Raw genomic sequence first — 72,089 nt, 5'->3', positions numbered from 1 at the left:
TGCAGTTGGCGCGTCGGCGGCCAGTCAGCAGTCAGTCAACAGCCAGTCAGCAGTCAGTCAGCAGTCAGTCAGCAGTCAGTCAGCAGGCGACCTACATGGTGTGTGAACATAGTTCGTGGCTTATGGAAATTTTTTTTATATTTACTGTGTTTGTGCTGTGTATTTTGTTTATTTTCACCCTTCATCATGAGTCCTAAGAAGAAGGATGATGGGAAAAAGAAAAAGGCAATGATTCCCATTGAAACTAAGAAGGAAATCATAGAAAAATATGAGCGTGGTGTATATGGAAAAAATTGCTTCTACATACGACTGTTTTAACATACGACCGTTCCTATAGAAGGAATTACAGTCGTAAGTCAAGGTACCACTGTAATATTAAAAATATTAATGAATATCAATAAATGAAAATAGGCCCTGGTATTGGGATAATGATGTCAAACAGGCATAACCCTTATCTACCCTCTTATCTCTTTCTGCTATCTTTTCCTCATTCATTTGCCTTTTTCCATCCATCACACCTTAATCAAATGTGAACCAGCATATTTTCAAACATTTCACGACTGGCATCCCTGGCTTTAGGTGAACTTCAGCTTGGAAATGAAAGATGGAGTCAAACAAATTTACAAGTGAGAGAAGTGCAGAGGAGTAAATATTGATGTGGTTATAGTAACCTGTAATTCCTGCAAAGTGTGTGTTTGTGTGTGTGTGTGTGTGTGTGTGTGTGTGTGTGTTTGTGTGTGTGTGTGTGTGTGTTTTCAGTGGTTGACCCTTAAGACAAACAAACATGCTCTAAAAGGCAAAGCTTGGACAGATCATCAGCCGTATTTCCACATAACGTACACCAAACCAAACATCAGGACAGGACAGTTATTTTGGACGACGGTGGAGTAGCTGCTTGGAGATGAAAGCCTCTCCACACTTTCCAACATATCAATATTCCAATGGATGAACCGCTAATCAAGTGAAGCCTAGCAGGGGGCTGCAGGAACAGCCAGAATCAAGCCAGCGCACAGTCAACACACAAGTCAACACTAACACACACACACACACACACACACACACACACACACACACACACACACACACACATACACACACACACAAACCTGAACATAGTCAGTTCAGTCATCTAAATCGCTAAGACCATGGCTTGGCCCTTTTGGATGTACAAACACCCAAACACTAAATACTCAGATTAAGCTCGACATTTGGGTTAAGGTAATAATGTGTTTTAGGTGTTTAAATGATGAGAGGCGTAGTCGGGTTACTGACAGGTAGTACCTGTTCTACCGTCTGGCAACAACCTCTACAATCCTCTCAGAGACTTTTGTTCAATATGTCCCTGTGGCGGACAAAGGGGCGTGGTCAAGCACTGGCTGCGGACGACAGCAAGGAGGAGGGGTGCTAGACCTAGTTAACAAAGGGAGAAGCAAAACTGTGAGAAAGGTCCTAGCACCAGTCAGAATGAAATACAGTATGTTATAGACCTGAGTGCAAATCATGGGAGAATTTGCTCTGGGCTCAGGAACCTCAGTGCCTCTTATACGACGGGGGGCTCGACTCGACTCCGATAAATTTGCACCGGGAGACAAGGTGTTGCTGTTGCTCCCAGGTCCAGCTCTAAATTGCTCGCGAAGTGGCAAGGGACTTTTGTGGTCACACGGCAGGTTGGTGAGGTCGATTATGAGGTTGAACGACCTGACTGGCAGGGGGCGACACAGATTTATCACCTAAACCTCTTAAAAGAATGGAGAGAGGGCTCTGGTCACACTGGCCATTGAGCGGGATGAGTTGGGGCAGGAAAGAACCCAAAGAAATGTGCCGTGGGATGGCGAGAGGTATGGTATCTGGGCCACTACTTGGACGAAGGCCTCGTCCGACCGCAACTTGATAAAACCGCTGAAGACCAAGAAGGAGGTGAGGCAGTTCTTGGGGCTGGCCGGCCTATAGGAGGTTTGTCCCCAACTTTTCGGAACTAACCAGCCCCTTAACTGACTTAACATGAAAGGGTGCTCCAGATCCTGTCCAGTGGTCGGAGAAGTGCCAGCAGACGTTTGCGAGTGTAAAGTCAGTTTTCTGTGGGAAGCCAGTGCTGTTTAACCCAAACTTCTCGCTCACGTTCTGTCTGCAGACAGACGGGTCGAACAGAGGGCTGGGCGCAGTCTTGTCCCAGGAGGTGGAGGGGACAGAGTGTCTGGCACTGTACCTCAGCCGCAAGCTCTCAGAGAGGGGAGTCGAGGTTCAGCACGGTAAAAAAGAGTGTTTAGCCATCAAATGGGCAATTGGTTCCCTCCGCTTATACCTCCTGGGACGACCCTCTATTTCACCCTCTAGTCAGACAACGCCCTACTACAGTGGCTCCACCGCATGAACGACACAAACGCCCGGATCACCCGGTGGTACCCTGCTCTCCAGCCTTTTAATTTCCTGGTGGTCCATAGGCGGCGCAGATGGTCGTGGCTGACTTTCTCTCCCGCTCTGGCGGGGGGGGGGGGAGTCGGCTATCGGCCAGTGGGGGTATGTGGTGGACAAAGGGGCGTGGTCAAGCACCTGCTGTGGATAACAGCACGGTTCCCTTTCCCGCGGCCGCCAAGCTGCCTCGAATCAGCCAAATCAGCGCCCGCCTGCCAATGATTTGGCCGATTCTAGTCTGGGAGTTTTCTTAATGTTTGTCTGTCTTGCAGATGTGATCGGCGCACGGACTTGTCAGCAGCCGAGCAGCAGAACACCATTCCTCCTGCACCCGAGATGATCATTATCAACCTCATTATTATAATAATCATCATTTGTTATTGATACTTGTGGCCAGCGTACCTTATTGTTTAAGGTGACAATAAAAACTCTCGCCATGTTGGCGCACCACAACCAGAAAGACTCTGTCTCCCTCCCTAAACCCTTACCTGTGGGCAGAGACCCCCACAGTCCCCATTTCGAATATCTCACTGAATTCAGCTCCCTCATCAAACTCAACATAACACTCTTTATTTACCACCAATACTGCATGGCAACTAGTGGTTGCCATGGTTATGTGTGTTTATCTGCTGAAACAACTCTTTCAGGGTCAAATATCTTCGGCAAAAATTTTGGGTTTTGTGGCGCATATGCAGTTAGGATCTGTCGATCATATCCGGATTCAGGTGTTTATACACAATGATAAATGGAACGATTAAGCAGAAATACAGGTCTATTCACTAGGTCCTGCTTTTGCTGCAAAATATTATCAAACTGAGGGTCCTTGATGTGAAAAAGGTTGAGATTCTATTTTTGGCACTGGCGCCATATACTTCACCAACATGTGAAAGAATATTCAAATCAATTGCTTTTCATTGAACTCAAATAGCAGGTTTACCTTTTAAGGGTGCGGTTGAAAGAATGAGAGCAGTTTCACCAGACCTGAATAGCAAACAGAGGATGCTGAGTGTGTTTGTCCGTGCAGTCCTTTAAGCGTCTGTGTGTGAGTCTGTTTCTAAATAAAAGTGTGGATAGGGAAGGTAAATAATTGAAATGACTCCCAACACAAACCGAGGAATTTTGGAGCTCTTCCATCTCACTCTCTCTCCGGCAGGCCTACAGCCACTTACTCATGGCATTCAGATCCAAATGCACACACACACACACACACACACACACACACACACACACACACACACACACACACACACACACACGCATATATACAAACCTTGCAGGGCGGCTGTTTCTTTCTATGTGTGTCTATGTGTGACTTCAGTGCCTCTTTACTGCAGCCATATGGTGAACACCTGTTTTCCACAACTCCTCTTTTTCCAGCTGTTGTTTTTATTTCCTTATTATATAGAGTATAATACAGCTCATTGAACCCTCATTACCCTTAAACCCTGACTAACCTCCACTCCCCATCCCCATCGTCCAACTGCTTGGAAACCACTCCCGTACCCTCTGCCCCGACCATACCTTGGTTTTTATTAACCATAGAGGTCAGTAGGCTTCATTACCCACAAGCCCCTGTTTTCCGTCTGAATCTCATTCATGTACACATTAAAAGTTATTTTTCTCTCTTTCTCTGTCATACCCACCCACACACACACACACACACACACACACACACACAAATACCTTGACCATTAACATGAACTAGGAATTTGTCATGGTGATTATTGGTGTGCAGCATAAAAAAAAGCATAGCAGTCTTAGAAAAAGATAGGAAATAAAATAATGAAATATGAATATACACAAATAGCTAAAAGTTACTATCCGATCCTATGCACAAGATAGGTTATTGGTATTGGTATAAATTATGAATATAAATAATTATATGTGTTAACTATACACATAACATGAAGGTATCCTGTTTTGAATCATATTTTCACTCCAAAATTTAACGTTTAACTTTTATGTTAATTAAAACGTTAATTAAAAAAAAACTTAAAAATGTAACTTTTTTTTCTCTCAAAAATGAAATGTTGCGTCTGCGTCTGGGAATACACCACGATTTCCGATACCTATGGAAGGGTAATGCATTCACTTGAGAAAAAAAATTGCCCTGTTTTTCCGAATTAACGAGATACGCTTTCTTCCAAAATAATAATCTGCTCTTTTTTTCCAAATTAACGAGACATATCTGGTTAATTTGGAACAGAGCAGACAGAGCAGAAACAGAAAAACAGACCGCGTGAGCTACAGACAGCAAGCTGTCTCACTTGCCAGGCACGATAATCTAGCGAGCCTATGCTCAAGCCTCTTCTGTATCTTTCAACCGTATCACACAATCTAGATGATAGTGATAGCTGTTTACACATGTCATGTCTCTCGGCATACTTTTTATCACACCTTTGACTGTGATTGGTAAGCAAGCATTTGTTCCCCATCATGCTGGATGTCGTTGGTCAACGAAAAGAACCCTAACTTTAAAGGTCGAGCGAGCGTTTGGGATATTTAGCAGGGCATGCACATGTGTATGTGTTTATAATATTGCACCTCTTTTCGGCCCATGTGGGTGGCACTGAAGGGGAGTATAGGACTCTTAATGTACTGTGTCTGATACACCTGTGTGCAAGGCTGCTTGCTGTATGAATTTGTGATAATAAAGATTTTTATTTACTGTTACCAGTGGGTTTCCTCCTCCTCTAATTGTGTGAACAGCGAAACATTCAGTGTGTGGGCTTTCTAATCCTCACATCTGAGACGAGGTTTATCACAATAGTCACAAAAATTAATCACAATCAATCAATAATCACGCTTTTCTAAAGTATTTTATCACGATAATGTTGAATCTACCGACATTGCCGTGGTTTCCTTATGGATGCCCTCTCCTTTGGTTTTTCATTATACATTTGTGTGACTTGTGCTTGTATTTGTTGATATCTTTTCATTTTTGCTTTATCACATTTAGTGCCAATGATTCCATTTATTTTATGTCAAGCACCTCTCCCCTCCAAACAATGCAACCTAGACGTCCACCCTCCCATTTGACAAGATGGTGTTGATAGGTATGACTGAGTGTTAATTCACTTTATATTATGGTCTCTACCCTAGATAGACAAGAAAAGGTGGAGTTAGGAGTGAACAAGTACACGTTTTGGATCAAAACAATGTCTTCAAAACAAGATAGGAACAAACTGACAAACTGATCTTGTCAAGCCCACGACCTCCCAGTGCCACTAGAGGCCGCTCTCTCCTCATCTGCTGCTCCTCCCTCCGGGCCAAATCCACACATTTGGGACCTATTATCATCATCATCTGCTGCAGTATTTGTTCTCTGGCTCCCCAGTCACTCATTGTTTACAAACCTACCTGAGTTTGTATCTCTCCTGGCTCCTTCCTAGTCAGTAGATCCTAGTCTGTTTATCCAAGTGTCTCATCGTCGTCCTAACCTGCCTGTCTGCTCTCCCCGTTCAAGTCTGTCAGTCCTGCCCCATCCAGCCCGGATTCTCCGTCTCTCCGTGTCTCCACCCGGAACCTGGATCCCTCCTTTCCAGCTGCCACCGTTCCTGTCCTGTCCTGCCCTACCTAGCCTGGGAGCCCCGCTGGCTCGGACCCGTCCCATCCTGACCGGAGACCTCCGGTCATCTCCTGTGTCGTGCGTTTGGGTCCTCCTCGCCGTGATCTTAACAGTATGATCTGGCCAAAAACATAGACCAAGTCGACACAGAGGGGTTTCGCCGTACACTCCGGGAGCAGGGCATGCTCCTAGGTCACCATGACCAAGCCATCGCGGACCACCTACGGACCATATTGGCGGCCATGCAGATCCAGTCGGTTCCACCAGCTCCTCCTCCTCCACAGACTCCCCTTCCACCCCGCCACTGTGGCTCCCAGCTCCCTCCTCATTCCCTGTGAGCCCCAAGTCCTGGTTTCGGCATGTTAGAACAGCTACCTCGGGACCTGGCATGCATTCCTGGTCCAGTGAGTGGTGGTGTTTGGACAACAGCCGTCGTCCTACTCCTCCGACGGCGCCCGCATCGCCTACCTTATTGCCTCCCTGAGAGGGGGCCGCTCTTGTCTGGAGTTCCGCGGTGTGGGATCGGCAGAGTCGTTCCTACGAGCTCTTCTACCGCAAAATGAGGAGGATCTTCGACCACCCGGTTCGCGGCAAGGAGGCCGCAAAGGGACTCCTTTCGTTCCGGCAACTATGGTGTTCTATCTTATCAACCCCCACCACAATTGACTGGCTCACTGGTAGTATTATCGTGTGGAGCACCCACTGCCACAGCCATTGCCTTCGCTCCACCATGGCCCTCTGACACTCGGCTTCCCCCGAGAACCCTAACCTGTCCTCGGGGACCTGGCCCCAGTCTTCAGTAAGTAGGGTGCGCTGTCTCTACCGCCTCACCTCCCCTACGACTGCACCATCGACCTACTGCCAGGCACCCCTCTCCCCTGCAGTCGACTGTACAACCTCTCCCGGCCTGAGCGAGAAGCCATAGAGACTTGCATCTGGGACTCCCTCGCCGCAGGGATCATCCGCCCCTTTTCGTTGCTGCTGGGAGCGGGGTTTTTCTTCATCACATCACCGTAAAAAATAAGTATCCCTTGCCCCTGATGGACTCAGTATTCCCGGGGGCCACCTACTTCTCCATACTCAACCTCCGCAATGCCTACCACCTGGTCTGCATTCGCGACAGGGACGAGTGGAAGACCGCCTTTAACACCCCATTCCCTTCCCAGGAGGCGGAGATTGATCCCTCGGTTCAGGAACACACCCGCCGCTGTCGGAGGAAATGGAACAAGGTTCGCTCTGCCCTGCTCTAGGTGTCTACCTGGTCCCAGCAGCAGGTGAATCAGCACTGGCCAGAAAGTGAGACTTTCCACAAAGGATTTGCCCCTTAAGGTTGACTCCCGGAAACTCGGCCCCCGGCATGTTGGCCCCTTTGTTATAGAACCTATCGTCAACCCCTGCGCCACATGTCTCCATCTCCCTCTGTGTCCACCCCACCTTTTACGTGTCTCTGCTTAAGCCTGTGGTCTCCAGTCCCCTCTCCCCTCCTGCCCAGGCCCCACCACCACCCCGCAACGTCCACCCGGTTCTCCGTCTTTCTACCCGGAACCAGGATCCCTCCTTCCCAGCCGCCACCGCTCCTGTCCTGTACTACTCCACCTGGCCCGGTAGCACCACCAGCTTGGACCCGTCCCATCCCGACCGACCCTCCAGTCATCTCCACTGTACCTCCTAATAAACCTCCTCCGTTTACCCCGGGCTGTCTATTGTCTCTGTGTCGTGTGTTTGGGTCCCTCCTAGCCGTGATCTTAACAAATTTGTGTTCTTGCGGTGTGGAGAACTTTGTCGCTCGTCTCTCTCTCGTTCTGAGAGCTCCCCTTATTGCGATCAGTCCAAATGCTTCATGGCAGAGGATGGACTTCAACCTCCCTTTCTGGGTCATTCAATCTCCTCCTTATTCCAAGTCAACGAGCTTGTTTTTTTTCCCGGAGCCGCAACATTCTGGGCATGTTTTATATATACCGTATCTCCTCAAATATAAACCCGTACTCAAATAAAAAACGGTAAACAAGGCTGAATCTCAGTGTGTCTTTCTTTTTTCTCCTCCAGCACTGCTCCAAGCACACCGTGCGCAGTGCACATCCCATGCAGTTCCAGTGTTCCAGTTTTAAGGTGTTTTTATTTTAGATCAATTTTTTTCATGAGTTTCTACTTGTATGATACAAACATTTTATACTAAAGAACGTTACGTGTTGGATCAGGACATTGGATTGCGTAATGGAGAGAGCGACATCTGGTCCACTGTGCGTCCCATGTCTCAGAACAAAATAAATATTGCAAGTTTATTTTAGATGTATTTGTTTTGAGGAGCACGGCGCCCAGACGGAAGTTTGATTTAAAATTCAAAGAGAGTTTTGTTTTTAGATTTTAAAAGCCTGCTTCAAATTAAAGCCTGGAACCTTCTGCAGTTGAGGCAAATAAACACCCCAGTCACTGAGGAACAGAAATAGTAAGGACTATATAATAGCAATAATATATGGGAGAAGTGCTTTTTTATTTTAAAATGGATATATAATTAAAGAGGACTATACAAAGGCATCCGCCCCCTGCCTTAATTTGATGTGAACTACATTATTTCACTGTTAAATATACTGTATTTTTGTCATCACTGTATGTCACCCAGACTTCATTGTTATGGTAACAAAGAGATTTTGAATAGCATTTTTATTTTCAAATTACTTTTAAATTGGTTTAGCTCCTTTTCATTCCCATTGGAGAAACGAGACAAAGGGAACAGCTTTGGTTTGATTTAAAATGAAACGGCTATCCAGAAGGTGTAATTCATGTCAACCTGTTGATTAAGTGTAAGTGATGCATTAATGATGAAGCAACATGTTCCAGTGAACGGATATGCTTTTAGTATTGCAAACATTTCTGTCATTGAAATTCTTAACCAGCATGCCTACTTCGCACTATCATGATATGGAGCAATACTTGGGGTTGAAATGACAATAAATCTGATCTGATTACATGTGAAAACAATTGCAAGACAGTAAAATAAAATAAAAAAGTGAACGGGATTAATTACTATTTCAAGGTACTGTTGTTGTATTATAAGTTTAACAGAAGAAATTAATCTCTGATGTTTAGGTGTATTGCCTACTACAAATGTTCTTTTAATTCATAAAGTCCATTCTTTTATCATCTTGGTTGGGCATTTATAATCGGTTGTCCTGGATTTTAGCACAATTTCAGCACAGACATAGATGGTTTTTGATATTATATAGGTACAGTATATTTTAAGCTTAGCCCACTTCTGGACTTAAGATAAACAATACTCTATGTTTTGTTTTGTTTTGTTTTAATTACAGATACAGTATAAGACAGCTTGGTAGTTGGAGAAATGGATGATGCCACTATGGCAGCTTACATTGCAGCATATGGTGATCAGATTGGTACAAGGCATTTCCATATAGAAAGACAGAAAATAGGTGGAGATGATTCTAAAAGACTTTCCTTATGGAAAAACCTTAGAAGAAGGGTGGGCACAACAAGCAACAAAGACAAAGACCAAGATTTTCAGGGGGAGCATTCGATGCAGCCAACAAATATGCATATAAGAAATAATAAAATGGCTCTGAAGATGACAAGAAAAATAGAAATAGAGTCGATACATGACAATAAACAAGTGAGAAAATAGTGGTGGAGGAACCAGAATTATTGTGTTTTCCAAGAATGCCCAAACAGGGTTTCTCCCCTGACAGAGATTCGGTCACATGCTAAAAAGCTATTTATCCCCAATGAGACATTGAGAAAGGGAAAGTGGTAAGAATTCCGTCACAACATTGTTGACTTTCAGGAAGCATATCTTGGTGGGGGTATTAGGGTGTCACAAAAATAAAATATTAGAAACATAAATTGGGGGAATTAAGATTTTACTTCTTCACAGAGCGTCTGACCAATGGAGATTAAGTGTTCACAGAAATGGCGGAAGGAGCTGATAAACAGACGGATGCAGCAAGGTCAGATGAGCAACGGAAAAACACAACAGGCCATAGACAACAAAAACACACAACGGAAGATGATGAGAAAAATACTACCGAGATGTCAGCTTTTTTCTCCACTGCTCTTGAGCTTATTGATCTTACATCTTTGTGTAATACATCAGAGGTAATGTTTGGTCTTTTGCAAGGGGGACCATTTTTAGGTGATCTTGATGATACAATCTTACCTATTGCCAAAAGGTCAACTCCTATTCATTCTGAGATAGTGCCTGCTGACCCACCAATTCCTACCTTTGAACTTTTTCATGACTGTGAAACTTCACAGAGTGAAGCTCTTAGATTGACTGATTTCCCAATTCAAGGATGAAGCAACAATGAGCTACTCTGTGAAGTACAGCTTCATTGATGAAAAGGGGGAAGATGTTGATGGTGTGTCCAAGGATGTATGTGCTGCCCTCTGGACAGAATTGTTATACTCACCTGATTTATTCTCCTACTGTACTCGCACCTGATTTACTGTTTTACTCCCTGATGTTGTATCTTAGTCAGTCTGAGCGTGATCACTTGTACACTGCTTTGCAAGAGGCTCTTGTCAGTGATGATGAAGATGAGCTTATTGATCTTATTGACCGCATGCGAGTAAGACCAGCACCAACACAAGAGAACTTGAAAGCTGTGTGTCTACATGTGGCCCACAGGCAAGTAATCCAGCAACCAAAATATGCACTGGATAACATTGCAGCAGTCGCAGGACCAACTGTAATAGCAGGTATTGCCCGATGCCAAATACCTATGTAAACATCAGTTTCTGTGATCAAAGTTTGAAAGTTTCAGCCCGTAGACAACAGTGATTACAAGATATTATAACCTGTTTGATTATTGATGATTATGGAAGACCATCCTTTTTTTTTTTGCAAATTGTTGCGTGAAGTAAATTTGTTCACCTTTTCAACATTTATTTCATAATGTTATTGCCTCACATGTGTCAATTGTGAGGCAATTTTGTGGTTTTCTTCAAGAGGATGACTTGCTTCTCTTTCAGTTTTTTGTGATTAATAAATTTGGGCACGTATGTTCAGGTAAAGCTCAATGGCTTCTTCTGGAGAGGTGGGTGGATGAAGACTGTTTTCTGCCATTGCAAAGCAACATATGTCAAACACGGCATTATCACGGGGATATGGTCCTCTCTCAAGGCATTCCTTTCTGCAAGCATGTATCTTTTGTTGGGATAACTCTTTAAGGTACTCCCTTGCACCAAATAGTAGGGGTAGGGTGTACATCATCACTGGATGTGCCCCTGGAGACACAACTTTAAAAAAAAAAAATTTTTAGGAGACACAAAATTTCTGCATTGGTGAATTCTGTGACTGTTCCAGTGCGGAACAACGTCCTGCTGTTCTCTAAAAATATAAAGTAAAGAGTTGGAAAGTAAGACGATGAGTTCCCATTTGCAATACCAACTGCAGGCAAAATAAATGCTTATTGTCCTTGTATGGTCGTATGATACTATAGAGCAGGGGTTCTCAAACATGTTAATTGCACATGCGCTCAAAAGGATGCATGTTAAATCCTATTTGAAAAGAATAAGTCCGAGGCTCTCCATTTGTCAAGATTTCTGCGATATGATCACAGGCCCAACCACACCCCTCTCTTTCCCCACGACACTGACACTGTGCGCCCCAGATGTCACACGAAGGAAATAACAGAGACACCCAAGGGAACTGTCCTATAGGCTACAGCTATAACAGATTAAAAGCAAGTGAGCCATAACCTGATGACAATAGCTTGGGAAGTGTCATAGGATCCGATACTCATATGGTCACAAAAACGGGAACCATCTTGCAGAGTGGGGGATTTTATCCGTGTATCATTCAATCATTTCATATCCGATTTAGAATCCAATTTTCATTGATTTGTCTTTGTTGCCAAGTTAAAAATAGAACATGAGAAAGGGATATTGGTTTTCTTCGATTTTTGTGCCGTGGGAACCCTCTGAGCGCAGGCCGGCTCTCAGCACATCGGGCCCGGTCCTTCGGCGGTGGGAAGTGGAGAGGCTCCTCTGCTTTGGAGGCTGGCTTGAGGCAATGCTGGAGTGACTCGCAGCCCAGCGGGGTCCCACTTCTGAAGGACCGGGCGCTTCTGATTTTGGATTCGAAAAATTTAATAACAGGTCTGTCTTCTGATTTTGGATTCTAAATTGGATATGAAATTATCTAAAGATACATGGATTTAATCTACTTATTTTCTCTATTGCTAGCACAAGTTACAATAACCTGAGCCAAAAAAAAGGAGGCATGAAATTGCAAAGATATAAATTCAATAATTAACTATGCTATAAAACCCCCAAAGAGGTAATAAAAAGAACATAGTCTTATTTTATTTATTTATTGATTATTGTATTTTCTTTATTTATTATTATTATTATTATTATTATTATTATTATTATTATTATTATAATGATTATTATAATTTTTTTTATTATTTATTTTATTTTTTTTACCTGTGCTGTCAGCATGCTAGGCATACAACACAGATTATTTGTATGATATTGCATCTAGGACAGAGTTAGTCTGCAAGTAGAGTTCAACTTCTCAACCTGCAATGCAACTCTTTATTAATTTTTAAATCATCAAGAACTGCTGCAAAAACTCTGTCCTGTGGATGACCTATAGGATGACAAGGGCACAGTTTTTTATTATACAGAGTTCCCGCCACCAATCCCCCTCTTTGGAGAACTATTTTACCATGTTTTACCGTGTGAGACAATAAAACATCGGCAACATGTGTTGAAAAACAGAGTTAATCAGGTCCAGGAAAACTGGAACAGCAGTTCGTCACGTGGCCTCTTCCTGTCATAGTTATGGCAGTAAATGAGGGAGGTAGGAGAGGAATGCAACCAGGAGAGTGCTGGGGTGCATTCTAAGCAGGTGTTGGTGGTGTGTGTGTGTGTGTGTGTGTGTGTGTGTGTGTGCGTGTGTGTGTGTGTGTGTGTGTGTGTGTGTGTGTGTGTGTGTGTGTGTGTGTGTGTGTGTGTGTGTGTGATGGGACCACCTGTATGTACGTGTGTGTGTGTGTGAGATGTCCTCTGATGAATGTACAGGACTTATCCAAATTGGTTCTGGTGTATAAGGTCGGTATTATGCCGTGGCAACTCCAAGCAGTGGAACAGGTCCGAAGCCGCACCCCGCCCAGCAGCCACAGTAGACCCCCGGGTACTACTACTGATATTGTCTGCATACAAACTGATTTTGTGAACAGAGTTTCCTGTTTGTATGCCAACGATATTACTGTTTTCACGGATGGCCACCATGAGGGGTTCAATAAATATGGCAAATAGTAAAGGGGAGAGCGGACATCCTTGTCTTGTGCAGCATTGTAGAGTGAAAGACTGTGAAGTGTAACCATTGGTGATGACAGAAGATGATGCAGAGTTGTACAGGATTCTTTCTGATCCATTGAATGAGTGACTCTCCAAAGAAAAATTTGTTGAGGGTTGAAAAGAGATACGTCCAATTAACTTTGTCAAATGCTTTTTCGGCATCTAAAGAGGCAATAACAGTATTTAAGTTGTTCCTTTGAGATATGCTGCTCAGACTGTATGAACTGCAAATGTTGCTGGATGAGTGTCTGCCCTTGACAAAGTGTTGGTCTGGGTTATTTATGAATGGAATTACTTTTTCAATTCTGTTGGTTAGTGTTTTACTAATAATCTTTAAATTGCAATTAATTAGGCTCATCGGTCTATAACTGGAGGTGAGGGTTGGGTGCTTCCTGGGTTTGAGCAACACCGAAATGAGAGCAGTATTCATGTGCGGAGGCATGGTGGAAGTTGACTTAATCTCTGTAACCATTCTAATGAATAATAGGGATATAAGTGGCCGGAAATGTTTATAGAATTCCACTGGGTGGCCATCATATCCAGGTGATTTATTGTTGAGCATAGAGAAGAGAGTTTTCCTGAGTTCTTCTAGAGTAAGTGGTTGATCTAATGTGGTAGCCTGCTCTGTGGAAAGTTTAGGGAGGTCGATATCATCAAGGAATTAGTTAATGTTTTATCTGAGTGATATAGCCTATTATGAAAAGTCTCAAAATATTTTATTGTAGTCTTGCGGGGTATGTTATCCTACTCTGTGGATCTTTGATGGCTGTAATAAGTGTTTTTTCTCTATTGCGTTTCAGTTGATTGGCAAGGAATTTACCTGATTTGTCATTGAATGCAAAATAATTTGCTCTTGTTCATTGCTTGAGAAATTGTGTCTTTTGATGGATGATATTATCAAGTTGAGATGTAATTGTCCTCTTAGACTTGACCTCTTAGAACTTCCTCAGCCGTTTCCCAGAGTAAGGATGGTTATATTTCTGGAGAGTCATTCAGTTCAATGAAGGAAGTCCATTCTCTTGAAAATAAATAGTTAAATCCTTTATCTGTCAAAAGTGAGGCGTTAAACCGCCACTGGCCAGGAGGGTTCCAGTTGGTTTCATTTATGAGGTTGAAACTAATCAGTCCATGATTGGAGATTACAAAAGGGTGGATTTCCAGATTAGTGATTTTGGACATTACAGAGTTACTTGTCAGGAAAAAGCCAATTCTAGAGAAGCTTTGGTGGGGTTGTGAATAATTTGTGTTTTCTCTATTATGTGGATTATTTGATCGCCAAGAGCAAGTTCACTCATATATTGTTTTATAGTATGTGATGAATGCCAGGGCTTGTGATTATTTCTGGTTTTGATATTTCTGGTTCTCCTCCCAGTATAATAATTGAGTCAGACAATTCTTAGACTTTTGAAAATATATTGTGAAAGAAATATCCTCATTGGGGCCATCAATATTAGCTATGGTTAATTTGATGTTACCTAAATCGTTAATCATTATGTATGCCCTTATGTGTCTGATTTTGTGGTTTTATTCTGAGATGGGATACTTTTATTGATCAATATCGAAACACCTCATTTACATTTGAGGTGAAACTCTGAAACTCCCCACGGACACCGTGAAGCAGATCACCTTCCACCGGGTTCACCGACTGGGACACCATGTGGGGAACGGTCCCCACTCCATCATTACCAAGTTTTAACACTTCAAGCACAAGGAGCTGGTAAAAGCAAAGGACAGGCGCTGAAAGGAACCATGCTGGGTATGAACGATCAATTCCTCCGGGAGATCAATGACTGACGGATGGTGCTGTATCCCATCCTCAAGGAGAACCGGCAGAATGGTAAACGAGTATCGCTGGTTGTTAAATGATCTATATGTGACCCACCACAGCAAAAGCTGCCATCTCGTGATTTTCTAAAATCGAAAAATCCTTTCTTGAACAAAAATTTGATGTGTTCCTTTGTGGGTTTTGTTATATCTCAACGTATTTTAAAAACCCAGTTTGATTTATAAATAGTAGAAAAATGTTAAACTGTCAAGTTAAATATTCCCGTTAGATTACCTGAGGAAACACAGTTCACTTACCGAGACGCTGAACAGCGCTGAAAAATGCCAATCGATCATTTCCTTTAGAGCGACTGTCCAGGTGAAGATCGTTCCTCCATAATCCATTTGATGTGAAGTCACTAAGCGAAACCGTTTTGATAGAGTTCAACCTTTAAATCGTACTACTTTTACACACACACGGAGACATCATTGTTGAGGGGGCGTGTACCAACGTGTACCATCGAAGAAGAAATGCTGAAGTCACTTCCGCAAACAAGCCAAGGATCCAGTTTCACTTGTCTGTGAAAACTTTCATCTCCTTGTTGTTATGGAGAAGCGGGTGGAGGAAGATCTAAATAATATCGTGGACCATAATCTGACAAGTGCAATTGTTAGGAGGTATGCTGAGTGAACCCAGGTGCAGAGAACAAGGCAGAGGCGAGGTGGCAAAAATAGAGGTTTACTCAAAACAAGTACAAAAACTGGGCAAAAACAAATAAGAAGTCTCGGGAGCTTGGAACAAGAGCGTTGTCATGAGGTTAGACAAACTCAAGACTGAGCGCCCGAGGACACAAACGACAGGGTCTAAATAGGGACGACCAAACGAGACACAGGTGAAACATATCATCTAATGAGGCAGGGTAATCAGGAACAGAAATAGGTGAAGCAGAGCAACCTTGAAAAGGCAGTACTGGCGGCATCTAGTGGCTGATGCTGGTAGGACCCGGGCGAACCCTGACAGGACCCCCCCGTCTAGGAACGGCTCCCGACGTTCCTCCAGGGAGTGTCGGGTGGCGACGGCGGAAATCCTGGATCAGAGAGGGGTCCAGGATATCCCGGGCCGGAAACCAGGAGCGCTCCTCCGGCCCGTAACCCTCCCAGTCCACCAGGTATTGCAGGGCCCCGCGGACCCGGCGGGAGTCCAGGAGCCGGCGGACCGTGTAGGCGGGCTGACCATCGATGATGCGAGGCGCCGGAGGAGGCCTCGTGGTGGGCGCCAAGGTGCTGGTGACCACCGGTCGGAGCCGCGACACGTGGAAGGTGGGGTTTATCCTCATGGACCTGGGGAGCAGAAGACGGTATGCGGCAGGATTGACCCGCCGCACGATCTTGAAGGGCCCAACATACCGTGGCGCGAGCTTGCGTGATTCCACCCGTAATGGAAGGTCCCTGGTGGACAGCCAGACCCTCCGGCCCGGACGGAGTATAGGCGCTGGTCTGCGCCGTCGGTTGGCCTGGATCTGCTGCTGCCGGGATGACCTCAGCAGGGCCTGACGAGCCCTCTGCCAGGTCCGTCGGCACCGCTGGACGAACCGCTGGGCTGACGGCACTCCCACCTCCGCCTCCTGCTCCTGAAACAGAGGAGGTACGTACCCGAACTGGCACTCAAACGGGGACATGCCAGTGGAAGAGCAGCGCAGAGTGTTGTGAGCGTATCCGCCCACACTAGATGGTCGCTCCAGGAGGCAGGGTTGGAGGACACGAGGCACCTCAGTGTTGTCTCCAGGTCCTGGTTGACCCGCTCCGTCTGGCCATTGGATTGCGGGTGGAAACCGGAGGACAGGCTGACGGAGGCCCCGAGGAGCTGGTGGAATGCTTTCCAGAACCGGGATGCAAACTGCGGACCGCGGTCTGACACCACGTCCAGGGGCAGGCCGAACACCCTGAAAACGTGCTGCACCATGAGGTCAGCAGTCTCCAGAGCTGAGGGGAGTTGGGCAGAGGAATAAAGCGGCAAGCCTTGGAGAACCGGTCTACAACGACAAAGATGACAGTGTGGCCCCGAGACGGTGGAAGGCCGGTGATGAAGTCCACTGAGAGGTGTGACCAGGGCCGACTGGGGATGGGAAGGGGATGCAGCAGCCCCATGGGACGTGACCGGGGGTTCTTGTTCTGGGTGCAGATGGTGCAGGCAGCGACGAAGGACCGGACGTCCTGCTCCATGGTAGGCCACCAGAAACGCCTGCGGAGGAACTCGAGGGTCCTGGAGATCCCCGGGTGGCCAGTGAGGCGGGATGAATGCCCCCATTGCAGGACTTGTGATCGGACAGCCTTCGGGACAAACAGGTGACCCGGGGCCCGTTGCCAGGATCCGCCTCCCTCCTTTGGGCCTGCCGGACCTGCGTCTCGATTCCCCAGGGGACCGGAGCCAAGATGCAGGAGCTCTGGAGAATGGGCTCGGGGAGTTCAACCAGCTCAGGAGGGTCAAACTGTCTGGAGAGAGCGTCGGGCTTGAGGTTCTTGGACCCGGGACGATACGACAGGATGAAGTTGAACCGATTGAAGAACAAGGCCCATCGGGCTTGACGGGAGTTGAGGCGTTTGGCATCCTGAATGTATGTCAGGTTCTTGTGGTCGGTCCAGACGACAAATGGGTGTTGGGCCCCCTCCAGCCAGTGCCGCCACTTCTCCAACGCCAGTTTGACTGCCAGTAGCTCCCGGTTCCCTTTGTCATAGTTCCGTTCCGCTGGGGTGAGGCGACGGGAGAAGAAAGCACATGGATGGAGCTTCTTGTCGTGAGTCCTTTGGGACAAAACGGCCCCCACTCCCACATCGGAAGCATCCACCTCCACCACGAAGGGTAGGGTAGGCTCTGGTGTGGCCAGGACAGGGGCAGCGGTGAACCGCATCTTGAGAGCCCTGAACGCCCCCTCAGCCTCCGCAGTCCAGGCGAAGCGGGCTGTGGATGTCCTAGTGAGGGCGGTGAGGGGAGCTGCCACCGTGCTAAAACCCAGAATGAATCGCCTGTAAAAATTGGCAAACCCGAGGAAGCGCTGCACCTGTTTGACCGAGGTGGGTGGTGGCCAGTCCCGGACGGCCTCGGTGTTGGCAGGATCCATCTGGACGTGACCCTCGGTGATGACAAACCCCAGGAACTGAACGGTGGTGGCGTGGAACTCACTCTTCTCCAGCTTCACATAGAGGCCATTGGCGAGCAGGCGGTGAAGGACCTGTCTCACATGCTGTATGTGTTCGGGAAGGGTCCTGGAGAAGATGAGGATGTCATCGATGTAGACGAACACGGAGCGGTTGAGAAACTCACGGAGGACGTCGTTTACAAAGGCCTGGAAGACAGCGGGAGCATTGGCCAATCCAAAAGGCATGACCAGGTATTCATAATGGCCGGTAGGTGTGTTGAAGGCGGTCTTCCACTCATCCCCCTCGCGGACGCGGACGAGATTGTATGCGTTTCGAAGATCGAGTTTGGTGAAGATGGTGGCGCCTTGCAGTTGCTCGAAAGATGTGGACATGAGAGGAAGGGGGTAGCGATTCTTGACCGTGATCTTGTTCAGACCACGGTAATCAATGCAGGGACGCAGGCCGCCATCCTTCTTACCCACGAAGAAAAACCCTGCGCCCGCCGGGGAGGTAGAAGGGCGGATGAAACCTGAGGTGAACGCCCCCCGGATGTACTCCTCCATGGCTGTAGTCTCAGGGGCAGAGAGAGAGAAGAGACGTCCTCGAGGAGGGCAGGTGCCAGGCAGAAGGTCGATGGCGCAGTCATAGGACCGATGGGGAGGAAGCGTGGTGGCCCGTCTCTTGCTGAAGACCTCCCTCAGATCGGCATACTCGTGGGGCACTCGTGAAAACTCGGGATGGATGGGACCTTGAATACGGACTGGAGCCAGGACACGGACATGAACTCCGGAGTGGGCAGGGGCTTGGGAAGGGGCCCGAGCTTGGACACGAACTGGAGACTCGAGAGGGTGAGAAGACGGACTAGAACGAAGACAGGTGGTGTGGCAGGCAGGACCCCATTCGGTGAGACGCCCGGAGGCCCAGTCCAAATGTGGGTTGTGACGGGCTAGCCATGGGTAGCCCAGGACCAGTGGAAACTCAGGAGAGTGGATGAGGTGGAGCTGGATTACCTCTGAATGTTTTCCCTCCAGTGACAGCCAAAGGGGGGCGGTGAGATGGCGCACGCTACCGGACCCCAGTGGTCTTCCATCCAGGGCTGTCACCGTGAGAGGATGCTCTAGAGGTGCCAGAGGGAGCTTTAGGGCCTTTGCTAGCCCTACATCCAGGAAGCTTCCTGCAGCGCCGGAATCCACCATAGCTTGGAGGGAGTGATGTTGATCTCCCCAGGCGAGGAAGGCAGCCAGCAGGACCCTGGTCGCCTCGAGCTCGGGAGAGAAGGTTGGCCTCGTCGCAGTTCTCCCTACCCTGGACGAGAGTTGGCTTTTCCCGAGAGCTCAGGGCAGGAAGAACGGAAATGCCCCGGGATCCCACAGTACAGGCAGCAGCGCTCTCTCATCCGCCGGTCACGTTCGGACCGAGAGAGCCGTGTGCTGCCTACTTGCATCGGCTCCTCCCTTGATGCTGGAGGCGAGCTCGGGATAGCCAGGAGATGCTCGGGAGGCCTCGTCCCCAGAGCCGCTCTGCGCGCTGGTATTGGTGAAGCGGGGAAAACGCGTTCCCCTTGTCTCTCCCGGAGGCGGTTGTCCACCCGAATCGCTGCATCGATGAGCGTGTCCAGGTCCCCCTGCGCCTCCCGGGATGCCAGCTCGTCCTTGACCCCCTCATTGAGGCCCTCCTGGAAGGCCGCGATGAGTGCCTCGCTGTTCCATCCAGACGCCACGGCGAGGGTGCGGAATGCGATGGCGTAGTCCGCCACGCTCTGTCCCCCCTGGCGGAGCCGGAGTAGCCGTGTCGACGTCTCCCTCCCACTGACTGAGTGGTCGAACACTCGGCGCATCTCCCCGGCAAAAGCCTGGTAGCTGGAGCAGGCCGGGGTTTGCCGATTCCAGATGGCTGTGGCCCAGGAGAGTGCTTTGCCGGTGAGTAGCGTGACCACGTATGCCACCTGTGAGCGCTGGGTGGGGAACTGTGACGGCTGGAGCTCGAAAGCCAGGGAGCATTGTGTCAGAAAGCCACGACAGCCCCCTGGGTTACCGTCGTACCTCTCTGGCGCCGGCAGTCGTGGTTCGCGGTGCTCTGGAGGACGCGGGTCCATGGGAGGCCACGCTGGCGCAGGGGCCATAGGTGGAGCCTGTGCCTGGCTCTGCTGGACGGCCTGGGCGAGCGACTGCAGGTTGTCCAGGACTTGTTGGAGAACCCGCTCGTGTCGGCCAATCGCAGCCCCTTGGTTCGTCAAGGCCACCCGCAGGCTCTCCACCTCTGGAGGCTGGCTCTCTGCTGGGTCCATGTTGTGGCTCAGTCTTGCTGTTAGGAGGTATGCTGAGTGAACCCAGGTGCAGAGAACAAGGCAGAGGCGAGGTGGCAAAAATAGAGGTTTACTCAAAACAAGTACAAAAACTGGGCAAAAACAAATAAGAAGTCTCGGGAGCTTGGAACAAGAGCGTTGTCATGAGGTTAGACAAACTCAAGACTGAGCGCCCGAGGACACAAACGACAGGGTCTAAATAGGGACGACCAAACGAGACACAGGTGAAACATATCATCTAATGAGGCAGGGTAATCAGGAACAGAAATAGGTGAAGCAGAGCAACCTTGAAAAGGCAGTACTGGCGGCATCTAGTGGCTGATGCTGGTAGGACCCGGGCGAACCCTGACAGCAATTGATCCAAGTCAGTGTAAGCAGTGCATACTGGACTTAATTTTCCGCAATGATTGTCAGTTCTCCGACAGCGACACTGAGAACGACAGCTAAGCAGAATCTGATATCATCGCTGACTTGGAGAACATTTCAAACAGCGGATTACAACCTGAATGTAAGGATGAAATGGAATATTTTCAAGATCCACCGGAGGAGACCTACGATACGCCCATTGTTGTTACAACAGAAGAAGTTGATGATGTGATGAAGTCCGTTGAAGTTAGTGATTGGCAGATTATGAACAAGTAGTAATGCACAAGATTCTCAAGTTTACCTGCAAATGAAAAGATAATGAGATGAGGCTCCAAACAGGCTCTCAGAGTGTAGATGGGGTAGGGTTGGGGTCAGCCAACATAATAACTCCAACAACTGGACTTTTTTCAATTTGGTATACACAAATTTAATTTTAAATGACACACTGAGGATGATTTTCAGATACTCATATTATTGATAGACTCTACATTTTGTTGTGTTGTCCGCACTTCTAAACTCCTAAATAATTCCACTTTCATAAAACATGTACAGTGGGGCAAAAAAGTATTTAGTCAGCCACCAATTGTGCAAGTTCTCCCACTTAAAAAGACGAGAGAGGCCTGTAATTTTCATCATACCTACAAACAAGAAAGATTTCTGGCTTTCACAGACCTGTAACTTTTTCTTTAAGAGGCTCCTCTGTCCTCCACTCGTTACCTGTATTAATGGCACCTGTTTGAACTCGTTATCAGTATAAAAGACACCTGTCCACAACCTCAAACAGTCACACTCCAAACACCACTATGACCAAGACCAAAGAGCTGTCAAAGGACACCAGAAACAAAATAGTAGACCTGCACCAGGCTGGGAAGACTGAATCTGCAATAGGTAAGCAGCTTGTTGTGAAGAAATCAACTGTGGGAGCAATTATTAGAAAATGGAAGACATACAAGACCACTGATAATCTCCCTCTATCTGGGGCTCCACGCAAGATCTCACCCCGTGGGGTCAAAATGATCACAAGAACGATGAGCCAACATCCCAGAACCACACGGGGGGACCTAGTGAATGACCTGCAGAGAGCTGGGACCAAAGTAACAAAGGCTACCATCAGTAACACACTACGCCGCCAGGGACTCAAATCCTGCAGTGCCAGACGTGTCCCCCTGCTTAAGCCAGTACATGTCCAGGCCCATCTGAAGTTTGCGAGAGAGCATTTGGATGATCCAGAAGAGGATTGGGAGAATGTCATATGGTCAGATGAAACCAAAATAGAACTTTTTGGTAAAAACTCAACTTGTCGTGTTTGGAGGAGAAAGAAAGCTGAGTTGCATCCAATGAACACCATACCTACTGTGAAGCATGGGGGTGGAAACATCATGCTTTGGGGCTGTTTTTCAGCAAAGGGACCAGGGACACGACTGATCCGTGTAAAGTAAAGATTGAAAGGGGCCATGTATCGTGAGATTTTGAGTGAAAACCTCCTTCCATCAGCAAGGGCATTGAAGATGAAGTGTGGCTGGGTCTTTCAGCATGACAATGATCCCAAACACACCGCCCGGGCAAGGAAGGAGTGGCTTCGTAAGAAGCATTTCAAGGTCCTGGAGTGGTCTAGCCAGTCTCCAGATCTCAACCCCATAGAAAATCTTTGGAGGTAGTTGAAAGTCCATGTTGCCCAGCAACAGCCCCAAAACATCACTGCTCTAGAGGATATACCAGCAAAATACCAGCAACAGTGTGTGAAAACCTTGTGAAGACTTACAGAAAACGTTTGACCTCTGTCACTGCAAACAAAGGGTATATAACAAAGTATTGAGATGAACTTTTGTTATTGACCAAATACTTATTTTCCATCATAATTTGCAAATAAATTCTTTAAAAATCAGACAATGTGATTTTCTGGATTTTTCTTTCTTATTTTGTCTCTCATAGTTGAGGTATACCTATTACAGGCCTCTCTCATCTTTTTAAGTGGGAGAACTTGCACAATTGGTGGCTGACTAAATACTTTTTTGCCCCACTGTATATTCTTACTGTTAAATAAAAGCTTTTTTAAAAACAAAAGATGTGTGTCCATGACGTTGTTGAACATTCCCTCAAAACACAAGAAGAAAGCAGAGATTGCTCCATTCAGCAGGGTTTCAAGTCCCCATTCAGCAGCATGTTAAGTAGCTATGTGACAACTAGCTAGGCTCTGTTGGTCCTCCAACCATTTGCATTCTGGGAGCTGGCTGAATGAAGCCAAGTGTGGGGGAAAACTTTGAAGGTGATTATCTCAGAATCACAGTTTGCCACAACTTTGTCATTAACAAGTCATAGCCTTAAAAAGATTTGCCTGATTGACACAAGTGACATCTTGTTTTGAAGCTCCGATTCTTTACTTTCAAATGATGCAGAAAAAAAAGTCAAATGCCACGAAATGACCCTAAATTACACGGTGGGTCTCATATATGTTTATGACAGACCATGGCATGGAAAGAATGAGTGATGCTCCGTTAAACGTATTTCGAGGCCACCGAGTGGGACGTATTCCGTGAGTCCCATGGAGATGACATCAACTCCATGATTGACTGTATAACAGAGTACATCAACTTCTGTGTGGATAACACAATCCCCACCAGGACAGTGTGATGTTTCCGCAATTACAAGCCCTGGATCACCAGTGACCTGAAGGAGCTGCCGAATAAGAAGAAGAGAGCCTTATGGGACAGGGATAGGGAATTACTGAGGAGTGTGGCGAAGGAGCTGAAAGTGAGACTGACGAGAGCAAGGAGGCATACGGGCAAATTGTTAGGCCCACAGCCTCCCAGCGCCACTAGAGGCCGCTCTTGCCCCTTCTGCAGCTTCTCTTGACCCAATTTCACACACCTGGGACCAATTACCTTCATCACTCACACAGTATTTATCTGACAGCTCCCCAGTCACTCATTGCCAGACCGTCAACTAGCTTACCCGAGTTGTACTGCTACTGGCCTAGTTCCTAGTTCCTAGCTCCTAGCTCCTAGCTCCTAGCTCCTAGCTCCCAGCACTTGTGTGGTCAGGTATGACAAAGATCACAGGCTTCAAGGTGAAGGGGGATCAGGCTGAGGGAAGCCTGGAAAGAGCCAATGAATTGAACTTGTTCTTCAACAGGTTCAGTACAGGACCCTCAGCTGCCTTCTCCACTACCCCCAGCCACACAGACCCCACACCCTCCCTGCCCCCAGAGCTGCTTCCTTCTCGTGCCTCCCCTCACCCCCCAACCCCCACCTTGGACCTTCAATACAGCCCCATTAACAACTTCCCCAGCATCAAGAAACAAAGACCCTCTACCTCAACCCACCTGTCTGTTTCCTGTAGTCAGGTTAAGAGCCAGCTGGAGAGACTGCACCAGAACAAGGCTGTGGGTCCAGATAGTATCAGCCTCAGGGCCCTGATGGTCTGCGTGGACCGGCTATGTGGGATTCTCCAGCGCCTCTTTAACCTCAGCCTGAGCCAGGAGAAGGTTCCAGTGCTGTGGAAAACATCCTGCCTTGTTCCGGTACCTAAGAAGCCTAAGAAGTCCTCTCCATCTGCCCTCAATGACTACAGATTGTTTGCCTTAACACAACACATCATAAAAGTCCCAGAGAGACTGATATTGACTCATATTACACCTCAGGTGAACGCCTCTCTGGACCCACGGCAGTTTGCCTACCACCCAAAGGATGGAGTTGAAGACATCATCATGTACCTGCTTCAGCAAGCCCACTCTCACCTGACCAAATCAGGCAGCACTGTGAGGATCTTGTTTTTTGTGTTCTACAGGACTTTCAACACGATCCAGCCTGCACTGCTGCTAGAGAGGCTCCAAGAGATGAAGGCAGACGCCTCCACAACCTCCTGGATTATTGACGACCTGACAGACCAGACCACAGTTTGTGCGGCTGAGGGAATGCGTGTCTGAGCGGGTGACTAGAAACACAGGAGCACCGCAGGGGACTGTACTCTCACCTTTCCTCTGTATACCTCAGATTTCCAATAGAACTAGGAGTACTGTCATCTGCAGAAATGTTCAGATGACTCTGCAGTTGTGGGGTGTATTACTGGTGGACAGGAGACTGAGTACAGGGAACTGGTGGACCGCTTTGTGGCATGATGTGAAAACAACCACCTCCTCTTGAATGCGACCAAGACAAAGGAGATGGTTGTGGATTTCAGGAGGACCAGGACTAAGCCAATTTTGTACATTATGTGTGTTTTTTCATGTATGTCATTGCTGCTGCAACACTGAAATTTCCCTTTGGGGATGAATTAATTAGAACAGGGGAGCTAGACGAGGGACCAGAAATACTTGGGTCTCTATTGAGCAGTGCACGACAAGGATATATAGGGGCTGGCCAAGGGAGGAGCAAAGGGGGGTTGACGGATGGAGGCAGAAAGGGGTCCCCAGCGGGGCTTATCATAAAGCGTCATCTTGATCATAAAAGACAAATTCAAAATGCATGAAAAAATGGCATGACATAATCCCTCAGTGGCCAAAAGAGGGCACATTTAACATGGCATGTTGTAACGAGATGGAGACTAACATAACACATCACAAAGCCAAAGACACAGGCGACAAGAGGGCAGGGAAAAGAACAAAAGAAAGGGAAGTGCTAAGTTGGTTCAGACAAGAGGGTAATCACCAACAAACGGTTCGAGCAATAGGAAAGATAGTGATGGAGGATAATGAGGAGCCAGGGAAAGGAGACAAAGGAAAAGGTAAAGAAATAGAAGAAGGTCAGAGGCCCGACCCCACAGCTCCCCCTTATTCAACTGGCCCACCCCCTTACCGACGTGAAAAAAATATGTTTAGAAAAGGACAGTACCCACTGGGCCTTAGCCAAGACAAAAAATGAGAAGTGACAGGCAAGTTACAGGTAGACTTCATACTAACATTAAAGGAGGACAGACAGACAAAAAAAGAAAATACAAAAAATGGAAAGAAACACCTGGGAGCGACAGAGAAGAAACCGGGAGCAGTTGTGAGGCAGACAAATCAGGCACTCAGTCGGAAGAGGAGGAGCCAGATGACACACACACACACAGAAATGGCATCACAGAACACCCAAGACCGACGACACTACCAACAAAGAACAGCAGAGGGAGACACCAGAGCAGAGTTCAACGATAGACTGGACTATGCAAAAGTGCTGGAGAAAAGCCAATCGGAGGGATACATGATCCCGCAAGGACAGGAAACAAACAAGACCGCAACAGAGGTAAAATGGGCCCGGCTCAGACATGTCATGCCCCTCACCAATGGAAATGCCCCAACACCCACCCGACAGACAGCACAGAATCGACTCCATGGAAAAGAGATCAACTCGTGGAAATACTGTCCAGAGTGGAGAAAACCATTGAACCATGACATCAGAGCTCCAAGATCAACATGGAAAAACATCCACACCACAACAAGTGATACCCACAAGGAAATCATGGCAAGACCCAGACTGTTAGGCCCATGGCCTCCAAGCGCCACTAGAGGCCGCCCTTGCCCCATCTGCAGCTCCCTACTCAAGCCCAATTGCACACACCAAGGATCAATTACCTGCACAGTATTTAGCCCCAGCTTCCTTGCCAGACCGTCAACTAGCTTTCCCCGAGTTGTATCGCTATTGGCTCCCTTCCAAGTTCCTATTCCTAGTTCCTAGTTTATGTCTTGTTGTCTCGCCTTCCTTGTGCAGTGGGGGGTGGTTTTCCAACAGCAGCTGTTGTGGTACGCCTCTGATAGTGCCCGCATCGCATTCCTCATCTCCTGCCTGAGAGGGGCGGCTCTCGGCTGGGGTTCCGCGGTTTGGAGTCAGGGGGGCCCCGTGAGTCTCTCCTACGATCTGTTCACCCGCGAAATGAGGAGAGTCTTCGACCACCCAGTTTGCGGCAAGGAGGCCGCCAGAAGACTCCTCTCCCTACGCCAGGGTTCCCGTAGCGTCGCCTCCCTCATCGTCGAGTTCCGGACTCTAGCCGCGGAAAGCGGCTGGAATGATGGAGCCCTGCAGGACGTGTTTCAGCGCGCCCTGAACGACGAGTTGCGGGACGAGTTGGCGCGGCGGGACGAGCCCACGGACCTGGACCAACTAGTAGAGACCGCAATCCGCCTGGACAACCGGCTACGGGAGCGCCAGCGCGAGAGGGAGGGGGCGAGCCTCCAGTCCGTGCCTCCCGCCTGGGCGGCCACGCCCCAGTCTCCAGCGCCCGCTACTCTTGGGCGCCTCAGAAGTCCCCCGACTCTCTCCGACGCCGAGCCAATGCAACTTGGTCGCTCCCGGATCTCCCCCAAGGAGCGAGCACGCCGGACCGGCGCCTGTCTGTATTGCGGCCGGCTGGGACACCTCCGAGCCACCTGCCCGGTCCGGCCACGAGAGGGCGACTCCTTGGTAGGGTTACGTTCCGGTCGCTCCAGCGCCAACCCTCTCTCCCATCCGCTGCTCCCAGTTACCCTCTCGTGGGGAGATATAACACGCTCTTCCTACGCTGTCATAGATTCCGGGGCGGATGCGAGTTTTCTCGACCAGGGACTAGCACGCCAGCTAGGGCTGACACCCGTCCCTCTCCCCGCACCGCTCGAGGTCAAGGGGCTGAACGGGTCACATCTCACCCGGATTACCCACCAGACAGCTCCCCTCAAGCTGCTACTCTCCGGCAACCACCGTGAGTCTTTTAGGTTCTTCCTCATTGATTCCCCACTGAACCCCGTGGTTCTGGGGTACCCCTGGCTCCAGACCCACAACCCTCAGATGGACTGGCGCTCGGGCAGCGTGAGCTCCTGGAGCACACACTGTCATGCCCACTGCCTCCGCTCGGCCTCAACCCCGCCGCCAGGCGCGCCGCCGGGGGTCCCCAAGAGCCCTGACCTGCCCTCGGTTCCATCGCAATATTTGGACCTGGCCCCGGTCTTCAGTAAGCAGGGGGCGCTATCCTTACCACCTCATCGCCCCTACGACTGCGCAATCAACCTCCTGCCAGGCGCCCCCTCCCCTGCAGTCGCCTGTATAACGTCTCCCGGCCTGAACAGGAGGCTATGGAGACTTACATCCGCGACTCTCTCGCTGCCGGGATTATTCGCCCCTCGTCTTCTCCGCTAGGCGCAGGGTTCTTCTTTGTTGCGAAGAAGGACAAGACCATCCGTCCTTGCATTGATTTCAGGGGACTGAACGACATCACGATCAAAGACAAGTTCCCCTTGCCCCTGATGGATTCAGTCTTCGTCCCCATCCAGGGTGCCACCCACTTTTCCAAGCTCGACCTCCGCAACGCTAACCACCTGGTCCGCATCTGCGAAGGGGACGAGTGGAAGACCGCATTCAACACCCCGCTCGGACACTTTGAGTATCTTGTTATGCCCTTTGGTCTGTCAAATGCCCCAGCGGTCTTCCAGGCCCTAATTAACGATGTCCTCCGGGACATGCTCAACTAATTTGTCTTTGTTTACCTCAACGACATCTTGATTTTCTCCAAATCCCTCTCCGACCACGTAAAGCATGTACGCCTGGTGCTGCAGCCCCTCCTGGAGAACCGTCTGTTTGTTAAGGCCGAAAAGTGTGTCTTCCATGTTCCATCCATTTCCTTCCTAGGGTTCATCATTGGCCCGAGGGAGGCTGGAGATGGACCCCAAGAAGATGGCAGCCGTGGTGGAGTGGCCAACCCCAGCCAATAGGAAGCAGCTCCAACCGTTCCTAGGGTTTGCAAACTTCTACTGCCGCTTCATCCGTAACTTCAGTCGCATCGCTGCTCCCCTCTCAGCCCTTACCTCCACCGGAGTGGCCTTCCAGTGGACCCCCGCGGCCGAGGCCACGTTCCTCGACCTCAGGACCCGCTTTTCTTTGGCCCCAGTCCTGGCCCAGCCCGACGCCAACCTCCAGTTCGTGGTAGAGGTGGATGTTTCAGACACGGGGGTAGGAGCAGTACTTTCTCAGCGCTCCCCAGCCGATGGTAAGCTCCACCCCTGTGCCTCTCTGTCCCGCAGGCTCACACCACCCGAGCGCAACTATGACGTGGGTAACCGGGAACTACTGGCTGTCAAACTAGCCCTGGAGGAATGGCGCCACTGGCTTGAGGGAGCAATCCACCCCTTCGTCGTCTGGACCGATCATAAGAACTTGGCCTATATCCGGACGGCGAAGCGGCTCAACTCCCGGTAGGCCAGGTGGGCGTTGTTTTTTGGCCGGTTTAACTTCTCCCTATCCTACCGCCCAGGAACCAAGAACACCAAACCTGACGCCCTGTCCCGTGTGTTCGCGCTAGAGGAGAAGACAGGGGATCCTGAACCCATCCTTCCACCCCTGTGCCTTGCCGCCACACACACCTGGGAGATCGAGTCCCTCGTCACCCAAGCACCAGCCCGACCCAGGTACCGGACCCCCTAACCGCCTGTTCGTACCTGACTCCGCATGCTCCCAGGTTCTGCAGTGGGCCCATGCCTCCCGCCTCAGCTGCCATCCCGGGATCAACCGCACCCTGGCCGTCGTCCGCCAGCACTTCTGGTGGCCGACCCTGCTCCCTGACACCCGGTCCTTCGTCTCGGCCTGTCCCACCTGCGCCCAGTCCAAGACCTCCACCCGACCCCGCTCCGGCCTCCTCCGCCCATTACCCATCCCGACTCGTCCTTGGTCCCACATCGCCCTGGACTTCGTCACTGGTCTTCCACTATCCTGGGGCAACACTACCATCCTCACGGTGGTGGACCGCTTTTCTAAGGCGGCCCACTACCTCGCCCTGCCCAAGCTACCATAGGCGAGGGAGACCGCAGACCTGCTGGTGGTTGAGGTGTTCCGCCGCCATGGCATCCCGGCAGACATGGTGTCGGACAGAGGACCCCAGTTCACCTCCAAGGTCTGGCGCGCCTTCTGCTCGGCCCTGGGGGCACAGTTTCCACCCCCAGACCAACGGCCAGACGGAGCGGGCAAACCAAGAGGTGGAGGCCATGCTCCGCTGCCTGACAACCACCAGCCCCACCTCCTGGAGCGACCAGCTGCCATGGGCCGAGTACGCCCACAACACCCTGGTGAATGCCTCCTCCGGCCTGTCGCCCTTCCAATGCTCTCTGGGCTACCAACCCCCGCTGTTCCCTGCCCAGGAGGCTGAGATCGCCGTACCCTCCGTCCAGGACAACATTGGTCGCTGCCGGAGGACGTGGAGGAGGGCCCGATCTGCCCTACTCCGGGCCTCTGCCAGGTCCCAGCGGCAGGCGAACCGGCACCATGTGTCCGCACCTACATACGTCCCCGGACAGATGGTATGGCTCTCCACAAAGGACTTGCCCATCAAGGTGGACTCCCGAAAACTCGCTCCCCGGTATGTTGGCCCCTTTCCCATTGAGTCAATCATCAACCCCTGTGCCGTTTGCCTTTGTCTCCCTCCCTCCCTCCGTGTCCACCCTACCTTCCATGTATCCCTGCTCAAGCCAGTGGTTTCCAGCCCTCTCTCCCTCCCTGCCAAGGCCCCACCACCCCCCCGCACCATCGACAGCCACCCGACCTGCACAGTGCGGCGCCTGCTGGACGTGCGGCGCCGGGGGAGGGGCTTCCAGTACCTGGTGGACTGGGAGGGATACGCCCGGAGGAACGCTCCTGGGTCCCCCGGAGACAGATCCTGGATGCCTCCCTCATCCGGGATTTCAACTGAACTCACCCTTCAGGCTCCAGGTGTCCGCCAAGGGGCGTCCGTAGAGGGGGGGGTACTGTTAGGCCCACGGCCTCCCAGCGCCACTAGAGGCCGCCCTTGCCCCATCTACAGCTCCCTACTCAAGCCCAATTGCACACACCTGTGATCAATTACCTGCACAGTATTTAGCCCCAGCTTCCTAGCCATTCCTTTCCAGACCGTCAACTAGCTTTCCCCGAGTTGTATCGCTATTGGCTCCCTTCCAAGTTCCTATTCCTAGTTCCTAGTTTATGTCTTGTTGTCTCGCCTTCCCCTTACCCGTTTGTCTCCTCTCGTCAACCCAGTCTGTCTCTCCAAATCCAGCCAGCCCGGTTTACCTGCCTGTCTCCGCTCGTCGACCAAGGCTCTCCATCCATCTCCATCCATCTTGGTTCCCCGTCTCTCCACCCGGATGCTGGACCCCATCTCCTGGTCATCATCATCCCTGCCCTGCCCTGCTCCATCCCCACCCGACCGGGTCCCCCCGGCCAGCTCCACCGTCCCGGCTAATAAACATCCCTTGCCTGCCTCCCATCTCCCTGTGTCGTGCGTTTGGGTCCCTCCCAGTTCTGGTCGTGACACAGACAGCACGTGGAGAGAAGAAAAAGAAGTGGAAACACTGCACCTGCACCTAAACGGCATGCCAAAGTCCCACTATATTGAAAGAGAAAAAGAAAGAGACAAAGACAAAGACACAGCCGAAATGTGGAGGCAAGAACGTTGGTAATTATGCCGACGACGTAGGTTTTGGTGGACACCGCAACCAGATATGGGCAGAGCTAAGAAAACATTAGCCCGAGAAAATGGATCTATCCAAGCTAGAGGGAGAAACTCTGAAGGCTGTCCATCAAAGCTCCTACACGCCTTCCAGCGCAAGTGGAAAGATGAGACAGGTAGTGCCTGGAATACCAACAGCACCACACAACAACTGTTTATGCTAATGGTGAAGAAGGCTATGCCACAGAAAGTGTAGGAACGGCTGGATAATGTTGTGAGGCTGACGAAAATGGACCCTCCCATGTTCTCTGAACATATTGTCCACCATGTGGAAAACTTCAGGAAGAAAAGACGAGAGGCAGAGGAGGTAAACAAACAACTGGTACACAAACTGAATCAACTGCAGCTGTCGGAACTGAGCAAGCAGAAGAAAGAAAAGATGAAGACCCAAGCTCCCATAATAACGACTATCTAAACCCAAAACCCTGAAGCGCCAACGCCCCAAGCTCCGGTGGTGCACCAGGTCCCCCCTCAAACACAAGCTGACCAGCAACCGCTAACGCCACCAAACAACCTTACCGCAGCATGCCTCCTGCCAATTCATGTACATGTTAACCCCACAGGGGACAACAATCACTCCATGCAAGGCAGAGGATGCACATTGCCACGAGGGAGGCCCATGATGCGAGGAGGACTGATGCAATGGGACAGAACACCACCTCCCCCTGGAGCACAATACAGATGCCCCAAATCCAACCCAAAACTACACTACAGCTACCAACCGAATAACGTGTGCTGGAGATATGGGCAAACCAGCCACCTAAGAAGGGTTGCCCTACAAAACTATGGGAGAACCAAATGACTCTCAGGGAAGGCCCACCTCCGAATTGGCAATACTAGGGGTGCCCATAGAAGCCAGAGGGGGAAGTGATGTCACTGACCATCTCATCACAACCACAGGACAAACCTACCATAGCAGTTCTTATACAAGAGAAAGAATACACCTTTATGGTAGACACAGGTCCGACGTACTAATGCATTGCGAAAAACGGCTCCAGTCTCCCCCTCTCCAGTCCGTCAGTCAGAACAATCAGCTTCTCTGGGGGAAAAAAAGTGATAGCCCTCACACAGCCGGTCCCAATGCTAATCGCAGGATGCACTATATGCACTCTGATTCTATACTCAGCAAACACTCCCATTAATCTGTTGGGGAGAGACATCCTGTGCCCTCTCAAAGCTAACATTATGTGCATAGTGGACGGGCTGTATGTAGACTTTCCCCAAGATCCCCCCACAGACATGATGCCTATGATAAACCAGACCGAATCCAGCGACTGGGAGCAACCACTAGTATACCGGCTACGACTGACGCCACAAGACTCCACAAGACAGTTCTCCAATAGACAATCCGCTGATTTGCAGCTCCACCAAAGAACAGTGTGAAAAAGACTCGGTCACAGTACTCAGCACGAGGAACTAGGGGCCACAAAGTGAGAAATTACAAGTTACAATTCTGTCAATCTGAGGTTAATTATTCAGGGAGGCAACTGGAGGGCGATAAGAGACTAATTGCCCCATCACAAATAGAATTGGTAGTTAACGGCCTGAAACCTCGGACGGTGGGAGACATGCTCTCCTTCCTGGGCTTGGCGGTATACAATCAGCCTTGATTTGTGACTATGCTTTAAAAACAGCCCCACTAGGCCATTCAATTAGGGCGCCAGGACAAACGAGCAATAGAGCACCTTAACAGTGGACTGAGGACATGGAGGGTCTCTTTGTGGCACTGAGAAGTGAGATGCAACCTGCCCCAGCGCTCAGCAACCCAGACTATTACAAGCCGTTTCACCTATATGTGGCAGAACGTGCAGGCTACGCTTACGCAGTGCTGATGCAAGACACGCCGATAGGAAAACAACCACTTGCATATTACAGCACTAAATTAGACAACGTGGAAGCAGGGTTTCCTCCCTGTTATCAGGGACCGGCATCAGAAGTTTCTGCATTCCACAAGGCCTCATTATTAACCATGTCCAACCCAGTAACGCTGGGTACACGTGCTGCTCACAAGTCCTCGATTTGTGTTAACACAGGCCAGAAGGACGGGTTATGAAATAATACTTTCTGCCCCCGAGCTGACCACTAAGCACTGTAATAACATCAATCCAGCAACCAAAATGGTGTTGCCTGTTGATGGCGCACCCCACAACTGTGTCCAGGACTGAGAAGTGTTTTTGCGTGTGTGTGAAGACCTACAGAACCAACCACTCACAGCAGATCTTGCATTTGCTGTGGATGGTTCCTGCTTCAGAGATGTGACCGGTAACCAGGCAGGGTTTGACAATGTAGTGTTAAATGACAGTGGGGAAACCTTCACGGATATCCAGAAAACCAAAAAAGCTCAGCCATGCTCCGCCCAGCTCGTTGAAATTAAGGCGCTAGCAGCAGCATGTGAGTTGTTGGCGAGCAGACGCCTCAATGTATACACAGATTCAGCGTATGCATACAACGTATGTCATGTTTATGGTAATATATGGAAACAGAGAGGTTTCTGTAGAGCTGACGGCACACCCATCATTCACAGGGATGCCATCACCCAGCTGCTAGCGGCCATGCACCTCCCCAACACGCTCGTCATCATCAAATGCCCAGCACACCAGAAAACAGACACCATCATAGCCAAAGGTAACAACGCCGCCGATGAGGCAGCCAGACGTGCAACATCACTTACTTCAATTGGACACCTACTGGTGGCTGATGACCTGGCGCCCATCAGGACTCTGCCTTCCCTCATACAGGCCCAGACCAGAGCTAGGGCTAGGGAAAAATCTGTGTGGATAAAAAGAGGGGCAACTCCGAATACATTAGACAGGCCCCAGAAAGGCTTGTGGCAGAGTAATGACGGCCAATGACAGCTTCGAAAATGCTCGGAGTCAAACAAAGATTTGGATACATGTATCATCCTCAGTCGTAAGAGACAGTTGAGTGCGCCAATGGAATTTTGAAGGCTAAATTGTCCAAGATAATGGAAGATGGCACATTAAATTGGGTGCAGGCCTTGCCACTAGCACTACTGTCCATACGATCAAGCACTAACAGAATATTACACCTAACCCCGCATTAAATGCTTACGGGTCGACCATGCCTGTGCCTTACCTCAAAGGTCCTTGTGAAGGTCCTCTGCTTAAGACATCCCAGAGGGCCTACAAAGAATACAACCAGCGGCCCTTAAAGTTGAAGGTTAGAAATTCTGGCTCCACCTAAATCACTGCTGCCGCGTAAAAGAGCCAAAGAGAACATTTGCGGATTGTAGGAGAAGAGCGACCACCGCGGCGATAGAAGGGGTAGGTACAACCGCCCCGCATGGACAGGTGGAACAGGAAGGGGCGGGAGTGACCGTATTATATTGACATGAACACCAGTACAATGGGGAAGGTGACATCTCCCCCCAGGGAGAGAAACGATCCAGGAGCAAGGCAGAGAACCACGGGCATGGGAGCGGAGACACCACAGACAGCAGCCTAACAGGCAGCAGCTCAGGAAGTAGTGAAACCACTAGCCCAGCAGTAGGTCGAAGTGGGCACACAAGCAGGCCACAGGCTGATTACGCCCACCACACAGGATGACAGGGGGAAAAGGGGCACACAGACAAAGTGTCAGGAAGCACTAGGTGAACAAAGAACATCCCAGTGGAGTACCAATATGTTCAATATGCTCTCCGGTACTGGTTTATGTTCCTCAAGGCCAGGTGTGGGTGTGACTCTGCAGGCTCTGGCTTTTCTGGGGGCTGGGGAGTCTTCTGTGGCTGCAGGGCAGGGTGCTCGGGGCTTTCCTGCGGCCGCGGTGTGTCTGTACGCCCGCATGCCACAGGGGGGGCTTCAGGTCCTTTTCCGCTGCTTGGAGACACTACGATATAATACTGACCATATACACCAGAACCAATCGGGACAAGTCCTGTACACATGTGGTGGACACATAACACTTCACACATCACTCACACGCGCACACACACACACGCATGCACACACAAATGCGGACTCATCACAGGCACACACATATCCTCAGCATCTGCTTTGGACATACCCCAAACACCCTCCTGGTTACATCTCTCTCCTTTTCTCCATCATTTACTTCCATAACTATTCTTTTTATTTATTTATTTATTTATTTATTTTTTAACCTGTGCTGTCAGCATGCTGGGCATACAACACAGAGTATTTGTATCCCATTGCATTCAGGACAGAGTTAGTCTGCAAGTGGAGTACTGATCACTACTCCACAGGGGGAGAATCACCACGGTGAGACAAATAAACATAGAAACAAACAACATTTACACAAAAACATAAACATTGGATGACAACATGTATTGAAAAACAATGAAGGAAAACTGAAACTACAACTGGTCACGTGGCCTCTTCCTGTCATAATTATGGCAGCAAATGGAAAGGAAAGGAGAGGAATGCAACCAGGAGGGTGCTGGGGTGCACTTGAAGCCCGTGAGTGTGTGTGTGTGTGTGTGTGTGTGTGTGTGTGTGTGTGTGTGTGTGTGTCTGTGTGTGTGTATGTGTAAGATGTTCACCAGTGAGTGTACATGTCTTATCCCCATTGGTACTAGTGTAGAAGGTTGGTATTATGTCGCGCCGCCTCCAAGCAGGGGAAGGGGCCCTGAAGCCCCCCCCCGAACTCCACAGCCCCGTGGACACCCTTTCGGTTGCAGGAAATCCCTGGGTACCCTGCCCTACGGCCACAGAAGACCCCTGGGCCCCCAGAGAAGCCAGAGGGCCGTGGAGCATGACCCAGTCCCAGGGAGCACGATGAGACCCCGCACCCCAGGGCCGCACACATACAACCAACCCCCGGATGCAGGCACAAGACGCAGCCGCTGGCACAGAACCCAGGCCATGGGTGCAAGGCACGGACTGCGGGCCCGGATCACGGCCACACGGCGACAGACCAACACCCCACCCCAGCCGCCCGCCCCATGGGCGAGGCGGAAGGACCACCACGGCCACCCACGCCCCGCACAAGGGGGAGGCCCGCCCCACTGCAGCCAACCAGACGCCCCACCCGGGCCGAGTGCCAAGCGCCCATACATGTAGGGGGGCACCTGGGATGTTACACCCCCCCCGAACCCCCAGCGATGCCAGCATGCCGCCAGGTATACAGGCCCTCCCCCACCCACAGCACCCGGGGCGCCCACTGCAGAGAAGACGCGCCGCAGAAGCAAAAGGCCAACAGCCACCCCCCACACCCCAACCCACACCCTCAACGGCAAGCAGTCCCCCCAGGGGCCCCCGGAAGGCACCCGGTGGCGCTCTCCACAGCCCCGCCAGGTCGCAGCACATCCCAAGCCACCAGGCGCAAGCCGTCAGGACTCCAGCCAGACCGGGAGGGGGGCCCACCCGACCGCCCCCCTGCCAACCACGCCCCCACACCGACCCGCCAGTGAATGGCCACCCCGGAAAAAAAAAAACAGTGCTCAATGTGGGCTGTTTGTAATTGCAGTTAGAATTGCGGGGCTGGGGGTGCGATTCATTCAGGCAAGTCAAACCCAAATCACTCGCACCCCTCCTGTCCCACAGACCCTGGTCTGGTGGAGTGTTGTTCGGAGTAGGATTGGTGTGCATGTGTATGTGTTCTAAGCTAATGTGAGTGGGATTAAAATATTGGGACGGACGAGAAGCACGCTTGGGCAGGAGCGTGACAGGCAAGATGGCAGCTGCATCCCCACCCACATAGCCTGCACCCCACCCATCCCGCAAGCCCTCGGTCTATTATGTGGTGTATGTGCTGAGTATGGGTTTTGGCACTGGGAGTGCTAGGCGAGTCGCGACCAGATCGATCCAGGTGCAGCAGGCCGGGGAGCAACCACACAGACTTCCTCCCCCCGGACCGAACTGCGCCCCAGTGGGCCCACCTCCCGTATCTGGTGGCAGCCAGCCTACAGCGATCAGCCAAGGGCGCAGAGCGCAATGCGCCTTCACCATGTCGGGCAGCTCCCTGCCCCCATCAGGCCCCTGGTCAGCCCCCAGCCACCGAGCATGCGGACTACAGAACAGAAGGCGGCAGACAGCACCCCCACCCACAGCCCCCCAGCGACGAGCGCCCCGTGCACCGAGAGCTTCAGAGGGCAGGTACCTCAGTACCTACTGCCATTACTATGACAGCAAGTCCACGTGGCAAAGTGCTGTTTCAGTTTTCCTGGACTTAATTAACTCTCTTTTTCGATACATGTTGGCGTCTGATGTTTCTATGTTTATGTTTTTCCATGTTGGTTGTTTGGTTCTACACTTATTCGTCCCACCCGTGGTGATTCTCCCCATCTTGGAGTAGCGATTAGTTGTTTATCGACCAAAATATGGTAAGATATAGTTCTTCAAAGAGGGGGGTTGGTGGTGGTTCTGTATAACAAAACTGTGCTCTTGTCATCCTGCAGGTCGTCCACAGGACAGAGTTATTGCAGCAGTTCTTATTGATTAAAGAATTAATAGTGTGGCATTGCAGGTTGAGAAGTTGAACTCCACTTGCAGGTTAACTCTGTTTCAGATGCAATGCTGTGTTGTATGCCCAGCAGCTGGTAATAACATTACAACTTTGACTTATATTCATGTACATTACATATACATAACTCTATTATTTCAAGACATGTGAATAATATCACACTTGTGTCTAGGAAGTCACCAGAGAAGTAATCATAATATTTTAAATCCTGAAAGACATTGATCCAGAACTGTGTGTGTTGCTTCCTTAAAAATCCCCTCACTGCTCTATCCATTTGTTTTGATTGCTTGAGCCATACAAATAGCATCTTCTCCAAAATGTGTCCATATGACCATGTGTCATGAACATCTACATCTGCTCCACCTAACAGTTCTCTGTCCATAGGTCTGATCGAATGTGGGTCGCAGTCCCATTCCCAATACTTCATCAATAAAGTATCCAGCGATGACCTTGGGATCACTACTTTTGCAGAAGTGTATGTGAAAAACCGCCCATTGCAGCATTGATGACGATCCCATATGGTTTGAGTTTATCATATGAATCGACATGCCATTAAAAGTTTGGGCCTGGATTCTGATAGAAACATTGCTAAAGGCGATTCCTGCGCCACAGTTGCACTCCCTGGGGATCTAGTTTTTTCAGCAATTGCCTGATTGTCTCTTGAGTCACCATGTAGCCAGTCTAAATGCATTCAGATGCATCATCTTATATCTGTGAAGAATGCCCTATTGGTTCAACTGATCCTGGAGAAACATAGCAATGTCCAGCAGATCAGAATAGGCTTTCCGACTGAACAACAACAAAGTCCTGAGGTGCCTGCGCAAAGTCACCAAACTAATAATAATACCATATTACTTAAAGACATGAATATCTCCAATGTTTCAAACCCAAACCAAGATAAACTGGATTATTGGATTAAACTAAACAGGCAGGACATGTTTGCTTCCATGAAATCGAGCTCTCAAGTAGGAATGACAGCTTCTCGCAGGATTACGATCCTGCTCTGTTTGGTGGTTCTGCTCTGTTTTTCCCAGTCGACGAGATATGTATCTCATTAACTCAGAAAAACAGCAGAATTGTTTTTTCATTAAAACTTATCTTGTTAATTCGGAAAAACAGAGCAATTTTTTTTTCTTTGATGAAAACTTATGTTAATTCAGAAAAACAAGGCAATTATTTTATTCTGAAGGGAATGCATTGCGCTTCAGTAGGTGCCAGAACAAGGGATGGTTTTCAGAATAAGGGCTGCACTGGAATGCAAATGTGTCAGTGAGTGAACGTTGCCACTTCCCATCTGCAGACTAGTGGTGGGTGTTCTGATTCCTCTCAGGGACACAAATCTTTTGATTCAGTTCACTAAAAAGATTTGTTCACTGATTTGTAGCCGAAGTCTGTGCAGGAAGTCTGCTGGCATATAACAATCTTAAAACAAGCTGGACACTCCACTTCACTGCCCAACCCCCCCCCCCCCCCCCATCAATTATGGTCTGGGTGTAGGCTACATGTAAAATATAGAAATACAATTTCCTATTGTGAAATTTAATTCGTTTTTGCCTGACTATGATACAGCACACAAGACTTTTAGCTACGGTGACCAGTCGTCGCGGTTTGTCCGGGACTGTCCCAACTGTGTGTGCCGAGTCCTGGCAAATATCTGTAACACTATAAAATGTCCCGGTTTTCACCACAATTAAAATATGTGCATGACTCTTGCAGTGTGTGCAGAACACAGCATTTTAAAGTAGATTATAATTATTATTATTATTATTAGTAGTAGTAGTAGTAGTAGTAGTAGTAGTAGTAGTAGTAGTATTATTATTATTATTATTATTATTATTATTATTATTATGGAATATGCTGTTCTGCACACACTGCAAGAGTATCAGTCACGCACGGTGTAAATGTTGAGATAACATATAATATTTAGACGGCCAAACATAAGTGATAATAATAATAATAATAATAACAATAATAATAATAATAATAATAATAATAATAATAATATAAGCCCATACATGTCAGAATTGTCCTTTATATATATATACAGTATGTATAATACGGAATTGTCCTGTATTCAACAATTAAATCTTGCCTCCCGTTTTGAATCAACACAGAATTCAAATCTAAACTATCTCAAATATAAATATAAAATATTTGAATGAACAATTTAACCTGCCTAAGACTGTACTTCGACTTAAATGTTAATGTTGCCAAGTGTAGGTGGAATCATGCATGTGTAATGTCAGACTGAAATCACAGCATCCTGCCTAAACCTGTCTAAACTGAACTAAGTCCGCCAGTTCTTTAGGTTCGTTCACCCGTTCGTTCTTGAACGACCCCTATAATCCCCATAAACAATATACTGTATATGCCAGCAGGAAGTTTGCTACACTCCACTTCGTTGCCCACTCCCCACCATGTTATTTAAGAAATGTACAACGATGTACTACAGCACACAAGACTTTTTACTATGGTGACCAGATCTGTCCGGGATTGTCATTGAATTGAATTTATACTTCTTTCACGCTGCCCTCCCGGTTGTTTATTTTCCTGTAAATCATAAATGTCCCCTATTTTTAACCTTTCTAAAAAAAAGTTATTTTAAAAGATTGCCGCGGCACCACCCATGGGTGCCCATTCCCTCGTTTCTCCAAACAAAACGAATAACAACAGTGTGTTTTATATGAGATGCATTTATTGTAATTTGAATGAAACCAAAGAAAAGACGTGAAAAGTGCGTAACCGTCAGTAACGAGTCTGGTCACACCAAGCCCGCAACCTCTTGCTGGAGCTTTTGGCGGAAAGCGGCGACTCAAACGAGCGAATCGTTTTGGTTGAGGATTCAGTTCATTTTGTTCACTTCAAAGATTCGTTCGCCAACAACTCAACACAACTGCAGACCGTGCAAGTGAAAGTGAAAGTTAGCGGTCGGGAGAGCGGTTTGCGTTTTTTGATGCACGGGATCTTTGAAAAGAAAAAGGTTTGTTAAATGATTGAATTCAGTTAATTGCTTAATATGTTGATCATTTATCTATATGTGTGATGGTGTATGTGGGGTACGGTGTATGTTCTGTTCATAGTGGATGTAGCTTTTTGACGACGGGGTCGTCCTACTCCAAGTCTAGTCTTCTTCTTGGTTAGGTGCGTGGCAACTCTCACACTTTTACAGAACCAAATGTATTATCTACAATGTAGGTAAAAAAATTAAAAATCATAAATTATAAATTATGGAATTCGATTAATTTTATAGCACTGTTTTAGAAGTTGTATTAAATGGTTCTGTAATTACATAAACTTACATACAGTACATACATACATACATACATACATACATACATACATACATACATACATACATACATACATACATACATACATACTGTACATACATATATACACACATGTACGCAGTACGTACATACATACATACATACATACATACATACATACATACATACATACATACATACATACATATTTACATACATACATACGTACATACATATATACACACATACATATAGTACATACATTCATACATACATGTGCTTCAGCACAGTGTCTGCAGTGCCATAAGGAAAGAGAAGCCAGTAGCCATACAGGTACATATACTGCAGGAAGTCATGTGATTGGCTCCACACAGAGTGTTGCAGGCCCTGCTTGGTTGTGGTTAAACGGTGGAGCTGACATATACAATGTGATGTGATAGAATGTGGTCGTCCTGACTGAACTTTCTCTAAATCTCCATATAAATTAAATCAATTTGATGATTAAGTTCAAAGTTCCATACCCGCCTATACTGTAGTTAGGGAGATAACAGTGAAGCCAGGATCCAAACATTCAATCATTATTGTACATTTTCCAACGGTGCGTACACGTAAATTAAATAACGATGAAGATGAACTATTAATCATTTTTGCTGGGGCCCCTCTGGATCCTCTTGCAGGACCCAGACCCCACCTTGAGAACCACCACTTAGGCTTCCTATCAGGACTGACCTCAATAAAGTTAGTGCAGATTTCCTTCCCTCCATATTACCAATTATTGTTTGCAGTATGAAATGATCAGTTATTCTAGTGAATAAGTTATTCTAGAGAAGAATAACAAATTCTTGACAAGATCAAAATGAGATTGATTCCTATTATCACAAGGTAACCTGCCATTGCGCTCACATTCAGGATACATTTTTGTTAATCTTTAACTCTTTTCCTGCCCACACTAACCTTCCCAGATATCATCCCCAGCTATAATACAAAGGTTTCTTTTGGAGTTTGATAAGAGTTTACTGGAGCAAACTTTATATCCGTCTTTATATGTTGATATCACTATTGCTAAGGCAACCACAGTGAAACAAATTCCCTGCACTCCACGGTGACTTGAGTTTGTTATTTATTTAAGTTATCTACAGTTGATACTGGGATATTCCTTGCCAGTTTGTTGACTCGTTATCCTCTTACAGTCATGGTGGTTTCAAGCTGCTAAAGGTGATTTCTAGGAGTAGGAGAAACTAGGAGGCACAAGGACCGGCTGGAACAACTCGTCATCTCACCAAAATGGCCACCAGGTAAGCAGTGTTCACAACTGTTTAGATATCGATGGAAAGATCTAATATGAATATAGATAGATAGATAGATAGATAGATAGATAGATAGATAGATAGATAGATAGATAGTGTACATATGTGTTATTTCTTACCTCATTTTAATTTGTATCTCCTTGTATCTCATTTGTATCGCCAAACCACTAAGATGTTGTTTTTATGGATACATTTTTACTAGTCATAAAAATGCAAGATGTATTACTTAAATGACTCCGCTTTTGAGATCACTAAATTCATCTCGGAATCCAGGTGATGACTTAGAGCTATATAGAGCTGTGTAGGGGACCAATTATGAAAAACTCGCTTTTTCAGTGCTTGTGTAAATGTATTTTGGTCTCTGATAGGCCTACTAACACACAAACTGAAATAAAACAACCAGTCAGTTTTTTGTGCGGCCCCTATTTCAGAGAACATGTGATTCAACGAGTCGTTCAGATTATTTTCTCCTTCCCACATCATTTGGAGACTAATTAGAATTAGAACCGCCCCTCATCTGAGTAACTCCACCCACAGCTTGAGTTCTACCAAGCGCCGCCGGACACACAAGCATTATGTGGAAGCTCAGAGCTAACCATGGGAACTGCTCTGTTGGCTGCACAGAACAGCACAACTCTTTTGAAAGGAGATGAGAGAATTAAAAGACTTAAAAGCATTAATACCAATTGTCCATGACAAAACTTCAGACGAGAGAAATGTACGCTTTTAAAAAAACAATTGTTTCTTTCTAAAAAAAAAAAAAAAGTGTGCTGCGCCGTGCGATCTGCGAAGCATTTCCCAAATAAGAAAAACATTAAAACCTTTTTATTTTATGTTTTTATTTTAGATGTATTTGTTTTATTTTACGACGTTTTCTAATTGAATGAAACAAAAATAGCTCCGTGCAGTGTCCCGCTGCAGTGTCCGGTGCAGTATTCAGTGCAACCGGCAGTGCAGAAGTGCCCTCGCATTACGAAATCTTTTTGAATGAGCCCTTTAGATCTTATATGAGTGAACATTCAGCAACTGGATTGCTTTTCTGTTTCTGAACAAATTTGTTCAAAAACAGATTTTGGTGGACTGATGAGCTGAAATCAGTGAAAGTTTATGTACTTCATACAACGGAACACTACTACTCATGCACAAACCACATTGGTTAACAAAACTAGGGGTGTGTCAGCTCATTTACATTTCAAGCAGCACACTGAAACAGCCTGTCAAGAACAGGAGGGTTTTTAGAGACTTGTTAGAATGGCTAGAATGCCTAATCTTTTTTTCTATTTCTATATTCTATTTTATAGAAAAACAACTTAAAAGACTTGTTTTGGTGACCTCAGACACCTATTTTAACCTGTATAATAGGTCCCCTTTAAAAGTAACATGAGTTTTACACTGTTCAAATATCCGTCTCTACATTTATGTGTAGCTTAACTACAATATGAACTTTAGGCTCTCATCATGTTGTCTAGAAGTGTAAGAGAAATATAAGACTTTCACTGTTAAAATATCAGTCTCTGTGTTGTCTTGCAGCCCAGTCCAGCAGAGAGCGGCCTCACCTGTTTTCAGCACTTTGTCCATGAAGACTGACCAGTCCATTCCTGAACCAATCAACTTCTCTGATTTAAAGCCAAGGTCTGTTAAGGGGCCGGGATTCGGTCTCTGGGGTTCTCAGCAATTAGAGATTGCTGAAAAAGATATTCATTTATATTATGTGGACATGCTGTAAAATATATAATATTCAATTGAGTGGTAGAGCTGCATTTTCTTGTTATAATTAGAGTGCACAAGTTGTGAGGTCTGGTTCGGGGTTGCCATGATGTCATTGACCATATATGGACAAGAACTGGGAATTTCTTTAGCTCGTGGGCATCCCTGTTTGCGCTTTCTATTTTAATTCATTTTCAGTCTAAACAGCTGGTTTCACTCACTATCTATTCCACCATTTCTGGTGCCAACGTAGGTTAAGGCTGCTACCCACGCTTTCCGGTTTGTGTGAGTTAAAAAGCACTCCAGGTTTGTGTAGCGTCAAGAGGCAGCGGGAGGGGATGCTGCATTTCTTGGAACTCTGAAAACTCTAACTCGAGTCGACAGTGTTTTTTTTAAAGAAAAATTATAAAGATATATATATATATATATACATAGTTTATACAGTATATATATATACAGTATATACAGTATATATATATATATAAAGGTATATGCGGAAGGTTAACTGTAGGCTGCGCTGTGCAATCAGCTAAGCGTTTCTATAATATCAAACAATATTAATAGTGTTTTTATTGTAGGTGTTTTTATTTTTTATTTTCCGATGTTTTCTAATTGAATGAAATAAAAAAAGCCCTGTGCAGTGGTGTCCCAGTGCAGGGTCCGGTGCAATGCAACCAGCAGTGCAGTAGTGCCCTTGTCTTATGAACTATTTTGAATTAGGCCTTGTCGATCTAATATGAGTGAAGATTCTGCAAATGCGTTGCTTATTTCTTGCCTCAAATTTGTTCAGAAACAGATTCAGACCTCAGTGTAGCTTAACTACAATATGAACTTTAGGCTCTCATCATGTTGTCTAGAAGTATAACAGAAATATAAGACTTTCACTGTTAAAATATCAGTCTCTGTGTTGTCTTGCAGCCCAGTCCAGCAGAGAGCGGCCTCACCTGTTTTCAGCACTTTGTCCATGAAGACTGACCAGTCCATTCCTGAACCAATCAACTTCTCTGATTTAAAGCCAAGGTCTGTTAAGGGGCCGGGATTCTGTCTCTGGGGTTCTCAGCAATTAGTCATTTTTTGTGAATGTGAGTTACTTTATGGGGAATATCTAGTTTATTGTAAAGAAAAGTATATGCCACACTTGATATTCATTTATATCAAGTAGACATGCTATAAAATATATTATATTTTATTGAGTGGGAGAGCTCAAGTTTTTTCTTATTAATAGAGTGCACAAGTTGCGCGCTCTAGTTCGGGGTTGCCATGACGTCCTTGACCATATATGGACAAGAACTGGGAATTTCTTTAGCTCGTGGGCATCCCTGTTTGCGCTTTCTATTCTAATATATTTTCAGTCTAAACAGCTGGTTTCAGTCACTATCTATTCCACCATTTCTGGTGCCATCGTTGGTAAAGCCTGCTACCCACGCTCTCTGGTTCATGTGGGTTAAAGAGCACTCCACGTTTGCGTAGGGTCAGCGAGAGGCAGCGAGTGATGCTGCGTTTCATGGAACTCTGAAATCTGTAACTCGAGTCGGCAGAGTGTTTCTGAAAAGAAAATTGTATATACATACATATACTGTATATATATATATATATATATATATATATATATATATATATATATATATATATATATATACAGTATAGATACTGTATATGTGGTAGGTTAATTGTAGGCTGCACCGGACAATCAGCTTAGTGTTTCTAAAATTAAAAACAATATCAATAATGTTTTTATTGTCTATGTATTTATTTTATCTTCCAAAGTTTTCTTATTGAATTAAACAGAAAAAGCCCTGTGCAGTGGTGTCCCAGTGCAGGGTCCGGTGCAGTGCAACCAGCAGTGCAGTAGTGCCCTTGCCTTATGAAATCCCTTTGAATTAGACGTTGTACATCTCATATGAGTGAATATTCTGCAAATGGATTACTTATTTCTCACCTCAAATTTGTTCTGAAACAGATTTTGGTGGACTGATCCGAAACCACTGAAAGTTTACGTACTTCCTACAATGGAACACGACGATTCATGCTTAAACACCAGTGGCTCACAAAACCCTACTTCTCATGCACAAACCCCATTGGTTCACAGAAGTGGGGCCTAAGGAGGGAGGTCATGCTCAAACCCCATCAGCTCACAGAACTAGGGGTGTGGCAGCTCATTTACATTAAAAGTAGCACACTGAAAGATGAAGATAAAGGTACTATAACAGCCTGTCAAGAACAGGAGGGTTATAGAGGCTTGTTAGAATGGCTAGAATGCCTAATCTCAGTGTTATTTTCAGCAATAAACTTATGTGTACCTTAACTACAATATGAACTTCAGGCTGCTAAATCTTCTCACCGTGTTGTCTTGAAGTGTAAGAGAAATATAAGACTTTCACTGTTAAAATATCAGTCTCTGTGTTGTCTTGCAGCCCAGTCCAGCAGAGAGCGGCCTCACCTGTTTTCAGCACTTTGTCCATGAAGACTGACCAGTCCATTCCTGAACCAATCAACTTCTCTGATTTAAAGACAAGGTCTGTTAAGGGGCCGGGATTCTGTCTCTGGGGTTCTCAGCAATTAGTCAATTGTTGTGAATGTGAGTTACTTTATGGGGAATATCTAGTTTATTGTAAAGAAAAGTATATGCCACACTTGATATTCATTTATATTATGTGTAAAAGTTGTAAAATATATAATATTTTATTCAGTGGGAGAGCTCAATTTTTTTGTTATATTTAGAATACACAAGTTGCGAGATCTGCTTCGGGGTTGCCATGATGTCATTGACCATATACGGACAAGAAATGGGAATTTCTTAAGCTCGTGGGCATCCATGTTTGCGCTTTTTATTGTCATACATTTTCGGTCTAAACAGCTGGCAGCTTGATTAAAGAGCACTCCAAGTTTGTGTTGGGTTGAGAGGCAGCAGGAGGTAATGCACAGAAATACAGAGGTGCATGCTAACATTGATGTGACATTTAAACAAAACAATCATAACATATCAGAGCAGTGACATTAGGCAGCAGGAGGGAGAAAGAGTTCCGAAAAAGTTGCGAAATTGCAACATTCAAAATGGCAGTTACTGTACTATGTAAATGATTAAGTGCCAGTTTAGTCAACTTGCTCCTGTTGAAGGTAATGTAGAGCAAGGCAATTCAGTTCGAACTTGGCAACCACCGACTCAACGTGTGCTGTTGCCGCATTTATAACCACTAAGATCTTTTTTAAAATACATAGATATATTTTTTTTTTTATTTGTCACAAAAATTCATTTTGTATTACTTAAATTAATCAGCTTTTTAGGTCTGGAACGTGTATTTCCCTAATATCACAGGAGCTAGGCTAGTTTATCCCTTCTGCAGCCTTGTGAGCTACTGTTACACAATGCATGCAGGCCACTGCTATCTCAGTTCTAGATATACAAGGTATGTTATTGGTATGGTAAGATAGATAGCCAAGGTAAAAAAGTAAATCAAACAGGCATATCTTTGTAACTGCAGATAAATACAGTTTTTTGGTTGGTTTTATCATCTCAAAAGAACAACATAAGTCTTTGGGGACACTGTCACATAGCTTTTAACAAGCACTCAGATCCCTTTTGGTTCACACTTCCATTCCCAATCACAATTGTTCCTCTTGGACTTCAAGGGCAAGATTAAATATCTTCTTAGTGTTCCATATGTGAACCGTCATGTCCAACCCCGTGCATTTTGCAGCGCTCAGAAATTTCCTTCTTGGTCCAAAATTAGATTACAGTAATTGCACATAGCAGATTTATGTTCCTCAAGTTGTTTTCCATCCCTCAATGTATTTTAAAAACGGAGTTAGTTTTTTTAGATATTAAAAAGTCAAGGCTACATGCTCCATCACCATTAATTGAGTTACCCACCAACAAGTTGTTGAACACACGGCAATCTTACCGTTCCCTTTAATGCAAACATGCAGTTCAAGATCATCCTTCTGGGTGATGTGAAGTGAGAATGTGGAACTGTTTTGATAAAATAAGGTTATAAAGTGTATGTACTCGTGAATGACAACACCACATCTTCTTCGTGTAATAAAAAGCTGTTGCCGCTAACGCTGCCTCAGAGGACACGAAGAAGCAAGAGCTGACATCATTTCCGTGAAAATGTTTGAAGAAACAACAACAAATTAACACCAGAAGCAGGAAATTTCCATCCCTGTGAAAACATCATCTCCGTTGTGATTTAAGATTATGAGAAGATTGTGGCAGAAGCTCTCAATTATAAGGCAGAACTGGCAGCGGGAGGTGGCGGAGCGGGTGCTCCCAGAAAACAAGAATTCTCAGAATGCAAATGACTGGGTGGACCCGCGATTTGCATTCTGGGAATTCTTGTTTTCTGGTTTTCATGCGTGCGTTCTGAAATGGGCTACTTTCTTAAATTGCATTGTTGTAAATCAATAAATACACAAAATGGGAATGTTTAGATCCTGCAAAATAATAGAGGGGTGCTGCTACTATTCAAGCTACTTCATGCTAGTATAGTGAGCACTTTGAATCAAAAATGTATTTTTTAAATAACTTTAAATAACTTAAAATTAAAGGATTTACTTGAATTATGCATTTTCAAAACGTGATCCTGACGTATAGGGAGGGGGGGGGGGGTCACATATTTCAAGGACACAACCCCTTGTCAAACCATGTTTTGGTTGGTTTTCTGAACGCCAGTGTTATGTCAACAAAGTGCCCTGAGTGGCAACAAGGTCATGAAAATAGTTTGTGGCCACAATACATCAATATGTCCACCGCAAAGCAAACTTGACAATGTGGAAACACCCTTAGTTATAGGTATAGCTGTTTCTTACTTAAAAAAAGTTGATGATAATAATGTGTGTGTGTGTGTGTGTGTGTGTGTGTGTGTGTGTGTGTGTGTGTGTGTGTGTGTGTGTGTGTGTGTGTGTGTGTGTGTGTGTGTGTGTGTGTGTGTGTGTGTGTGTGTGTGGGGGGGGGGGGTCAAAAGCAACAAGCAGAATGAAGAAAAGCAGACAATAGAAGGTAAGTGTACAAAAGTCATGACTGGCTTTTACTAAATATGTTGTAAGGTGACAGATTTGCAAAAAGGTGTATTTGTCAGTAATGACCATCAATTATTGAAAACCCAATAAAAAATAATGACTTTTGATATGAACATTTCTTCACGCTCACATTATCTCCCTGCATCACCTGCATCATGTTGCTCGTTACATTTTCAGATGGGTCTTCTAACAGAATTTACACATCACACCTAAAGAAGAAAATTCTGGCTCAGTATGGAACAGAAATGGATCGTAAGCACATGGACAGTGAACTGTACATCATAGAAGGAACAGATTCAAAGGAAACTGCAACAAAAACAAAATATCAAAAATTATTTACATCAGGGTTCCTGAATAAAGCTCCCAAACATGTGCTAACAAGGGGAGTGGATGGCATTGGCAAAACGTTCCAAGCGCAGATGTTTATGGTGGACTGGGCGAAAGGAAAGTGCGAAACCAGCCTGATATTTCCAATAGATTTAGGGAAGCTGTATTGTAAAGAATCAGAGGTTCAAAGCCTGCAAGAACTGCTTGATAATTTCTTCAAAGGCATGCCAAAAGCGCCAGATTATGACAAATTTGAGGTAACAATAGTCCTCGATGGTTTGAATGAGCTGCAGCTTCCTCTCGACTTCGGCAGTGAAAATGACCTAACCGATGTCAAAGCGACAGCCTCTGTGGACAGGCTGCTGACAAGCCTTATCAAGGGGAAGCTGATGCCCTCTGCTCATCTGTGGATAATAGCCCGACCTTCAACTGCTGCTAAGATCCCTCTGGAGTACATCAACCGAGTGACAGAATGCAGAGGTACGTTTTAATTTGTCCAAATAATTGTGTTGTATTCAAAGCCCCTACGAGGAGCTTAGAACTATTTATCTACAAATGCCAATGTCATGTTGATGCATCTAAACTGATGAGCAAATGATAGAATTGCAAATTTCTTTATATAGAATACAAGTGTTACAATCGTTTGCCTCCTGGTTGGATCCCTGGCAACATTTTCTAATTTAAGGCATGGAAGAGCCACAATTACATATATGAACAAATCACAATGCATTTTATATTTTTCAGCTAGTCTCTTTTTTTTCTTTCCAAATTTTTCTAAAAAGGTATTTGCATTGACAAAGAATACTTCATGCATTTGTTTTTTCTTCAAAATAAATAAAGTAGTTATTTGCAACAAGAGGCAAAGGAATTATAAAACTTGTGATGGGAAGGTTTTGAATACCATTGTGATCTTTGCTCACTGTAAATAACACCTCTGCCTTTCAGTCAACAATTCCCAACGTAACAATTGAAACATTTTTTAAATCTTTTTTCATTTTTCTTTTTTTTATTGATTTAGAGTCTTTTAATCGCCAGGAGAAGCTGTCATTGAGCCTGAAGCGGAGGCTTATTGAAGAGCTTCCTCAAAATGAAGTCGCAAATCATCCAAATAGGACAAACACAGAACACATTTTAAAAGAGAGCGGGAATGAAAAGGGGAAGTCAAAACCTGCTATTTCACTCTGTGAGATCTTCAAGCCTAAGGGAGATCAAACTGTCAGAATCGTGCTTACGATCGGAGAGGCTGGCATTGGAAAAACCTTCCATGCTCAGAAATTAATGCGAGACTGGGCAAGACAGGAAGCGCAAACATCAGCTTCGCCATTGAAATGGATCAAAGGGTTTCTAGACAAAGTTCGTGAAAATGACAAGACTGCAGAAGTTATATTTCCATTAAGTTTCCCTCAGTTAAATTGCATTCAGGAAAAGCTCAGTTTCCAAGAGCTCCTAAACAATACTTTTAAAGAAACTAAAGATTTTGTAATCTCCAACTATGTCAAGTTGAAAGTTGTAATTGTTCTAGACGGTTTGAACAAATGCACGCTTCCCCTCAACTTTGACAGAAATGACACTTTGACCAATGTCAGGGAGAAGGCCTCAGTTGACACGCTACTTACAAACCTCATCAATGGGAATCTGCTTCCTTCCGCTTGTCTCTGGATAACCTCCCTGCCGTCGGCAGTCCAACAAATCCCTTCAAAATTTTTGGATAGGGTGACAGAAATACGAGGTAAGTATATGGGGGTAGAAGAAGCCCTCAAAGGCAAAATGCATCCTTACAACTTTTTTACAGTTTGCCTTCACCATCTGCCTTTGTTTCCTTCCTGTGTTGTGTTTTGATGTAGAAAGGCCCGAAGTTGTGAGCAAACGCAAACTCAAGGCTCGCTTGACTGAGAGGTTCCACCGTGTCTCAGAGGGCATCACTAAGCAGGCAAATTCAGCACTTCTGCATGAGATCTACACAGAGCTTTACATTGTAGAGGGGGAGCCTGGGGAGGTTAATTCTCAGAGTGAATGCAGGCAGGTTCAAGCTGCATCTTTTAAAACTGCGAGGGAGGAAAAACCCATCAAACACTGTGATATCTTCAAACCTGTGTGTGGACGAAATAACAACATCAGAACCGTGCTAACTAATGGAATCGCCGGTATCGGAAAGACAATTGCCTTGCAGAAGTACATGCTGGATTGGGCTGAAGATAAGGCAAACCAGGATATCGATTTTATATTTACATTGCCTTTCCGAGAGCTGAATCTAAGGAAGGAAGAAGAATACAGTTTGGAGACGCTTCTCCATCAGTTCTTCCCAGAGATGAGGGACTCAGAAATCACAAATTACGACAGATACCGAATCCTGATTGTTCTGGATGGTCTGGATGAGTGCAGGCTCGATCTCAACTTCACTGAAAGTACCTCTCCGATATTCTGCACAGATCTTACCACGGTGAATGCTCTGCTGACGAATCTCATTCAAGGAAACCTGCTCTCGGAGGCCTGTCTCTGGATCACCTCGCGGCCAGCAGCATCCAGAGGTATTCCCCCTGAGCATGTTGACCTGGTTACAGAGGTACGAGGCTTCAATGGCCCGCAGAAAGAGCAGTACTTTAAGAAAAGATTTAGTGAAAAGGGAATGGCGGACAGGATCATATCCTACGTGCAGAAGTCGAGGAGCCTTTACATCATGTGCCACATCCCAGTCTTCTGTTGGATCACCTCCACGGTTGTGAAAGAAATACTTAGTACAGTCCAGAAAACAGACATGCCTAAGACCCTGACGGACATGTACCTGCGCTTTCTTATATTGCAGTGCAAACAGAGTATCAAAAAGTTTCAGAATGGCGAGACCAATGATGGAGCTGCACAAGATTCATGCTGGAATGAAAAGAACAAAGATATCGTGCTGTCCCTGGGGAAGCTGGCCTTTGAAGAGCTTGAGAAAGGCAACTTGGTGTTCATGGAGGAAGACCTGGATCATCGTGGTGTCAGTATCACAGAATGTGCTGTCTACTCTGGATTATTTACGCAGATCTCACGGGATAATTGTGAGCTTTTTAACCAAAAGCTGTTCTGCTTTGTTCATCTAAGTATTCAGGAGTTTCTGGCTGCCCTTTATGTCTTTCTTACATTCATCAACAAAGGGCAGAATTTGCTGACTACAGTGGCCTCCACCCTTTCAGAAAAACCTACGTCTAACTTCTACAAGAGTGCCGTGGACAAGGCTTTAGAAAACGAAAATGGAGACTGGGATATGTTCCTCCGCTTCCTTGTTGGTCTCTCACTGGAGACCAATCAGAAACCTTTGCAAGACCTGTTGGTGACATCTGCTGAAAGCCCATCTCAAACCAACCAGGATACGATTAAGTACATCAAGGACAGAATCCAGGAAGATATCAACGTTGATAAAAGTATCAATCTGTTTCACTGCCTGAATGAGCTGAATGACCACTCTCTTGTGGAGGAGATCAAAAAGAGTCTGGCCTATGAAGCTTATTCACCTTCGCAGTGGATGGCGCTGACGTTTGTCTTGTTGACCTCTGATGTGAACCTGGACGTGTTTGATCTGAAAAAATACTTGAAATCCGAGAAGGTTCTTCTTGGGATGCTCCCTGTGGTGGAAATCGCTAAAACTGCTTTGTGAGTATTTTCACACCTGTGTACACCCCTGTAGGGCACTTACATGCACTTTTCCATGACCTTTGTAATGCCTATCAGCATTTCACTTTGTTTCGGCCCTGCTAATGTCCACACCCTGTTTTATTTGGTAAACAAAGCTTAAGCTGAGCCTTTTTATTCTTAGATTTATTTTATATTTTTTTTATATTTAAACCATGTACTGTATGCATAGGATGGAGTTAAATGTTGTCATTTTTCATTAAATTGCTGATCATAGCTGTTGTAACTGTTCCATAAATGTAAGGTTCCCAATGTTTTTGTTCAGAGAAGCACTAAATGGTGACGATTGCATACATGATTTCCAATTTCTTCCCACAGACTCAGTTGGTGTGACCTGACTTATGAATCTTGTAAAGGTCTGACTTCATTGGTCCTGCGCTCCAGCTCCTCCAATCTGACAGAGCTGGACCTCAGCAACAATGACATAATGGATTCAGGAGTGGAGATGCTTTCTGAGGGTCTGAAAAACATTAACTGCAGGGTGAAGATTATCAGGTTCATGCATTTTATATATTTATCTAAAATGGTCATTGGTGACTGGAAAAAATGAGTGCAAGATGGTTTTCTGTAGAAGACCAGTTTAGGATGGGCCATTTTATTTCAAACTGTACTGTATAGATATGTAAAGAGTAACAGTTTGAGATAATCTTGAGTTTTTTGGGTTTCACAACGCTTGAATATTTTACAGAGAAACTCAAATGGAAGAAAGTATATCTTTCTAGGTTGGTAACATTATAAGCAAGCTATACTGGGCGGTGAACACAAAGGGGCGGATTCACAAAGTGATTGTGCGGCTTTGTAGGCCACTAAACCGGTGCAAATAACAGAAAAAGCGAGTGTCCAATTCACAAAGCACCCGCAAATGGAAATGCTCCACTAACTGTGCTGCCACACAAATAACGTCTCGGTGCGCCGGTGCTATTTTTGCATATTTAAATAAGGTCTTATACATGCATTTGGTGGAAAATTGGCCCCTTTCTATGCTAATGAGTCTTGTTGAAAATACTGTCCAATTCACAAACACTAAAAGCCACCCGCAGTTAGAGTGAAATTATTACCTGGTATGGACCTGGTGCTAACTGCACAAGACCAAAAATTTCAAAAAAGGCAGCATTTGCAGAGAGCTGGTGGTAACTGACGAACATTTATAAGGGGTGTCACACCCAGACTTTCCAGTGGTCTGTAAATTACATTTTGACATATTATTATTATTATTATTATTATTATTATTATTATTATTATTATTATTTTTTTTTTTTTTTTTATTATTATTCTCACGGCATCTGTAGGGAGCGGAGGAATGCGCAGCTGTCCGTGGTGGTGTTCAAAACACACTCCAAAAGTAATTTGTTGAAACTTTGAATAATGTTTTGTACAACTAAGACATTACAAAATGTTGACAAAAAACATTCTATAATTCCTATTAAACTCAATAGATATCGAAAAAACAACTAAAGGTAACAAGGAATAGGAATAGAGATAAAGTAGTCAAAACTGGCATTGAACCACAGATGGCATCGAACCTGAGGACCATGGACAGCTTCGCAGGCCGTGGCCTTGGGTGCAGCGACCCGGAACTTATATATACAGTATATATGTATGTATATATATATATATATATATATGTATATATATATATATTTATATATATATATAGCCTTTGAAGTTTTATATTTATTTAAGACTGATAATTGAACCGGGGACGGTAGCTCAGGAGGTAGAGCTGGTCGTCTAGTAATCTAAAGGTTGCTGGTTCGATCCCAGGCTCCTCCTGCTAGCATGCTGTAGTGTCCTTGAGCAAGACACTCAACCCCTAGTTGCTCCTGATGGCTGCGTCTGTCGGTGTTTGAATAATTGTAAGTCGCTTTGGATAAAAGCGTCTGCTAAATGAACTGAAAGCAGGCAAGCGTAGAGCAGTGGCATGAACACGTAATGACTCTCCAATGGAGATCTCAGCTTTCCCCGCCGACGCACAGAATTTTTACTTTGCCACATAGATAATTGCGATCAGATGCAAAACAAGGGCAAATTGCACTCAGCAGCAAAACATTATGGGAGTGTTTGCGCTGGAATATCATTAGCGCAATATCTTTTGTTAGTAGGACGCTAAAACGGCGCAGATAGCGGGCGCAATTGATGCGCAATTCATGGTGCTATTAGTGGCTGCAATCCATTATTTGAGAATTCGCCATTTTCCCTGACAAGAGACGTTAAAGTTGCTTAGTACCACAAGGAACTCAGGCACCATATCCTGCATCTGGTTTCATTAGTTTAAACTATTTCAACTTTCAAAGCTTCAAGACATAACATATATTTTTTGCATAAATGTTTTTTGACCATCATCCAAATAAAAAAAATAACTAATAAAAGCAAATTCCACACATGTATCTATGCAGCTCTCGTTAACTGAACAATAGCAGCTGAAACACTCTGCTAGTATTACATTATTATTAATATATTATGACATTATTGATTAATGTATGCTCTAAGGGCCTTAGATCCTCCATCATATAACCACTGCTATAGAGAGACATTACAGCCATAATCTTTTGGCAGTGCCTCTTTTTGTGTTTAACTGCTTATGTGTTTACATCTGCGTTTTTGGTCTCCAGGTTGTCAGGCTGTCAGGTAACAGAGATAGGCTGTCAATCTCTGGTGGCTGCTCTGAAGTCAAGCTCTTCACCTGTGAAAGAGCTGGACCTGAGATACAATCATCCAGGAGAGTCCGGAAAACAGCAGCTCAGCGCTATAGCAGATGATCCACAATCAAGCCTGATCACGGTCAGGTATGATGAGGTCATTACTATAGGGTTCTTTTCAGAAGACTGGGTAGAAACTTGATGAGCTATGATTTTTTTTGTGTACTCCACAGTGGACAGTCAAAGTAATGTCAGATGTTATGTGATTAGATGCCAGTCTTGCTGTAATCGTCACCAGCTTTTAAGGTTTTTTTAGGATCCAAGTGGCAGGAGGTTACCCTAACCCTCCAATCCACTGCAAGTCTCTCTGGACCTCCATACCAATGATTGTTCACAAGTTAGAGACCACCAACAGATAGATTGAGTTGTAATTTGACGTAAGATAAGAAATATGTACATCAATGATAAGTAGTACAGGATACAAGATGATGGTGACGGTGGATGAGAGAAGAGATGGTCAGGGTATGGTGTTGGTGAATGAATTCAGCATGCTAATGTGTGGGTTGATCGATGGCCAGCTTGATGAAGGATGGAACACCAGCAGCCTTGACTCAGGATGGGGGCAAAAGAGTCTTGGGCCTTCGGATCCCCCTGGTGGTTCCTTAGGAGAAAATGAGACAAAGTGAAGGAGGTGGAAGGTTGCAAAGCTAGGACAACCAAATAACAGTTGGATGTTATATTTGGCATATATGTCAATGTTAATTGGTAGTAGGTGTGTTCATTCTAACCCCATTTCATCATGTAGGTATGATTGTCAATTGGCATAAATGCAATTTTATTTGGTTTACTTCATTAATTAGTTTACCTATACTTACCCATCCCTGTAACTGACATATCTAGCACTGGGCAGCCATGTAGCGGCACTGCAGTTAGGGGGTTGAGTGTCTGGCTCAAGGACACTTCAGCAACTAGGAACAAGGTGGTAGACCCAAATGCAGACACCTGACGCAGAGGCACAGTTCAAAAAAAGAAAAAAAAAGACCGAAAACAAGAGAAATTGAAAGGGAACTTTTCCTCTGTCTCTCCGTTTGTCTTTTAAACACGTGTTTATTGTTGTACAGGTTGGAATACTGTGGGGAGCATCGGTTGAAGCCAGGCATGAAGAAGTGTGAGTGCCCCATCAGAATTGTTTTACTCTTTATATGTTTTTGTTTTTTTGGTCAGAAGTGTTCACACAGCGTTCCTTTCCTTTCCTTTCCTTTTCCTTTCTTTTTGTCATATTTTGTTTACATAAATAATTGCAAAATATCTATCTACTTTCGGTAGCCTATGATTTGTGTTTGAACTTTTGAAACTTCGCCCCGTGTTTTTTTTTTAGCCCTTGATGGGCCAAAGAATTTGCCGATCGGTGAGCAGCATGAAGCGGGTTAGCCCTTCTGTGAATCATGGTCACCGATAAATGTGGTGACGATGGCGCAGCAGTCTGCTCAAGCTATTCTCTGACTACTAGATCGAGTTAAGAGATTCTGATGCCAATCACTCGGGTTGAGGCCCGATGATCGAAAAAATCAAGTCAACGAAAAATGGCCTTTCTCAAGTGAAATTAACTACGAAAGACAGAAAAATACATTTAGATGAACAGCCACGTTGACACGTGTCCCCTGTTTTCCAAACAGATGGTGTTCCTCTCACGCTGGATAAAAACACAGCTGGTAGAAAGGTGGTTCTCCTTAACCATAGAAAAGCCAGACGAAGGGGAAAAAACGAAGATGACGTTCCGTACCCGGATCATCCCGACAGGTTCAAAAGGAGCCAGGTGCTTTGCAAAGAGGGTCTGAGCAACCTCTGCTACTGGGAGGTGGAGTGGAAAGGGAATGTAGGCATCGCAGCTTCTTATCGAGGAATCAACAGGAACCAGTGGGACAGCAGCGCTGGGCTGGGAACCAATCCCATCTCGTGGAATCTGAATCTTTCTGAAAAAACTCCTACGAAGCATTCTTGCAAAGGTTGGCCTGCGAATGAAAACAAGGAGCTAGTTTCTGAGAAATTACCAAACACTTTCCCCAAAATAGGAGTGCTTCTGGACTGGGAAGGTGGCACTCTGGATTATTACTCGGTTTCCTCTGCCAAACCGATCCTTATTCACCACTTCCAGGCCCAGTTCACAGAGCCTGTCTACCCTGGGTTCTGGTTCAAGAGAGGATGTGTGTCCCTGTGTGATTGACCTGGTCCCTACTGCACTAACCAGTCAACCCCATGAGCATGTTTTTCCCCTCTACTGTCTTAACATACTTGAATGTAAAAAAAAAACTCTCTAATTTTACTATTGTTTTTTGTTTCTAGAGAATGTTTGGCTGTAAGTGTGTTTTACAATTGGTTTTATACTGTGACAAATCGTGACTTTGGACTAAAGCTTGCTCAATGACATAATGTAAATGACCACATTCAGAAACAGGCAAAAAGGAAGCAGAATATTCAAATATAATGGTTAATATGCAAATGATTATTAATATTCACCCCCATTGCAAGTTTCGGTTTTTCTTTGCTAAAACACTTGTAATGAAACTGGGGTCCACTTTAATTGATTAATTCAGCCAATATTTCAATTCTTGGGAAACAACTGAGGGTAGCCCTTATTTTCAATAATGCTGATGAAAATGAAAATAAATAAATAAATAAATAAATAGATAGATAGATAAATAAATAAATAAATTAATTAATTAATTAATTAAATACAGACAAAACACAGAAAAGAAGATAATTGAGGTCAATAGTACAAATCCAAATGGCAACAAAAGCCTGGACTGGAGGGTGAAGGTCTGAGTGGTTACCAAAATCTGACAGACTGGGAGGCTAATTGACATCTAACAGAGGGCATTAAACACTTGGATCTCCATCATGACCTAATGAGCACAACAGTATTGTTTTTAACAAAACAGTACTTTCTCATTCTCATTGCTTTTACAACCTATGCAAATGCTAGGCACATTTTTGCAATCAATAAATACAAGTCACGACAGAAGGCGCAAAACTCTGTTGATTAAATCATGTCAAGCTAAATTAACGCATTTGGTAACCGCTGATACAACTTTCTCTCTTGAATGTGGACTTATGCATGTGTGCAAAACATTTTTGCACAATTGTTCAATCAGTCCCTATTCATGCATAAAGGAGTTGTCATTCTGAGTTGTCATTTTCAGGAATGGACCAAGTAAGGCAGACGGCAAGGACAAAGGTCCTTGAGGGGCCCATAGAGGACGAGGGAGTCAAAGATGGAGAGGGCTTCAGATATTCTTTCCTCGCTGCATCGCTGATGTGGACCAAAACCCATGGCCTGATTGACAAGGATAAAGGGACTGAATGTGGTGTATAAAGAATTTGTTTAGCTTTTTTTGACATTGCTTTGTTGTTGCAGTGATTTGTCAGTTTGCTGGATGTTGTTTTTATTCTCTGACTATACTCATAATTAAGTTTGCAAAGGATAAAGGTTTTTTAAAGGTTTCCGGAATTGGAAAGGTAAAAGAAAGCCTTGTCTTTCTGTACATTCGTGCTCAAATGGGGACGTTTGGTTACCCATCGAGCGATAAGGTCGATGATACGGTGGAAAGTAACATAACAGCTCATGAAATAATGTAAAATATTACAAAAGTCATAGCGGCACAAATTGTATTTTTTTACGGCACAAATAAGTTCCGACGCCACACAAATGGCAATAATTTAATCCAATTTCTAATCACTTTGGGTGCCAACTACACGGAGGTTCGTATGTGTACTTAACTATGCTGTTGTTAGATCGAACATCGGTGAGTGACAGAGTCGCAAGGCATTTTGTGTGGTCGCCAGCCAAAAAGTTAGGGAACCACTGACAAAAATGTTCACTTTACTTTGTCATCTTTTTCATTTCTATATATATATATATATATATATATATATATATATGTTTCTTTAAGTATATTTTAATACTCAATATGACAAATTCCTCATATGTAACCCCGGGTGGAATAAATTAATTCTGTTCTGATGAGGTTTCCATAGTCACCGCAATCCTTTTTTTTTTTTTTTTTACTTTTCTTTTTACGGTTTGAGACCCTCCTGCCAAACCCCGGTCACCCGTTAAAAGTTAGGGCTCACATAAAAGCCAGGAAGCGAGGTGGAGATTGAATCCCCTGTTGTGAGAAGTAACTGCTTCAACGTGACGTAAAACCCTTTCCCTGAAAATGAATCGTGAGCGGGCCATCAGTGGGAGCGGCCTCTTGGTTGTAAATCTTTGGAGAGACCCGTTGGACGTGTTCAGAAAACCGTTCAAGGGAATATTTTCCCCCTAGACTGAGTTGAGAATACTGAATATTAATTCAAATTCAACCCCCGTCTGCACAAAATTTGCAAGAGCTTGTAATTTTGCTAAATACCTGCGACCTTTCCGAATTCCAGTAAATGGTCAAATGAACAGACGGTATTTGCTTTTTTGTATCTATGAACTCTTGGTTCTTTATGTTTAGAAAATAAATAAATAATGAGTCCTAAAATATTTTCAGGCGTTTTGTGATATGCAGAGTGTGTATTATCATAGGAAGTGATATCATTTGATTTTTGATTTTTTGATTGAAGAACACATAAAACTTTCACAAATCACATGAATAGAGTGTGTGTGTGTGTGTGTGTGTGTGTGTGTGTGTGTGTGTGTCTGTGTGTCTGTGTGTGTCTGTGTGTGTGAGCGAGAGAGTCAAAGAAATGATATCACCAGTGAACTTCAAAAAGTTCATTTCAACCCCAGGTCCCAACAATCACAAACATACTTGAAATGCAAAATCCCTGAGGAACATGAATAGGGAAACCAAATGCCATGATTTGTTAAAGAAAATACACACAACACACACACACACACACACACACACACACTGTTAGGTCCTCTGGCCTCTGCCTCCTAGTTGGGAGCTCCTCCCTCTCTGTGTCTGTGTTTCTCTTCCCTGATTGCAGGAGGGGGGTTCATGTGTGCAGTCGGGTGGCAGCTGCCTTCAATCTCTAATCAACCCAACTATAAAGACCAGACCTCAGCGTCACCACGCTGCCAGATAGTAGACGCTGTTCCACAGTCCAGTCCAGTCCAGTCCAGTCCAGTCCAGTCCAGTCCAGTCCAGTCCAGTCCAGTCCAGTCCAGTCCAGTCCAGTCCAGTCCAGTCCAGTCTGATTCTTGTGGCCTGTTTTGTACCTCTGACTCCAGAACCATCCCTGGCTGGCTCAGACGCCCTCCTGTGCCTCCCAATCCTTCCCCTGACTCTTTGGTTCTTTGACCCTTTGACTCCTGTTGTTTCCGGTTTGGATCACCCAGTCGGCCGCAGTACAGTCAGCTACTCAAGTCCCCTCTCGGTCCTCCACCTCAAGCCAGGCTTCAGCTACCCCGTCTCCCCTTTTGGAACCTTTTGTTCCAGCACTGGCTAAATACGATGGTGATCCAGGCTCCTGACAGGCCTCCCTGACCCAGTGTTCCCTTGTTTCTGAGCAGCAGCCCCTCTCATACGCTTCAGACGCTCCTGTATAGCCTACTTGCTTAATTCCATGAGAGGACTGGCTCTCTCCAAGGTTTCAGCTGTGTTGGAGAGCCAGTCCACGATTTGTAATTCTTATCGTGTGTTTTCCACTGAGATGTTGAGAGGTTCTCGTAGCTTAGCTGACTTGGCCGTCAAATGTACTCTCTGGCCGCTGTGTGGGGCGGGAATGATGAGGTGCTTCAGGGGGGCTTTCCAACAGTCTCTCAGTGAGGAAATTAAGGATGAATGTCTCCCATGAAGCACCAGTTAATCTTGAGCAACTTGTCACATTGACACAACTGCCTGTGTGTTACCTGAGAGTCATCATCAAAGAGAAAGCTCCCAACTTTTCTGTAGTCCCGCCCCGGCACTTACCTCCGCAAACTGCTGTTCAGTCCCGACCTCACATGAACAGCCCCATGCAGCTAGGCAGAGCTCGATTAACACCGAAAGAGACCTTGCCACTTTAAACGCCAAATCCTGCTTTAACTGCGGCCCCCCTGGGGGGGGATGGCACACTAACACTCTGCATAGACTCTTGTGGGATAAATATCATCACTGTCAAAAATAAATACCCGCTTCCTCTCATTAGTTTAACTTTTGTTCCCCTTCACAGTGCAACCATTTTCTCCAAGCTCGATTTGTGTAACACTTATCACTTGGAAAATGGCTTTTCATACACCCTTGGGCCACTAAGTATTTGGTCATGCTTTTCGGCCTCACTAACACTCTGGTGAATGATGTCCTCCGCAACATGATTAGACGGTTTGCATTTGCATACCTGGATGACATCCTGATATTTTCCAAAACCCCCTCTGAGCATGAGCAGCATGTGCGGCTGGTCCTCCAACGGCTCCTGGAGAATAGCTTATTTGAAGGCTGAGAAGTGTGAATTTCATGTCCCCACAACCTCATTTCTTGGCTACATCATTTCACAGGGGGAGGTGCAGATGGATCCCGCCAAGGATTCAGCCATGACAGAGTGGCCAGTACCCACCAACCGCAAACAGCTTAAGTGTTTCCTGGAGTTCGTAAATTTCATAGGAGGTTTATTAGGAATTACCTCCGCCTTACTGCCCCTCTCACTGCACTTACCTCCATCTCCTTTCCCTTCCGATGGTCCTCCAAAGCTGAAGAAGCCTTCAGTGAGCTCATGCGCCGCTTCATTACCGCCACCATCCTGGTACAACCGGATACAGCCCGCCAGTTCACTGTGGTGGTGGATGCTTCAGCTTGTGGGGTAGGTGCAGTCCTCTGTCAGCGCTCTGCCCCTGATCACCCCTGTGCCTTCTTTTCCCGTAAACTCTCTACTGCAGAAAGGAATTGACTTTGGCAGTCATGAGCTTTTGGCTGTCAAACTGACACTTCAGGAGTGGCATCACTGGTTAGAATGAGCAAAACAGTCTTTCATGGTATGGACCGACCACAAGAATCTATCCTACAGACTGCTAAGCGGTTAAACTCCAGACAAGCCAGGTGGGCTCTGTTTTTTGGCTGATTAATTTCACTCTCACGTATCGTCCTGGTTCTCGTAACATCAAGCCGGATGCCCTGTCATGCCAGTTCTCCTCAGAAGACAGGAGTACAGATCCAGAACCCATCGTGCCGCCCACCTGCCTTGTCTCCACCATCACATGGAAGATAGAATCATTGGTAAAACAAGCTCAAAATCAACAGTCTATCCCTGATAACTGTCCTCAGAACACTCTTTTCATCCCTGACTCTGTGTTCTCCAGTGGGCCCATTTCTCCCGCCTAATTTCAACCGTACCCTTGCTTTCTGCACCAACGATTCTGGTGGTCTACCATGGAGGCTGACAGTCGCTCCTTCTTCTCTGCCTGCACGGTTTGTCCTAAATAAAGTCTTCCACCAGACCCATGTCTGCTCTCCTTTGTCCCTTACAAATCCCAAGTCGCACATCGCTGTCAAATTTGTCACTGGTCTCCCTCCTTCCAACGGCTGAACCATTATTCTCACATTGACAGTGAGAATAGTGGTTTTCCAAAGCTGCCCATTTCATTGCCCTAACCAAGCTTCTTTCAACAAGGGACCGCAGACCTTTTAGTAGAATGTATTTTCTGCCTCCATGGCCTGCCATCTTATGTGGTCTCTGACAGGGGTCCTCAGTTCACCTCAGAGGTCTGGAAGGCCTTCTGCTCTGCCTTGGGAGCCACTACAAGCTTTTTATCCAGATACGACCGCCAGACTTACAGCAAAACTGAGCACCAATCAGGAGATGGAGGCTGTGCTCCGCTGTGTCACCTCCTCTAACCCATCTTCCTGGAGCACGCTACTTCCTTCAGTGGAATATGCACACAACACCTTGTCTTGTGCTCCTCTGGTAGGTCCCCTTTATGCTCTATCAGTTTCCAACCTCCCCTATTTTCTGCCCAGGAATTAGACCTGGCCGTTTCCTTCGGATCAAGCTCATATGTGCCGCTGCTCCAAGGTCTGGAGACAAGCCAGGAATTCACCTTGCCTCCACCAGCAGCCAGAAACAGGCTAAGTACTCTCCAGGACAAAGGGTATGGCTTAAACCTAAAGTCTTGCCTCTTAAAGTAGAGTCCAAGAAGCTAGCCCCCCGCTTTGTTGGGCCATTCGAAATAGTCTATTATCAACCCTTGTGCAGTCCACCTCAAGCTCCCTGCCTCGCTCCGCATCCACCCTACATTCCACGTTTACCAGATAATACCTGTTTCATCCAGTCTGCTCTGCCTCCCCCTCATCCCAGGATGGTTGGATGACCTTCCCACCTGCATGGTTGTTGGCTGTTGGATGTGCGCTGACGTGGCCGGGGACTCAAATACTTGGTCGATTGGGAAGGCTATGGTCCTGAGCAGAGCGTTCTTGGATCCCACGCCGCCAGATTTTGGATGCCTCCCTCAGCAGGGATTTTCATAGGCAGAATCTGGACAAGCTAAGGCTTGTGCCAGGTGGCACCCGTGGGTGGGGGGGCCGACTGTTAGGTCCTCTTGCCTCTGCCTCCTAGTTAGGAGCTCCTCCCTCTCTGTGTCTGTGTTTCTCTTCCCTGATTGCAGGAGGGGGGTTCATGTGGGCAGTAGAGTCAGCTGCCTCCAATCAACCCAGCTATAAAGACCAAACCTCAACTTCACCACGCTGCCAGATCGTAGATTCTGTTCCACAGTCAGTGTAGTCCAGCCTAGCAAGATTCTAGTAACACAAATCTTGCCTCTGCATCCAGAACCTTCTGTGCCTCCCAATCCTTCCCTGGACTCTTCATTCCCTGACTTGGACTCCTGTTGTTCCCTGTTCACCCAGTTTGGATCAGTCCGCCACCCCCCCCACCTCCGGAATTCTCCACAGCCCGGCTTCCCCCCCAACTGCCTTCTCTACCTAACTCAAACTTAAAATAAATTCCCTGTTAACCTGTCATCTGTGTTTGGGTTCTGACAAATTCAGCCGTAACACACACAGCTTTACACTATCGGAATAACTCTGAACCACTTCCAACTTCAAACACTTGAATGAATAAATTAAGCACTCCTCTCAGCCATTTAATTTCCAGGTCGGCGACTCTTTCACAGCCAATGCTGACTGTGTGAATGTTTGCTGTAATAAGTGAGGATAGAACAACACAATGCAGCCAACGGCCTCTCATAAAAAGTTGGTTCAAAACCCTTTGAGCTTCGAGCCGCACACGCAAGACATCTTCATCACAGTCGTGGAGACCCAGAATCTGACCCTCCGGGGAAATCCAAAAATAATTTGAAAAAAATAACTTCATTGATATCCCAACAAAATAAGGCAATAAAAATATGAAAAAAATAAATCAGCAATATATGGAAAATTTACATTTACAGACAACTATAGCCAATAAAAAAAACGCACACATACACAACCGTTAAGCCGTATACATACCAGCAATCACACTGAATCAGCCATTAACCCATTAATGTAATGTCCTTCCCAGAGCCAACCCGAGATTGAACCGTCGCAACTCAGCAGCAATTTAAGGATCACGCACGCACGTGCACACACACACATACAGTATATATAAAACGCAGAAGCAGAACGGAGCAGCGGTCCTTTCCAACGCCTGGCCAAATGTCCCCAGGACAGCAGTAAATCTGGAGCAGTTTCAGCGAGCATTCGTCCAGGGAGCGCTCCGCCCAGAGCGTTCTCTGAGCCACTAATCGCCGCTCGGCTCGCCGGATTCATGACAGATCGACAGGAGACGGAGGGTAAGTGCAGGAGGAGATCCCAAAGTTGCAGCACGACGGCGAGGAATGGAAACCCATTAAGAGACAAATCTGTATATACCTCAAACTGCTGAGCAGGATCACGGTTGCTGTAATAAGACATGGACGCCTTTGGCCCATTCTCAAAAGTTGTATTTTTTGATTTTCGGGTTAGGCTTAGGGTCTTACATCTGAAAGTATTAAAGTTTCTGTATCCAGGGTTGTAGCACTCGGGTGAGGAGTCCAGTCTCCAGTGTCCATTTTTAAGGACTCATCTTGTCTCATCTTTGACTTGACAATGCGTTGACTCAGTGGTGTAGAGCCAGTAGATCCCCAAATCCTCAACTTGAATTCATTCTTATAAAAGGAGATCATAAAAATCTCCAAAATCTAGAAGAGGTTTGACATTGCATCTTTATAAATAATAATCATAATCACAACCAATCATATCCATTTAAAACAGCAAATAGCTTAAAAGATGATAGTGCAAAATATAAAAATAAAAAAATATTAAAAATAAAAATGTCTTCTAATTACTTTATTACCAGTGTTTATTGTTTTGATGTGAGCTGCTCTAATCTATCTGTCCGTCTATCTGTCTATGTATTTATGTATTTATCTATCTATCTGTATGTTTGTATATATATATATATATATATATATATATATAGCATATGCAAATAGAATATAAGAATAAAAAGTGCTGCGAATTATATGCAAGGTTAAATAAATATGTTTTCACCTCTCGTGGTCCTGACACAAATTCACCATTAATAGCAACCAGTTGTTCTTCACATCCATTCTGCCTCTTGTTGGGTCTTTTTTTTATACCAAAGTCCAATTAAGTGGATGATTTGTCCTGACGCTCCTCTCGGCTGCAGAGCGACAGTAAATCAGATTTAAACGCCACGGAGCTCCACGACGTCTCCATCTGCGTATTCAATCACTCACTATCAGCTCCATCCGTCCCGGGCTGCAGGGAGAAGCGGTATTCAGGTCAGTAACACGTTAGTGGGTCCTCAGAGATGGAAACATCTCCAGATTGACTTGGTGCCAGACGCTGGTTAACAACGCTGACATCAGAAGTTTCACTGGAGCAAATCATCACCTCCAATCAGAAACATGAGCCCCAGGCCCCCGGGGGCCCTCCCTGGCTGCCGCGCTCCCACCACAGAACCTCCTGGAAGGTCCACAGGAACTGGCCCTCAGAGCGATGCAATTTAAACAACATGAAGACACGATTATGTGTAAATTATGTCATTTCATTTTGGAAAATGGGGGTCAAAAGAATGAGGTCCATTTTTGGTTAAATATTCACCATTTGTAAAATAAAGGACAGCTGCTGATATTTAAACACAAGACATGATTGATTTTAAGATATAAATATTATATATGATTTATTTAAATTCCTGCACACCCTTACAGAGAAACCACATGCGTTTTTATTCCTATAATGAATTTCTTCTCAGTTAAACATTTCAGGTTCTCTAAGCCTTTCAAAGGGAAGTTTTGGCACATGAATGAAAAGAACATGTGTATTTGATGTTCATCATTATCCAAATTAAAGGTTCTGAAGGGCCGTTAGGCACTTTGATACCTAATAATAAATTGATGCAGTCATTGAACCAACCAGTTCGTGCAGCAGTCAAGAAAATCCTGTGTATTTAACTCTGCCATTGAAAGCCTCACATTTATTGGTGTAAATGGTGTTTACATTAGTGGCACTCTTCAACGTGTCTCCAAGTTATTTTCAAGCAGCTGCTGACTACTTTGATGACATCATCACCGCTTATTGTCCTTTCTAATTACTGGGAACCTGACGCATATAATTGGAATAAATGCCTCCGGAAATAACCTCAAACAGTATGTCAAGTGTTTGTGTTACGGGTACAATGTAATCGATAATGTCATCATAACTAGGCCAAATAAACATCTCATCTTACATGGATCACGGATTAATACATTGCCTGTCTGCTGCCACAAAGCAACAGCATGAGGTAAAAGTTGACGACTGATCCCAACTGAACCAAAGCTTTTTGTTTGCTGCACAGCACATGTAAAATACTTTTTTAAGATGCCCAGTCGGACTTTTGTGCTTATTTTGGTGAGTAACTTAAAAGTAGTGTAATTAGGAACTTATTACCTTACTGTCAAGTGTGGGATGGTCAGGGAAAAGAAACCAATTGCAGACATACGGTAGGGAATACGACAGGGGTTTATTGCAGAACAGGCAGGGGTCAAAACAAGGGAATTAGAGTCCAGGGCATCAGGGTCCAGGAACAGGCATGGAAACAGGGTCCAGGGGAACAGGCAGAACAGGAGAACTGAAGTCACTGAAGTCACTGAAGTGTGTTTCATGTCACTGAAGTGACATGAAACACAGACAGAGGGAACTAGAGAGAGACAGAGCCCTAGTGGCAGACAGGGGGAGCTAGAGGGAGACACAGCAGCGGAAGGATCATGACAGCCGCCCCCCCCCCCCAAGGGACGGCTCCAAGACGTCCCCGAGGGATGAGCAGGGTAGGGGCACAGCCAGAGCAGGGCAGGTGGAGGGGCCCGGCGGTGGGAAAAAACGACGGCCGGGGAGCTGGAGCCCTGCCCAGGCCAATAGGGCAGGTAGGAGGAGGCCTTCCGGAGGGCGACCTGGGGGCCAGGTTCAGGAGCCTGGCTGCTCGGGGGGGTTGGCCTGGCCTCAGGGCGTATGGGTGAGGCGAGTCTGGGGGCCTACCAGGGGGCCGGGTCTGGGACCGCTCGACCCGGCCTCAGGGCGGATGGGCGACCCGGGGGCCGGGTCCGGGAGCCGGACTGCTCAGGGGGGTCGGCCCGGCCTCAAGGCAAGGCTACAGGCCTTGGCTGCGGCGGCAGAGACAGGCAGGACCTCAGCGGCAGCAGGGACAGGCAGGACCTCGGTGGCAGCAGGGACGGGCAGGACCTCGGCGGCGGTGGCAGGGGCTGGGAGCCTGGGACCGGTGTCGTGCAGACCGGGACCGGCGGCGGGAACTGGCTGGGCTTCAGGTGAGGCGGCCTGCAGCGGAGACTGGAGAGCGGCCGACTGCGGAGACTGGGGAGCGGCGGGCCAAGGAGACTGGGGAGCAGCGGGCCGAGGACGGCCTTGGGTACCCCTTGGGCCGCGTTATCTCCCGGGGGATCTCCGAGGGTCCCGAGAGAAAAACAGGTGTGTAGTGACAGGGAACTGATGTGACAAGAAACACAGACAGGGGGAGCTAGAGGGAGACACAGCAGGGGAAGGATCATGACACTTACACAGAAAGTAATATTGTGAAGAAACAATTACTTTCAAATTAAAGTAACAAGTAATATGTAATGAATTACATGATATAAGTTACTTCCCCAACACTGCTTATTACACTGAGAAAGCTCTAGCAACAAAACAACATAATGTAATAAAGAAACAATAATACAGTTGGGTTTGCTTCATAGTTCTGTGAGTGAATATCTTGCTATTGTTGCTATAAAATGCGGAGATAGGTGTAAGTGTTGGTGACTATCTGAACCTATACCTATACCTAGCGATTCCAACGTCAACCGCAGGACATTTAAAACCAAAAGTGTGAGCTGCTGGCCATTAGTACCTTCCTGCCTTCCAGTTTAGACTTGGATTGTCGGCATTTCGACTGCCCCATGCAGAGGTGTAGTCTCTGCGCTCAGTAATGACAATCATCTCAAGTTCATGACGTCGACTTTACTGTAACCATGGCAACGATTAAAGAAAAATCCAAAAAATCCAATCCAATTAGTTCAATTTCAAATTGCGTCCCCCCCAAAAAAGAAATCACATTTAGAACCAAAAACCAATGTCGTCTGGATTGGATTTGCAAAACTGGAACTCCATGGAGCTTATTGCTTTTCATGTAAATTTAAAATAACCAAAGGGAAGGAAGGAAATGTTATTTAAGACACTTTGAGCGGCAGCAGAAAAGACAAAGAATATATATATATATATATATATATATTTGGTCTATTAGTGCTTTGGGCCAGATGGTAGAATGGTCCGTCCCTTCAGTGGTATACACACACACACACACACACACACACACACACACACACACACACACACACACACACACACGTACTGGGCATACAATACTCTGTGTTGTATGCCCAGCATGCTGACGGCACATGGAAAAATACAATAACAAAAAAAAGAACAAGCATATGTGTGTGTGTGTGTGTGTGTGTGTGTGTGTGTGTGTGTGTGTGTGTGTGTGTGTGTGTGTGTGTTGTCCCTAGGTGTCTGGAAGTGTCCTGTTTATCTAAATGTTTCCAGCGGAAGAATTTAACCTGTGAACTCCAAAGGAAAGTAGGGGACTGGACGCACACGAACATGCACACGCACGCACGCATGCACACACACACACACACACACACACACACACACACACACACACACACACACACACACACACACACACTAACACACACACACACACACACACACACACACACACACACACACACACACACACACACACACACACAATTCCCAAATGCTTCCCTATATACATAAATAAGTACATATGGGAAAACTCACTCACACACACATTCATTTTCTCGTTACCACGGTGATAAATGAGGAGCTTGTGCTGCAGGAGACATGCTGGTTTCCCTGAAGATGGAGCTTTGACCTCTGACCCCTCAAGTGGCAACAAGTAGTTTGGTTCCCCCTCTGAGACGCTCCCCTCTTCTCTCCTCGTTTCTGTCTCTTCTTCCTCTATCCATCTCTCCTGACCTACCGTTCACCTTCCCTTTCTCTCTCTCTCTCTCTCTCTCTCTCTCTCTCTCTCAGTATCATGATCCTCTCTTCTCCACTTGTGTCCCTTTGTTCAACCTTCACTTCTACATACCCAAAGAAAAGTGACAAAGAAAGAGTTTTCAAAGATTTTTGCAGTACAACACTGTTATGCCACTCGCCAGGCTCACATTTAACCACCTTCTTTCACGAGTCACTCAGGGATGAGTTCACAAAGCGATTGTGTGGCTTTTGCGTCCGCTACACCGGCGCAAATAATAGAAAAAGCGAGCGTATAATTCACAAAGCACCTGCAAACGGTGAAACTCACCACTAACTTCACTGCCACACAAATGATGTGCCGGTGTTATTTGCGCGTATTTAAATTCTGTATAAAGCATGCATTTTGTGCAAAATTGTCAAACAACATCCTATTCACAAACACAGAGGCTGATAGCCACACGCATTTAGGGTAAAAATTGTGACTGTCTGCAGAGACCTGGTGGTAATTGTGCGAGACCAAAAAATCTGCAATCACCTGATTGCAAGAGCTGGTGCAACTGAAGTGCATATGTCATGCCCAGACTTTCCAGTGATAATAATATTTTGACATTATTATTATTATTATTATTATTATTATTATTATGATTATTATTATTATTATTATTATTATCATCATTATTATTATTATTATTATTATTATTATTATTATTATTATTATTATTATGTCACGGCACCTGTAGGTAGTGGAATGCGCAGCAGTCCATGGTGGTGTTCAAAACACACTCCAAAAGTAACTTGTTGAAACTGTGAATATTTTTTTGTACAAAAAGGTTGTTACAAATGTTGACAAAAAACATTCGATAATTCCTCTTAAACTCATAAGGTATCAAAAAAACAACCTAAAGTTATATGGAATAGTGATGAAGTGGTCAAAACTGGCATTGAACCACAGATGGCATCGAACCTCAGAACCATGGACTGATCCGCAGGGCCCGGAACTCGGTAAAATAAAATATATGAAATCAAGTGTCATCATTTCTACATTGGAATATTAACGTTCAGTGAGAAATAAAATTTCATAAGTAAGAAAAAAAAAAAGAAAAAAAAGATATATATATATAAATATATATATATATATGTATTCCCAGGGTCTCCACCCGGTTCAGTCGAGACGTTCAACAACGGGGTCTCCGTGTAATAGCGTAACGCCATAGCAAGCAACAATAGGAAACTGTCAGAGAACCTCTTCTCCAAATCTCTTATGTTATTTCATTCCATTATTATATATATATTTTTTTCCCTGTCATTAAAATCTCTTCTGCTCATTGTGGCAGATGATTTTTACTCTGGCAAGTTTGCACACGTTTATTTTTAGACATGAATATTCCCTCCTTTTCCTTTTAACATATTCCTCTCTGTCACGATTCAGTTTTTCTTTCTTTTTTTGTTATTTGTTTTTCTCCCGTACAGTAAGTACGAGACACGTTCCTTAAACGGTGACATGTTGCGGCCGTCCTTATATGAACCACAGCAGAGTCAGGTCTGTTACCTCCACAGGAACGTGGGAAATTACGTTTGTACAACCGGAAGTACGTCTGCAGTGCACATGTCGGGCGTCATCTAAAATAACTAAAGAAGGTTTGCATAAATCCAAGAATGCCTATACATCCGCGATATGTTGGCTCACTGGACTGACCCAGACATCCCAACAACACCACAGCAGTCTCAACAATCCAATCAGAGATCCCTCCATCCTCTCCCCCAGTCCGCCCTAATCCACCCCCTCATTTCGATTCAACTGATTTATCCTCTTTATCCTGTATAAATCTGTAGTCTCCCCACACACACACACACACACACACACATACACACACACACACGCAAAAAAACACAAAGACAAACACTCATAAACCAACACACACAAATACACAAATACACA

General features: G+C 45.9%; 1 protein-coding gene across 1 annotated transcript; it reads left to right on the top strand.

Moving 5' to 3' along the window:
* Window positions 1–42,286: 42,286 nt before the first annotated feature.
* On the top strand, window positions 42,287–64,291 carry LOC307241308 (NLR family CARD domain-containing protein 3-like; the record flags this gene model as incomplete). Its single annotated transcript, XM_080015345.1, has 14 exons — window positions 42,287–42,297; window positions 43,840–43,941; window positions 44,935–45,036; window positions 46,431–46,532; window positions 49,721–49,842; window positions 51,207–52,992; window positions 53,350–53,526; window positions 55,644–55,817; window positions 56,792–56,838; window positions 57,347–57,546; window positions 62,137–62,245; window positions 62,329–62,438; window positions 63,593–63,723; window positions 64,237–64,291. The coding sequence occupies 14 exons, from the start codon at window positions 42,287–42,289 to the stop codon at window positions 64,289–64,291; spliced, it is 3,228 nt and encodes a 1,075-aa protein (XP_079871471.1).
* Between the last annotated feature and the right edge of the window lie 7,798 nt (window positions 64,292–72,089).

Source organism: Zeus faber, assembly GCF_960531495.2.
Source record: "Zeus faber genome assembly, chromosome: 15".
NCBI classification, from domain to species: domain Eukaryota; kingdom Metazoa; phylum Chordata; class Actinopteri; order Zeiformes; family Zeidae; genus Zeus; species Zeus faber.
This window is presented reverse-complemented; position numbering and strand designations above follow the sequence as displayed.